General features: G+C 37.9%; 1 protein-coding gene and 1 long non-coding RNA gene across 5 annotated transcripts; one reads left to right on the top strand and one right to left on the bottom strand.

The window, feature by feature from the left end:
* Nucleotides 1-39,031: 39,031 nt before the first annotated feature.
* Nucleotides 39,032-46,749, bottom strand: SPRY1 (sprouty RTK signaling antagonist 1). Of its 4 annotated transcripts, XM_025874191.2 has the most exons (3): nt 45,748-45,885; nt 44,096-45,012; nt 39,032-41,242 (listed from the first exon to the last, which is right to left on the bottom strand). In XM_025874191.2, the coding sequence occupies exon 3, from the start codon at nt 41,185-41,187 to the stop codon at nt 40,228-40,230; it is 960 nt and encodes a 319-aa protein (XP_025729976.1). In that variant the 5' UTR covers nt 41,188-41,242; nt 44,096-45,012; nt 45,748-45,885; the 3' UTR covers nt 39,032-40,227. The 4 variants fall into 4 exon arrangements, with proteins under 4 accessions (XP_025729976.1, XP_073748337.1, XP_025729977.1 ...); XM_073892236.1 differs by lacking the exon at nt 44,096-45,012 and having other exon boundaries at nt 45,748-46,749; XM_025874192.2 differs by lacking the exons at nt 44,096-45,012; nt 45,748-45,885 and adding an exon at nt 43,054-44,056.
* Nucleotides 44,600-48,124, top strand: LOC141372649 (uncharacterized). The gene is made up of 2 exons (XR_012378025.1): nt 44,600-44,729; nt 45,075-48,124. It is a non-coding gene; the product is annotated as an uncharacterized lncRNA (long non-coding RNA).
* Nucleotides 48,125-72,089: the final 23,965 nt, after the last annotated feature.

Here is a 72,089-nt window from a genome sequence, read left to right as displayed (position 1 = left end):
GGAAGGGGCAATGTGCCAGGATAAGACCTGGGTGCTCAAGGTCTAAGGATTGTATTGGAAATAAGTACTGGCCCCTGCAAGTGGCAGAGACTGGTCTTGAACCTATATTTGTCCATTCCTAAGCCCAACCTTTCCATCTTTATCCCTTATCTCTAATTTACATGCATTTTAGAGATACAGTGGTTTCAAACCATGGGCTGTGGTGTTCTGGAAAGGTCTCTAAGCTTCTTGAAGTTATGAAAAACAGAAGTTAAAGTATAGAAAACTTCTCCTCCTCAGAATGGTTGCATTATTTTGCTGAGGAAGAAAACTGAGCTACAGAATCTACTTTTCACAGCGTTGGACTTTTTAAACTACATTCAAATGTCCCCCAGGAACATAGATTTTAGGTGAACTCAGAAGTGTCCCCACTACCTTCTGTGTCAGAAAACATGACGGGAAATAAAGACACAAGGGTGCTGCACTGAAATCTCCAGGGTGCCCAGGAGGAGCAGGAATTCCTTGTCCCATGTGGCCAGCTTCTCACAGGAAAAAAAAAAAAAAAAAAAGAAAGATTTTAAATAAGTTTGCCTACTGCCTCTCACAAGGGAGTCTGGCACAGAGCTAATGGGCTCCGGCAGGACCTTCGGAGACTGAAAGATGTACCATAATTTCTCTTTTGTGACTAACAGCAGTTCCCTGGTGTGTCACACAGCATTTTACATGTAATGATGAATGGTTCATTAGCTCATTCCTCATCCTCAAAGCTGTGCATAAACTGGATTCCTTCTTCAGTCTATGTTCATTTCACGTTTTTGCCCCTTCCTTCAATAAGCTAGTTTTTTTCTTTCATTTTCAATTCAGATGCCTTTAATTTAAAAAGTCATTCTGTACTTTCGCCATTCTAAAGTCACCACAATTTCTTCATTCCCATTAACAGACCCATTTTCCTTTTTGTAGGCTCTTTCCTCTCAATTTGTTCAGAAAATATTCCTCATTACCACTAACCTCTATGAGGGCAATGTTTGTCACTAGCAGTTGACCTGACCTTTTTTCATTGCGGTCATCTTTTCCACTCCACCCACCTTAGGACTGAAAAACACTTTATAACACATAAAGTATGCTATAAATTTTAGCTGGAGACAAGTGAAGATTGTGATAAAGGCTGGAGGTAGACTTTTGTTTGTTTTAGCTTAGATGGTCAGGAGGAGTGGATGAGTTCAAGGTGCATGTGCTTACATCAAGCATCCAAAAATGTCCGCAGCGTCTGAAATACCAGCTCCGGCAGACCAGCACAACTTTGAGGAGATCCAAAGAGAGACTAAGGGGCTCAGACAGAATGGAGGAGGGTAAAAATATCAGTGAGAGAGCCTTTTGTTTATGTCTACTTGCCGGATATACAAATTGCGAATGATGAGCAGCACTACAAGCAAATCTTTTTTTTTAAAAGATCTTATTTATTTATTTGAGAGAGAGAATGAGATAGAGAGAGAGCATGAGAGGGGAGAGGGTCAGAGGGAGAAGCAGACTCCCTGCTGAGCAGGGACCCCAATGCGGGACTCGATCCCGGGACTCCAGGATCATGACCTGAGCTGAAGGCAGTTGCTTAACCAACTGAGCCACCCAGGTGCCCTACAAGCAAATCTTTTAATGACGCCTTTTTCTAGGTACCAGCGATGAGAGCAGCATTGATAACTCTCCTGGAATGGCACATGATCCAACAGTGAGCAGTGGATATCACCTACTATCTGATGTAGTAAAACTTTTTTTCAGTTTAGGAAATTATCATTTAATCAGACATAGTTTGTTCCATTCTGAATGGTTTAATTTTGCCATAGGTTGATTCAAGGAACCCAGGACATCAAAACTCATGGGAAGATTCAGAATTGCTTACTTTTAAAGATGTTCAAAAGCCTCATTTAGATTTACCTACTTTGAAGGTTTAAAACAAAGAAAAATGAAACTTAAGTTTACAAAGTTAATGTATAGAAATTTTTTCATAAAAATGTTATTTCTGCACTTTCATCTGAGTTTTTTCCATTTAACTGTGCACAGATTCCTTAATAAATGATTTTTAATTTAAGAGAATTTAGTAATCATAGATTTGAAGTTTTTTCCTTTTTAAAAAAGTCATTCTAATCCAAAATAATCCAGGAAAAAAAAAAACACCAACAAATAAAATTGAATTATCTTCCTAAAGATCAATGTTACTTCTTCTACATGTTTAACAATGTAACATATTTTACAGTTCAGATTCATTTATATTAGGCGGAGGATTTGGAATCTTTTAAAATTATTCTTTGTTCATTCTTACTAGTAAGGAACTGCCATTTTCTTCCCCAAGTATCATTAGAGTTTAAAGTTCATGGATTCAGACAGGTTTTTCTCCATTTGAGAGAAGTGATATTATATTCTTTATCATCTATCTTTAGTGCTACCTGGTTAGTGGATGGTCAGTAAGTATTTTTTTAAATCAATAAAATGTATAATCAACTTTAAGCTCTCAAAATTTGCCACTTGTGAATATCAGACTAAGGAAGCAAAAATAAAACTCCATTCTCCCTATGACTATATAAATCCAGCTATCTAGTACCATCAAAATATATCTAACATATTAAACGCCTAACGTATTGTTAAGGCATAACTCAGATACCAAGGGAATATAATAGGTGGCAAAAATAAAGTCTCACTAATATGGGCCAATTAAGTTGCTGACCAGCTTGACTTAATAAAGCAACTGACTCTTTTATATGGGTGATAGAAAGTACAGAGCTGACAAAACATCCTGAGGTCATAGAGGTAATCACAGAGAGATCTAGAATTGGACCTGCAAAAGGATTTCCAAGCACTTCGGAGACCCATGTCAGTGATGGCAATGAAACTCAAATTGTAGAGTGGCATATGTGAAATTAAATATTAAGAAATTGGCAATTATAATAATTTAACAAATGCCTTTTTTATTTCATGACAAAAATAATATCCAGTTAGTTGGCTGAAGGCAGCCATTTCTATATGATATTTTACTATGACTTTATTTTTAATTTATCCTTTTATTTTCAATCAATTTTTAGGAATGGATTATAATTTTCTTCCCAATCAGAAGAATCTACTTGGGCTTACTTTAATGACTTTTTATGGTTATAAACACAAACAATAATCAGCAAATCTGCTCTGTGGCTTTATTACCAAGCTTTTATGCACCTCGTAAGGTTAACCTTATCAATAATTTGCTAGTACATTACTTTTTTCAGTGAAAGTATAATTTTATCTTTGCATTTACATGGCATTCACAATACAAGTCAAAAGTAGACACTGATATGTTAAGTATGCAGATAATCATCTTTCTGGGCATGGCAATTAGAGAATATAGTTCACAGCTTTAACATAAATTTTTATAGCATTGCTATACTAATATACTAATACTCACATAATAAATGTTTGTTGACTTGAACTCTATAACTACATTTTTTTTGTTTGCTTCTTTGTTTTTGTCTTTTTGTTGCTATAATGGTGGTTATGCTGTGTTTTTTTTTTTTAAGGTTTTATTTATTTATTTATTTATTTGACAGAGAGAGACAGAGCACAAGCTGGGGGAGTGGCAGGCACAGGGAGAAGTAGACTCCCCGCTGAGCAGAGAGCCCAATGTGGGACTCAATCCCGGGATCCTGGGATCATGACCTGAGCCGAAGGCAGACGCTTAACTGACTAAGCCACCCTGGCACCCATGTAACGGTGGTTGTAATGACCATCATATATATTTTGCTCACTACTTTTATAATGGTGTAAATTAGGGGAAATTTTTTAATCTTTTTTTAAAAGATGATCAACAGAAGAATCTTGGTCTCCTGAATTCTAGTCTCTCTATTCTTTTTGAAGTTCGTATAAAGCTAAATTCCTCTCATAAAGATTTTATTATTTGGGGCGCCTGGGTGATTCAGTCTGTTAAGCGTCTGCCTTCGGCTCAGGTCATGATCCCAGGGTCCTGGGATCGAGTGCCACATCGGGCTCCCTGCTCAGCGGGGAGCCTGCTTCTCCCTCCGCCTGCCGCTCTCCCTGCTTGTGCTCACTCTCTCTCTCTGTCAAATAAAGAAATAAAATCTTAAAAAAAAAAAAGAATTTAGGGCGCCTGGGTGGCTCAGTTGGTTAAGCGACTGCCTTTGGCTCAGGTCCTGATCCTGGAGTCCCGGGATCGAGTCCCACATCAGGCTCCCTGCTCAGCAGGGAGTCTGCTTCTCCCTCTGACCCTCTCCCCTCTCATGCTCTCTCTCTATCTCATTCTCTCTCTCAAATAAATAACGAAATAATCTTTTAAAAAAATAAAAAAATAAAAAAAGAATTTATTATTCTATTTATGAAACTATTCCACAATATCCCCATGAAATAAAAAGAGAAGTATCCTCATTTTAGACAGGAGGAGTTTAAAGAAAATAAAATGCAATAAGCACTACGATGACCCAGTCTGCTATTGTCTGTAAGCCACAATGGTAAACAGACAGCATTTCCCTTATTACCTACCCAGAGGCCCTAAAGAAACATTCCAATATTCTTCCCTGCCATCTGTTGCAGTCTGAACAAGTCTCAGAACAGTACTAGAGCTGAGGATCCCCTTCTTTGGGGGGGGAAAAAGTGGAAGAACTCAAAACCATTTTCTGATCCTTTTTAAAAACTCAAATGCTACCATTCAAATCTACCACCACCCTTCTAGGGATGTATAGAGGTATTCCCCCGCTAATAGGCAGATTATTAAAACCATAAGAAATCTACAAACATGTGAATGGTATGTTTTCATTTCACTCAGGGATGTCCCAAATAGCCATCTTTCCTTGGTCATTTCCCACTTTCCTAGGCTCAACCAGGAAACCCACCAAATGGCAAGTTATCTGGCAAACTGTTTATCCTGTCTGCTAATAAAACTGACTAACCATATCCATTGCTCTTTTAAAGACATGGAGACATATATACACACACATATGTATGTTTACACACAAAGATATGTACCATATCCTCAAAATTATTAATTGGTAAATTTTGCATGTTTCATTTGATTTTTTGAGAGAAACATACTTAACCAGGAAAGCACAAATAACAAAAACTGAAAATCATTTTTCTTTGTGACATCCCTATACACAATATTTATGAAAACAATCACTCTTACAGCATAGAAACAAGGCAATTAGGAACCTTGGAGTTGGTCTGGGTCCCTCTAGACATTTGCATGACTATGAAGTTTTCTGCTACTTTGTCTATAAAATGGAACTGGTAATACTTACTCACTCTGCACTTTACATTTTTAACTTCCTTTGCGGTGAAGGCTGACATACATATTTCCACACTGTGTAGCAAAGATAGTCCCTCTATGGAAAACAGTTACAATAACTTCTCAGGTATAGCCCATCACTACAAATCTTTGAAACAAGAAATGGACAAGACCACCTGAAATTAAGCAGAAAGGTGGCATTCATTTTAAGCCACCACAACTGGTAGATGAAGAGTTAAGAAACGGTATTAGCATTAAGAATTGCCTACAGTAAAAATTTAGGGTTGCATGGGTTGGAAGGTAGGAGTTGGGGAAGAGAAGACATTTTCCTCCTCAGGATGAGGGCTAGGAAACTTCAAAGTTTTAGAAGTTAATAAATGTATTAATAAGCTTCAAAAAGAATCTCAAAATTTTTCTATACCTGTACAGCATAGTATTCACCTCTAGAGTAAAATTAAAAGTTTCAAAACAAAAATTTCAAACTAACCCACTCTATAGTTCTAGCAGATATGCCTGGGAATTTGAAATCAAAAGAATTCGAGAATTATTATGAAGGATACAAAAATCACAAATTCTTTCACTTAATCCAGGAAGCAAGTAAAGCCATGGATATTTTCCCTAATTTTTAAAATAAAAAAATGAGTTAGTTTTTAGTGATTAAGCACATCCCTATTATATGGTTTATTACACTTGTTACTTAGAATAATTGGGGCCTTCTGGAAAATTGCCCTCTGAGAAATTCAATAGTCCATTTGATTAATATTTTAATGTAAGACTATACACTCAAGTCAGTTTAATAGTATATTAATATAGTTAAATACTATATACTGAAATCCTGAAGTAATCTCCTATTCCTCTGAAATACATGGTTATTAAACAGGAGTGAGTTCAATATGTACAAATGAATTTTAAAATATACCACTTGTTTTTAAGTTTATGAAAGAAAAGATATTTTTGCAACCAGGATCCACTGGGCTGCTTCATATAACCCCCAATCTCCCCACCCCCACCTATTCCACCCAAGGCCTGAGCTATACTAAAATTTTGCAAAGCCTTGCATTGTTCTCCCTGACACCAGATCAACCAACACAAAAAAGCAACTGCCAGCTCAAAAGCAATCCGGTGATAGAGCCTGGTGCTATCTAATCAAGGGCAAAAGGTCACTTCCGAACAACTGGGCAATAAAAGATTATTTCTAGGGACAAAACAGAGAGGCCTAGAGGTGGGGGGTAGAAAGTGGGGAGGAGCTGGGAAGGAAGGAGGGCAAAAGGGCTCTCGTCTGTGGGAGGAAGTGCATTGACTCAAGGCAGCAGACGGGAACCATCTGGCTCCTTCTGAGGTCTGTTCTTAAAACAAGAGAGAAAGCCCCCTTTAAAGGGGCCAGTGACTCTGGGCTGTGCAATTCAAATTTTAATAACATAAAACCAGCTTTCCCAGGCATAGAAAAATGAGAGAGAGAGGAGAAATCTTTTTCCAAATAGGAGATGGCTTCACAAATGCTAACTGGAGAATGCATTGCTTTTCAGTAAATAAATTCTCTTGATAAGTACTAAGTAGATGATCTAGCAAATAGCGTTTAAGTATTATTTAAAGTTAACCTTAAGGTAAAATACACACACAGAGACACACATAATTTTTAAAAGAATATAAAATCCTCTTTTAATGATACAGTGGTCCTAACTTCTTCCTCTGTCCTCCTCTACTTTACCCTCCCCTCCCCCACCCTCTCCAATCCCTTCAGTACTCTTCTCACTTGTTCTTGCTGAAGCACCTTGGAATGGGTACAAGGTAAGCCAGGGGCCCTATTACATTCAGCCTAGATGCCTTGGTCTGGGGAAAGCTAGAATTACAGTGTACCCTATGTTTCCCACTCCCTACCCCCAACAAAAGAGTCAGTACCAAGTAAACTATGTCCTCAATTTTCTCATCTGTGATTTTATCTTTTTTTTTTTTTTTTTTTACCACAGGGTAATTACCAACTGAAATAGAAAGTGTCCAGGCTGAGAGACCACTGCTGGCTGTGTGGCTGCAAACATGAGATCCTAATTACAGTAATTCAAAATCCACAGGACAGGAAGTCCAATCATTTTCAGACTTTTTTCTTCTTCTTTTTTTTTTTTTTTTTCTGGAGGAGTACAGCATGGCTAACAGACCGGTTGATCTGAGATAGTGGGTGGGCCACAGTATGATATTCATGTTTCTAAATATGAACATCTTTTAAAAATGGCTGAGTCCAAGAATTGGGATTTGGAATAAATGTCTGCCAACCACTCCAGCAGTACTGCTAGAAAGGAAATAGAGCTTTAAATGTCTTCTCCTAGGTCAACTAAACCTTTGTCCCAATAGAACACACTGAGAAACTATTCTACAGAGGAAATTTCATATAAGTAGGAAACAGAAACGTAGATAAAATAGAAGCTTGTTTTTTGGCATCCTCATAGTCATGAGAAAAATACTGATATAATATTATAAAAAATTATAATACAAAGATATATTAAGATTTCCTCTCATGAAGAATACCATAGGTGAATTTAAATGCCATGTTATACATAAACAAGTAATAATAATAATGGTGGTGGTGGTGGTCAACATTTATTAAATGTCCACTACACATCAATCACTGAGTAGTAGATATAATGGGATTGCCACGGAGAAGTATCCAGAATCCATTTCCTCAAGGAGCTTATCATCTCAAAGTGGTGGGATAAACCCACTTAGAAAACATGCAAAAGAATATATAGATAAGTCCAATACCAAATATTCCTTAATGCTTAAGGGATACAAGAATACAATGTGCTCTGAATTAGGTTGAGATCCTTTGGGAAAAGACATTAATGGTGAGATGAATTTCAAACAGAATTTTAAAGATGGGTAGACACATGCTTTGGCAGAGTAAAGAAGACATTGGTCTTTCTAGCCAAGGAAGTTTAAAGGTGGGATGAGAAAATCTGAGTCTGGTCAACTGGATTTGATGCTCTGACCTGAAGAGATACAATAAAGACAGTTTAGAAAGCAAGGCCTGCTGGAGAGTAGGGCACACAAAAGGTTAGAGTTTAAAAGTCATGCACTTCAAATGTAAATCAAAACCACAAGACACTCATTAAGATGGATATTATTTTTAAAATACCACAAGTATTGGTGAGGATGTGGAGAAATTGAAACTCTTGTGCACTGTTGGTGGGAATGTAAAATAGTACAGCACTAAAGAAAAAAGCATGGTGGTTCCTCAAAAAATTCAACATATGAATTGAATGATCTTATGATCCAGCTTCTGGATCTACACCTAAAGGAATTGAAAGTGGGCACTCAAAACAGACTACTGTATGTCCATGTTTGAAACTGCATTATTCACAATAGCCAAAAGGTAGAAAACAACTCAAATGTCCATCAACAGAAAAACGGATAAACAAAATGTGGTATATACATTCAATGGAATATTATTCAGTCTTAAAAGGGAAGGACATTCTGACACATGCTACAACACCCATGAACTTTGAAGACATGCTAAATGAAATAATTCAGATACAAAAGGACATATAATGTATAATTCCCACTATATGAGATACATAGAGTAGACAAATTCATAGAGACAGAAAGTAGAATAATAGCTAGGGGCTGGGTAAGAGTTTAATGGGGAGTTATGATTTAATGGGTATACAGTTTGGGTCTGAAATAATGAAAAAATTCTGGAAATGCAGAGCAGTGATGATTGTACAACAAAGTAAATGTACTTAGCCAGTGGATGGTACAGTTAAAAAATGGTTAAAATGGTAAGTTGTATGTTATATATATTTAATCACAATAAAAAGAATGCATTAAGATAACATTTTAAAAAGAAAAAAGATGAACTTCAAAGTCAAGGAGGCTAGCTTTAACAACAATCTCTGCCACTGAATAGCCATGTGACCATGGGCAAGGTCCTTGCTCGTTGAGGTCCAAATTCCTCAACTGCGGAATAGAGATAAAATTCACACATTGTTTCTAAATACAAGAAATAATGTAAAGTGCCTAATACCACTGAGAGTATGAATTAACTAAAATTCTTGGTTGCAAGAAATGGAACCACAAATGACCTATCTTTGGGAATTTATTGGCTTATTGAGGCAAACTACCAGAGGGTCAAGGCCAGATGCTGGCACTAGGAACAACTGGAACTAAGCTGCCATCCAATAATATCAAGTTCTTTTAATCTGACTTGTCATTTCTGTATAGTAGTTTCTCTGACTGCTAGAGAATATTACTAATGGGATTTTAGACACATGTTCCTATGCTTTCACAACTGGATAAAAAGAGAGCTCTTCCTTTGCTGATATTTGAAAAAATACTGGGGAAAGATTCTGATTGGACTTGGTCACATGCTGAACCCCTAGCCCAATCACTGTGGCTGGAAAGTAAGCACACCCCCACTGAAAGCCCAAGATAAGGAGGGAGGATGGAGATAGCCACTGGGAAAGTAGATGTGAACCAAGTAGCCATCCTATTGGGTGACTATTATAGCCAATTTAGGAAATAATAATATAGATTTTATATACAACATAAACAGGAACCATCCTAGACACCTGAACAGAGAATTTATCATTTTATCTAAGAAATATGCATTTCATGTTGTTTTGAACTAATTAATTCAGTCACTCATTATCAATACTCATTAGTCACATTATTAACACTAAGTTACTACACAGAGGATAATTTTCTGAATAACTGAAATTTATTAATTTATTAACATTTTTATTTTGAACTTTAAAATATATTCTTATTGTGACAAAATATAAAGACAATTTTCTTATATATGCAAATTCATTTATCATGAAAATAAAATATCATACAATGCAAATTCATTTATCATGAAAATAAAATATCATTCCTTTAGGTGTAGATCCAGAAGCTGGATCATAAGATCATTCAATTCATATCATTGCAATATACTAATACTCTCAGGAAAAATTTTGGTGCTCAGAACTACTCAAATCCTTCACTCCAAAGCTCACAGAGCATCTTTAGGTCAATATTTGTTACTTCTCTTGCTACTACTCTCATTTTTCTGCTGCAAAAAACAAAAGAACAAAACAAAACAAATTAAAAAAAAAAAACCCTTTCATCCTTCATCCTGCTTCTAATTGCTGAGTATTGAACATCCAGACAATCAATGACTGTTAGTAAAATAAGATTTTCAGGGTGTATTTTACAGGGAAAAAGTGATTGGCTTTGATCCAAAGAATTATTACAGGCATTCAAGAATTTGTTCTTCAGGTTCACAAAAGTGTTTTGGAAAACTGGAACTGAACTGCCTGAAATTCAGGCACTTCAAAATATTGAGTCAAGACATATTAAATCTTATGGTGGAATCAAAGATGGCTGAGACACTGAAAGCTTTTAACCTAGTCATTAAAACACTTACGAAAATTAACTATAAGGAGAATATCACCAAGTTTAAATTGCTTGGTTCAGACATATACTAGAAATTCAGAAGAAATATGTTAGAATATTTGCAAAGCAAAATTATTTGACCCAAGATATATTGGTTATTAAATTTCTCAAATAGATTTTCTGAAGAAGTATTAACCAGATTAAGACAATCTTGACTCTAAGGTACATCATTAAAGTGACTGACAAAGTAGCTAATGACGCAGAGAACTCTCACAGTCGGTATGGTAATCCTTACTGATACTTAGTGATTTCCACAATTTCTCTTCAAGGTGACTTTGACTTTGCTCTTGACCAAAGTATCGATGGCTGTGGCAACAACGATTTGTTTAAAGGAAAAACAACCCAGAAAGAGCACGGAGAACATGTATGCTCTCTTTATTTATTTCACCATCTTCAGAAAGGCTTGTGATATTATCATCTCTCACCCAAAAACATGAAGTTCATGACCTAGTATTTTCAGTAGCAAATGCTCAAATACTTAAAGAATTTAATCAAATCTGTAATTGCACATTCTTAAAAGAGGAAATGAGTGTTGAGGGAAGATTAGGGAGGACAGGAAAAATCCAAAATCTTCCTCGTTTTCTCTTTCAGAAAGCCTAGTAGGCATAGAAAATATTATTTTTCTCATGTGATTAGAAGAAGAAATAAGTGATAAAACATTAAGAGTAACCACAAGCAAAAAGAATGCAGTTTTTATGTACACTCACGGCCTCCCAGTCTAGGAGGGCAAACCCACAGATAAAACCTGTGCCCCTGCCAAGCTCTGCCAAGGCGTTAAGTCTCTCCAGCTATGTAAACTGCAGAGAGTTTGCAAAGGAACAAATCCAGGACATAACCCCCTTGAAAACAACAAAAGGGATACTTGTCCAGACATTCACATTGCATCATGCCACTTCACAACTTATAATGAGTCTAGAAAAAGAGGCATGGTTTTGGCATGGCCAGTCCTGTAATTCTCATTCCATAAGACAAAGCAAGCACATCATCATTTTCTAGTCTACATTTTATCTGCTTGAATCTACCTAGTGAGACACTGACAAAACTGTTAAATCAAACTAAGCCAAATCAAAGTGGGGTTTTTTGCTATAAATTGTAAAACTTATTAGCAATCAATCAAGGCCTGATACACTTATTTTAGGGGTTTATCTAAGCAACTTTTCCTTTCCTCCCCCTGTCTATCTCACTGATAATTGGCTTCTAATACAGAGAGTTTGAGGGAATTTTGTTATGTTTTCTGTGTATATAGGCTTTTTGGGTATGTTTTCTGTATACAGTTCACACTATTCTAGATGCTTAAGTTGTAAACTATACTACTGTACAAGTACTAAGCCTTAACCTCACACAGTGAGGAAGAAGAATTTTGCAGATAAAAACTCAGATTAGGGATAGATGGAAAGATAGACAAACAGACGGGAAGCTGATCAATGTGCCTTTTACCACCATGAGATTTAGGGTATAATCTTCTACTCCTAAGTCTCCCATCTTTACCCAACAGACCAAATATTTACAACCTGTACATTTAAAATAGCTAGTATTTGGAAAGGGCCATATCTGACATTCACAAAGTTAATTAAGTAATACCTAAAGTGTCAAAACAGGTCCATTTCATGAATTTTTTTCCCCTAGCATTTTTGAGTTTCTCAAAATTTTGCCAGATTTAACATAATTTTAGTTTCAGGTTTGTGTAAATTTGGACTCAAATTCTTCTGTTTTCAGTAAACTTTGAAAACCTCCCTCACTGCCAATATTTGCAATGTAAAACAGTAAAGGCCACAGTGATGTATAAGATTTTTTAAAACTCAGTATAAGTTTTATGGTACACTGTCATTCTTATTTCCTAAAATCTGTTATTCAAAAGACTAGAGAAGAATTAAGAAGACTAAAGTCATGGTGCCTGGGTGGCTTAGTCAGTTAAGCACCTGATTCCTGGTTTTGGCTCAGATCATGATCTCGGGGCCGTGAGATCAAGCCCTGCATCTGGCTCTACACTCAGCAGCGGAGTCTGCTTCAGATTCTCTATCCTTCTCCCTCTGCCCCTTCCCACCACACACACTCTCTCTCTCGCTCTCGCTCTAAAATAAATAAATAAATCTTTTAAAAAAAAAAAAGAAGAAGAAGAAGAAGACTGAAGTCACAGCTTCTTGCCCCATGGCTTCTTTTTCCTGCCTTCATCTCTTTGGTCTCTCTAACAACTTATGCTGATGAAGGTATGGGAGGCAATATTCATTATTCACTGTCTTAGTACATCAGCAATACAAAAAATATGCAGCTCAACAATCCTTCTCCTGCTGAATAGTGAAGAAGAGTGTTTAGCATGGCGAAGATTAGTTATATATGGCCCAGAGCCACTCCTGAGGAGCTTATTCACTAGTTGAAGAGTTGGAACTAATGTATAATAAACATTACGTTGCCAACTGAAGGCAATCCATTAGCTTTGAAGTCGGGAGCATTGGTAGGGCTGACAACTTCTCATGAAAGCTGAGGAGCTACCTAATGGAGGTTTAGTATAAAGACATCACCTAGCTCTATACACAGGTAAGTCACTAAAGTGCCTGCAGACCAAGGGATCCTTATCATAACGTTGGAAGGACTGACTTCTATCTAGAAGCCATACTGCATTAGTCAGCTAGGACTGTCATAGCAAAATACCACAGACTGGGTGGCTTAAACAACAGAAATTATGTCCTCACAGTCTTAGAGGCTTGAAGTCCAAGATCAAGGTGCTGGCAACATTGGTTTCTGGTGAGGCTTCTCTTCCTGGTTGGTGGATGGCCACTTTCTCACCATATCCTCACATGGTCTTTCCTCTGTGTGGCTGAGAGAGAGAGAGACTCCCTTATGTCTCTTCCTCGTCACATCAGAACATCACACCAGTCCTATTGGATTATAAGGCTCCATCCTCATGATTCCATTTAATTTTTATTACCTCTTTATGGCCCTAGCTCCACATACAGTCATACTGTGAGTTAGGGCTTCAACATATGAATTTAGGGGACATACAGTTCGGTCCATAATACATACCGTAAGTTGAGAGAGTTAATGGAAGACTAAGACTACCAGGAAATTATGGTACTTAGGCCCTTGTAAATTTCCTTGGGGGAAAAGAAAATCAGTCTCCAGTGAAATATGCTTTAGTTTTATAGCTCTAGCTTTTATTGAAGTTTGCCACATGAACTATTTCTCTCTTTTTTTTTGAAGATACTGTCTATTCCCAATATTCAGTTCCTTCTACATAAGCTCTATGTAAGATTTGTCTTTTAGAATTTAGTACCAGGGACAAAACTGTCTTCGTGAGAACTTCCTATAATTCCTTAAAATACCAAGAACCTCATACTATAATATTTTCATTTTTACTTCTAGTCTGGCAGGAAATTTTGGCTCATATTGGACGCTCAAACATAGCAAACTTATTTACTTACATGTTTTGCTTTTCATCCTGATTCTCTTATACATTTTTAGTAAAAATCCTCTGAATATCCTTTTTAGTAGGCTCATATTTCATATTTTCATGAAAAAGATAAATGTTTAAAGAAATCCCTGGCACTACAAGTATCTCCATAAAATTAAAGCAGATTTTTAAAAATCAGATGGCAGATACCAGTTTCTATGAAAAAAACAAAAAACAAAACTGGGGCGCCTGGGTGCCTCAGTCATTAAGCGTCTCCCTTTGGCTCAGGTCATGATCCCAGGGTCCTGGGATCGAGTCCCGCATTGGGCTCCCTGCTCTGCGGGAAGCCTGCTTCTCCCTCTCCCACTCCCACTCCCCCTGCCTGTGTTCCCTCTCTTGCTGTCTCTCTGTCAAATAAATAAATCTTAAAAAAAAAAAAATCTACAAAATTAAAAAAAATTTAAAAAGCAGCCACCAAAGAAGAGAATTCTGATTTATCCTTAAGTTTTCACTCACCATACCCAAGAAAATGAATACCTAGCAATGACTATGAAAATAAAGCTTCATAAGCAGCAAAACACATTTAAAAGTGTAAACAAAGCTTTCAACAGAATAAATAGATAATTTTAAGCCATTACATACAAATTAACTTTCATACTGGTTGGTAGTAAATCAAATTGGCTAGCAATAGTCACTAGGAAGTAAGTTCTACTCTGTTGTTGCTATGCGCCCACTTTTTCTGCATTGGACCTCTGTATCGGGCAGTATAGCACTGGACAGTGCAGCTTAAAGAGCAAACAAAAGCAGCAGTAGCAGCATCTAGGAAGAAAAGGACAGATGCCCTGTGTCTCTGCATGTGCTAGGATGTGATGTTAAGGCCTTGCACTGGTAAGATTAATGCCTAAGGGAAAGCTGAGTTTTTTTTTTTTTTAAAGATTTTATTTATTTATTTGGCAGAGAGAGACACAGCGAGAGAGGGAACACAAGCAGTGGGAGTGGAAGAGGGAGAAGCAGGCTTCCTGCAGAGAAGGGAGCCCAATTCGGGGCTCGATCCCAGGACCCTGGGATTATGACCTGAGCCGAAGGCAGACGCTTAATGACTGAGCCACCCAGGCACCCCAAGGCTGAGTCTTTTAAGTTTTAGAAAGAAACTGTAGTTTCTGGAAAAGCAGTTTATGAAACAAAAGGCCAAAGGAATCAGAAACTAAAATATTTAGCTCTTTTATAATGGTATAGAATTAGTGCATTGGAGTAACATGTTGCACTATGCTGTGCAAATGTTTTACACATGCTGTGTAAAAGTGCAGAGGATGCATTGACAAAATATCGGCAACATGTGTTGATAATATTTAAAATCTATCAATCATGTAGGGATGTCAGAAAACAGTATGTTGTTGGATCTGCCAAAAAATGGGTAAGGTCTTCCTGAAATTCTTCACAAGTGTGGCAGACCTCCATAAAAACTCTGCCTTGTATTATGGTCCCAACTAAATGGAAAAAAAAAATTAAGTAAAGCAAATTACATTCTGATAGGGGACTGATAGGAAGTCTCTGGACAAATTTTCACAAAGTAGGTGAGAAAGACTAGGTTAAGCTCTGTATGGAAAATTACATCAAGATGGAGACCAAACATAAGCAACTACCTTCCCTATCTAAAACCTTCTAAAACAAATAGGAAAGATAACATGGGAGAGAATAACTCCTGAAGCATATTAGAAAACAAGAAAGGGTACATTAGCAGAATACCAAATGCTGGCAAGGATATGGAGCAATAGGAAGTCTCACTTATTGTTGATGGGAATGCAAAACTGACGTAGCACTTTGGAAAAGTCTGGCAGTTCCTTACAAAGTTAAATATATGCTTACTGCTATTGAATGTTTGTATGCCCCCCCAAATTCATATGTTGAAGCCGAATCTCCAACATGATGATAATTGGAGGTAAAGCCTTTGGAAGGTTTTTAGGTCATGAGGGTGTAGCCCTCATGAATGGGATTAGTGTCATTATATTAGAGACTTCAGAGAGATCCCTCACCCTTCCCACCATGTGAGGACACAGTAAGAAGATGGTTTTCTATGAACCAGGAAGAAGATCCTCAATCAGATATTGAATCTGTCAGCACCTTGATCTTGGACTTCGCAACCTCTATAACTATAAGAAATAAATTTCTATTGTGTATAAGCCACCCAGTCTATGGTACTTTGTTATACCAGCCCAAAAGGACTAAGGAGATATATAAAATATACAAATTTATTTTTCCATATGTCATGATAGGAAAGCCAAGAATCCCAGAAAAAACTGCTATTCATCTGTTTACTGTGCTCATATCCCACACTCTATTTCCACTGCACAATGGCACTTATTATAACATATAGCATTGCTTGTTTGTAATCATCTATGTCTTTTATTAGAGCATCAGCTCTGTCAGGGGAAGGACTATAGCTATCCTGTTCAATGATATATCCCCAGAACTCTAAAAGTATTTTTATAAGTTTGTCGAATTGAATGACTCAATTCCAACTTAAATGATGAAAGAAGTGCTATATCTAAAAAAAAAAAAAAAAAAAAGGCTGCAGCCAATATTCATCTTGCCTCCACTCACTGTAGTAACAAAAGTGAACATTCTATAAATAAGTACAGCACCTAGCATTACATTTTTTTGGAAAGTTAGTGATCCCTATTTATTTATTTATTTTTAAAGATTTTATTTATTTATTTGACAGTGAGAGACACAGCGAGAGAGGGAACACAAGCAGGGGGAGTGGGAGAGGGAGGAGCAGGGAGCCCGATGCAGGGCTCGATCTCAGGACCCTGGGATCATGACCTGAGCCGGAGGCAGACGCTTAATGACTCAGCCACCCAGGCACCCCAGTGATCCCTATTTAATATAGTGATTCAATACTAGGAGAATAGAAATATGCTAAATTAATCTACATATTTAAATTAATTTTGGAATAGCTTCCAAGGAAGAAATGGAACCTAGAAAGAAAATCAAATTATCTACTCTATTTTTCCAGTATTCCTTCACCTGGTAATATGGCAAACCTAGGACTCAGTTGAGCAATTTCTAAGCACCATACTATATGAAGTTCCTAAAAAAAATATCTACTTTGACTGTAACATTAAAAAAAACTATAGGTAAAGCCAACTTTTGAAAAAGGCAGTTGCCTGAGTATTTAAGGATGTCTTCCATTTGTTACTAAAAAGTCTTGAAATTGTATTTCTTTTAAAGTAGTAAAGGACTATTTGGAAACTGGAGATTCAGGTAGGTCAGAAACAAAAATTATAGACCAAACAACCAATGGGTCAACAAAGAAAGATGAAATAAAAAAAAAATACACAAAACAAATGAAAATGGAAACACAACTTTCCTTAATCTACGAGATACAGCAAAAGCAATTCTATAAGGAAAATTCGTAGTGCTATAGGCCTACCTCAAGAAACAAGAACAATCGCAAATAAGCTATCTAATTTTACACCTAAAGGAACTAGGAAAAAAAAAAAGAACAAGCAAAGCCCAAAATGAATAGAAGGAAGGAATAATAAAGATCAGAACAGAAATAAATGAAATAGAGTCTTAAAAAATAGAAAAGATCAATGAGACTAAAAGCTGGTTCTTGGAAAAGATAAACAAAATTGACAAACCTCCAGCAAAACTCATTAAGAAAAAAAGAGAGCAGGCTCAAATAAAAGCAGAAATGAAAGAGAAGAAGTTAAAACTGTTAACACAAAAGTACAAAGGATCATAAGAGATTACTATGAACAATTATATACCAACAAATTGGAAAACCTAGAAGAAATGGATAAATTTGTAGAAACACACAACCTTTGGGGACTGAATCATAAAGAAATAGAAAATCTGAACAGACTGATTACAAATAATGAAATTGAATCAGTAATTTAAAAACTTCCAAAAAACAGAAGTCCAGGACTTGACAGCTTCACAGGTAAATTCTATCAAACATTTAAAGAAGAGTTAGTACCAGGCACCCACTGGAGCCCATGGCCCTACATGGGAGCCCAGCAAGCCTGCCAAGGGGAAGTGCTTTAAGCTCCTAGGAATTTTAGATGTCAAAAACATTCCCTGTGCATGGGATTCGATATTGTATGATTCCTTAGGATTTGTTGTGGTTGGCCTTGGAAATTTTTTGTTAACTAATAGAATTAGAAGATGGTATGATGTTGGAGTAGGAGGATTTATCTTGGTGACTTTAGGATGTTGGTTCCATTGTAGGTATAATTATGCAAAGCTAAGAATCCAGGGAAAAACTGCCAAAGAAGGAATTAAAAATAAGATGTTGGGGGCATCTGGGTGGCTCAGTCATTGAGCATCTGCCTTCGGGTTGGGTCATGATCCCAGTGCCCTGGGATCGAGCCCCGCGTGGGGCTCCCTGCTCAGCAGGAAGCCTGCTTCTCCCTCTCCCACTCCGCCTGCTTGTGCTCCCTCTCTCACTGTCTTTCTCTCTGTCAAATAAATAAATAAAAAATCTATAAAAAAATAAAAATAAGATGTTGTATGAAAGTATCCACCTTGATCCTGAAAGTAAACAAACCAATGGCAACAGCAGGAATTGAGCAGTCTCAAGCATAGAAAAACCAAATACAACTCACGGAGTCAGTGTAAACGAAACTGAGGTCTGGGATGCCTGGGTGGCTCAGTCAGTTAAGTGTCTGCCTTTGGCTCAGGGCATGATCCCAGGGTCCTGGGATCAAGTCCTGCATCAGGCTCCTTGCTCGGCAGGGAGCCTGCTTCTCCCTCTGCCTGCTTCTCCCCCTGCTTGTGCTCTCTCTCTCTCTGACAAATAAATAAAATCTTAAAAAAAAAAATGAGGTCAACTTCATTAAACCTCGTATGTACCATAAGGCTTTCAATCAAATAAATAAAGTATGTGTTAGTTGAAGGAAGGAGGAAAAGAAGAAGAAGAAGAAGGAGAAGAAGAAGAAGAAGAAGTTATTAGTACCCATCCATCTCAAATTATTCCAAAAAGTTGAATAGAAAGTGAGGCTTCCAAACCCATCTTATGAAGCTAGCATTACCTGAGACCAACACTAAACAAAGACCCACAAAAAAAGAAAATTACAGGCCAATATCTCTGATAAACATAGATGCAGAAATCCCAACAAAATATTAACAAACCAAATCTAACAATACATTAAAAGGATCATATACCATGATCAAATGGGATTTATTCCAGGGATGCAAGGATGGTTCAATATCCACAGATCAAACAATGTGATACATCACCTTAACAAAGGAAAGGATATAAATCACATGATCATCTAAAGAGATATAGAAGAAGCATTTGACAAAATTCAACTTCCATTTATGATAAAAACTCTCAACAAAATGAGTATAGAAGGAATGTACATAATAATAGGCTAATATTAATTAATTAATATAACAGTAACATGATATTGAATAGTGAAAAGCTGAAAGCTTTTCCTCTAAGATCAGGAAAAAGACAAGGATACCTGCTCCCTCCACTTTTATTCAGTACAGTATTGAAGACCTAGTCACAGCAATTAGGCAATAAAGTTAGAAAAAAAGAAGTGAAACTGTCACTATTTGCAGATGACATGCTACTATATATAAAAAACCCTAAAGACTCCACCAGAAAACTATTAGGACTAATAAATGAATTCAGTAAAGTTACAGGATACAAAATTAACATACAGAGATCGGTTGTGTTTCTACACACTAATAACAAGCTATCAGAAGGAGAAATTAAGAAAACAATTCCATTTATAACTGTATCAAAAAGAATAAAATACCTAGGAATAAATTTAACCAAGCAGGTGAAAGACTTGAAAACTATAAGGCACTGGTGAAAGAAACTGAAGACAACACAAATAAATGGAAAGATATATGATGCTTATGAATTAGAAGAATTACTATCATTAAAATGTCCATTCTACTCAAAGTAATCTAGATTCAATGCAATCCCCATCAAAATACCAATGGCATTTTTCACAGACTAAACAAAGAATCCTAAAGTTTGTATGGAACCACAGAAGACCCCAAATAGCCAAAGCAATCTTGAGAAAGAACAAAGATGGAGGTGTCACACTCCCTGATTTCAAACTATACTACAAAGGTATAGTAATCAAAACAGTATGATCCTGGCAGGAAAATCAATACATAGATCAATGGAATAGAAGATGCAGTCCAGAAATAAACCTATGCATATAGGTCAATTAATCTATGACAAATGAGGCAATAATATAAAATGGGGAAAAGACAGTCTCTTCAATAAATGGTGTTGGGAAAACTGGACAGCAACATGCAAAAGAATGAAACTGGACCACTTTCTTACACCATACACAAATGTAAATTCAAAATGGGCTAAAGGCTTGAATGTAAGATCTGAAATCATAAAAACTCTTAGAGGAATACAGGCAATAAGTTCTTTGACTTTAGTCTTAGTAATATATTTTTGTACCAGTCTCCCCAGACCAGGACAAAGCTCAAATAAACAGTACTATATCAAATCAAAAAGCTTTGCACAGTGAAGGAAACCATCAACAAAATGAAAAGATAACTTACTGAATGGAAGAAGATATTTTCAAATCACGCAAGAACTTAGACAACTTAATACTTAAAAAACCCAATTAAAAACTGGGCAGAGGACTTGACTACACTTCTTTTTCCAAAGAAGGCATACAGATGACCAACAGGCACATGAAAAGATGTGCAATATCACTAATCATCAGGGAGATGCAAATCAAAACTACAAAGAGATATCACCTAACACTGTCAGACTAGCTATTACCAAAAAGACAAAAAATAACAAGTGTTGGCAAAAACGTGGGGAAAAGGGAAAACTTGTGCACTCTTGGTGGGAATGTAAATTGGTGTAGCCACTATAGAGAACATTATGGAGGTTCCTCCAAAAATTAAAAATAAGACTACCATACAATCCAGCAATTCCCCTTCTGGGTATTTATCCAAAGAAAATGAAAACACCAATTCTAAGAGATATATGCACCCCTATATTCACTGCAGCATTATTTACTACAGTTGAGAGATGGAAGCAACCTAAGTGTCCATCTATAGATGAATGGATAAAGAAATGTGGTGTATATATACAACACAGTATTACTCAGCCATAAAAAAGGAATGAAATCTTACCATTTGTAACAACATGGTTGGACCTAGAGGGCATTATGTTAAGTGACATAAGTCAGACAGGAAAAAGACAAATAACCATTTGATTTCACTTATATATGGAACCTAAAAAACCAAACAAATAAACAAAACCAAACAAAACAGAAACAGTGTCGTAGATACAGGGAACAAACTGTTAGTTACCAAAGGAGCTGTGGGTGGTACAAAATAGATGAAGGGAAGTAACAGGTACATACTTCCAGTTGTAAAATAAATAAGTCATAGGGATGCAGTGTACAGCATAGGAAACAGAGTCAATAATATTGTAATAACTTTGTATGGAGACAGACCATAATTAGACAGATGGTACAGAGTTCAAATCCTGATTTCCCCAGTTTTAGCTGTGAAGAAACTGGGCTAGTTACTTCACCTCCTTTCCCCTGGGTTTCCTCATCTATAAAAGAGGATAATAATGGTACCTACTTCATACAATTGTTGAGAAGATCAAATAAATAATTCATGAAAGAACAGTACCCAGCTACCCCAGCATATGGTAAGCAGTCAATAAATTTGAGTTATGAAAATAATGAAAGGATATAAAAAGAAAGATCTATCCTTTGGAGGAACTTACAATACAGTGAGAAAAGCAAACCATAAATGAAATAAATTATATGGGAATGAATATTAACATGCATAAAAATAAATATATCCCTTACAAACTAAAACTTCAGGAAATGGAGATTACAGGAGCAATGCTAGTAGCCTTTTGTTGTGGAGGAGACAATCACAATGTAAGCAAAGAGTCCAAATGTCATATTTGGTAATAAGAACTGAAATGATGGAAACCTCAGTCAATGGCTCTACTGCACTGTGACCGGGGTTCCCGTATGGAAAGGGGGAAATGGCTAGTCTTTTTGAGTTCCATAGAAAGAATAAATCTCAGAAGAGAAGGAGAACTTTCATCTCTTAAGGGTAGTGATATCTGGAATACAGAGCTGGGAGGGTACTAGTACTGAATTTATGAAGGTTTTGCCCCAAAATCTTTTTGCTTCTGTAATTAAGAGGAGAAGAGATCAAACTGGAAGCAATAGGTCTGTCCTTGTTCACCACCACAACCTCAGAAGCTGGCTCACTGCCTCCCTAGCCCATGTCTGCTCCCTCAGCCCTAGCTCAGGAAATAATTACTTGTCTCTCCAAAGTCTCAGTATTTCAGTTTTCTTCTCTAAGAGAATTTAGTGCACTCTAATTCCTCATTATGGGTGTGTAGATTTTGGGCTTTGTATGGAAGTGTTGAATCACTATATTGTACACCTGAAACTAATACTACAGTATATGTTAACTAGAATTTAAATAAAAACTTAGAAAATACATTTTTGCTAAATTCCTCAATTACTTAAAATTATTATATTCCACCTTTAAAAATGATCATACTTTATAACTTTAATTTGTCACATATTCGAACTTCTTCTCTAGGAATCTTAAGAAACCAATAGTTTATGCAAGTTTCAGAAGTGTCTTGTTTTCTGTAGAGCAATTTGTTTTGCTGCTTTTTAAAAAAAGTAATAAAGTAATAAGTAAGCATGCACAAGAGTAATACATAATGCCAAGTATGTTTTTTATTCCCTACGGATTGCAGAAAAGACTCAATATTTTCTCTTTATTTACCACACCAAAATACCTCAGTCCTGAAACTACCATCAACACTAAATTCTAACTGCAAGTGATTTATTGAGCCTAAAAGCTTAACTCTACCTTCAATTTCCCTTTCTCAATTGAGAACACAAAACAATTTTGCCAACATACAGAGTGCGAGGCTAGTTGTTATTAGGAAGAAGAAAAATAATAAAAACCTGTGAGCCCTTAAAAGTGAAAGGCTTAAATAATCATTTCCATCATCCAATCTCCTTTTTTAGCTTTTTACGCTTCTTTGGGGGGACAGTGGGAGGGAAGTTGTATATTTGTTTGGTTCATCAGTATTGTGGTTTTAATTCTCTTTTACAATTTTAAAAAGCTACTGTGCTTCTGAAGCTTCTTGCCAGGGGCTTTTTGTCCCTAAAGTTTCAAAACCTAGGGCAAATGGTTTTCTCCAACCCTGCTTAACTCAAATATGAAACAGGAAACTGTGATGTCGTGTCTAGTAAACCATCAAAAGCAGTCTGTTTAAAATAGAGAAATTAAGTGAGCTCATTGCTGCTTTCAAATACCTTAATTTTTGGTAGAACACTTACCTATCTAGGAGTCATTGTAAAAGGTTAATTAAATAAAATAAAAATAGGATTGTCACTTCTTCCTAAGTGCATCCTAAATTGTCATAGCAAATGAATTCCTTCAATGGAAAAGATGAAAGATGTCAGCATTCTCCTGTGAGAATGATGTACACTTAAGAAGTTACTTTGCTCACAACTCAAAAAGTTCCTTTAGTTCGTGTAAAAAGAGAATAATAGAATGTGAACATTCTAACAGTATCGTTATAATACTATTTTAATGCCAATAACTCTGGGGATGTACACATAGCTAATCACAATTGTAGGCCACTGAGCAGCCATTTAGAGCACTTAAGGAAAACAAAATAGTTCTCTGAGGCTTTGACATGATAAACATACAAGTTCACTATCTAAACATTAAGTCATCTTTTAAATGGATACTTTAAGTAATCACTTCCTGTACAACCGGAATGAAATATACACTGATTTTAATGACAGTGATAATAAAGTTGGTTACGTAATTCCAAGCCAGTCACCGTGGGGAAAACGATGAGCATTAGTCTTCAGAGACAAAGTTTCTTAAGAGAAATTATTAGCACTATTAATGTGGTTAACGTAAAAAGTGGGGGATGGGGAAGAGAAGGAACCTAGCTCTCACAGCAGAGCTGTGGTTGACATTTTTTTTTTAAAGGCTTTTCTTTACAGGATTATTTTGCTGTAACTATTGGCAATATGATATAATTACAGTTTCTTTTAAGTAAAAATCATATATTCTTGTCACTGAGCCCTTAAGTTTTCCCTGGTGATCCCAATTTTCTTAGCTCTTTCTTATCAAGTGCCTTAGTTTTCCTCCAATAAATGTGCTTAGCTGGGTTTAAGTACTGGAAAGCTGAAAAGGACAAGCTCAATTTTTCCCCTTCACAACTCTCTGAAAAGAGCTCCACTTTATTAAGAAGATAGAAAAGGAAGTAAATGAAATAAAATACAAATTCTGGTTCTCTTCAGAATGACTGTTTTCTGAGAGATCATTCTGGTCTATACCGTATTTTGGAATCAATGCCTCTATTCTAAAAGAGTCAATGAGTTATAGAAAATAATAAAGGGAGAATAAAAGCAGAGGAGTGTTTTTACTTGTAATTTTTATTTTAATGGTAAAGAAACTAGAAGATAGGTAAAGAGTATCCAAATAATTGTTAAAATCCCTCTGTAACTAAGAAATGGGTAGCAGGATTATGTGTGACTTTTGTTTTCTTCCTCATGATTTTCTAAATTTTCAAGAACAGTGTTACAATAAACACATGTTACTTTTATCAGCAGAAAAGAGGATTTAAGTGCTTTTCTATTTCCGGTTGCCAGGTCAGCCTCCTGATCCAGCTCTTAGTGAAGATCAAGAGCTTATACTTTTTCCTCAAAACCACACTACTGGCACAGTGCTGAACACGTTCTGGGCGTTCAGCAAGTCTGGACTGACTAATTAATTGATGTAGGGCTCCTTCACTTTTGTACACCTCTGTACTTAAAACATGTTCTCAAGGGTGTCTAAACACACTTAGAAAAAGCTGCTCTGGTTTTAAATGATACATAAATTCTCTACTAAAGTAACTTTTCTATATTCATCATCTCTAAAGAGCATATGAGTGAGGTGACATTTTCATGTTGCTAGTTAGAAGTTGCTCAGAACAAAAAGCCACTATCTTTTGGTTTAGAGTGAAGATTTGCTCTAAAACTAAGTTACTTGAGGATCTCAGACATGACCCAGTCTTTAGATTTTTATCAAGAATGCTGCCTCCAGGGCGCCTAGGTGGCTCAGTTGGTTAAGCGACTGCCTTCGGCTCAGGTCATGATCCTGGAGTCCCGGGATCGAGTCCCACATCGGGCTCCCTGCTCGGCGGGGAGTCTGCTTCTCCCTCTGACCCTCTTCCCTCTTGTGCTCTCTATCTCTCATTCTCTCTCTCTAATAAATAAATAAAATCTTTAAAAAAAAAAAAAGAATGCTGCCTCCACATTACCACTGTAGATGTAAAGTTTAAGTATTAAAATTGAGATTATTTTTTCCCAAAGAGAAGCCTCCACTTCTGGCAACAGTGCTGGGAAAGAGATTGCCATATCTCCTTAAAGACAGCCCCCCCCCAACCCCTCGCCAACCAATCTTTCCATCCTTAATGCTTTGGCCAGTATGTAGGGCAGAGTAGGTATTTTATAACTGTTGAAGATTGAATAAATCAATTAATCTGCCAACATAGCTACCAACCTAGTTTGTCAAGAAGCGGTTATAGTATGTTCAGGGAGAAGGGTAGTCTAAAAATTATTTATTTAGGGTATTAAAACAAAAACCCTACCAAATATACCATAAAGGGGCAAAATACACTGTCTTCTACAACATGTTAGACCAGTTCATAATAATATATGTGGCTCATAATTAAATGTGATGGCGAATAAAAACTTCTTAAGCTAGTATCATTTTAACAAACAGGTGGATTCTAGAGTTCAATTTATAGAACAAAAAAATCATTTTGAATAAGGATCAAGTCATGAAAATTGTTCACCTCATAAAACAGATATAAATATAATAAATGCACCCTGAACCAAAACGCATGACTTAAAGTGACAGTTTCCTTAGCATCTCTAAGGAGGGCTTTCTTGAAGTTACCCCTCTGTGTTTCAGTTATATCCTTTTTTCTTGTGCTGTTTACAAGTTTTGTGTCCAATCATATATGTGATCCAAATATTCAATGCCACCTTGCTAATGCTAAGACAGCTATTGTATCCATAAAACCACTGCACAGTGTCTAAATCAGGAGCTGAATATGTTCGTCTACCTTTTATCGACTCTAAAAATGCAGAGCAAACATTATCTATTGTTAATTACCTGTAAAGTAGGGCTTTAGCCACTTCCCCTGTTTCTAAGAGCCCTGAAGTGAAACCTAAAAGAAGTCACCCATTGTTTTCAATTGTGCAAGGGCCAGGAGCAAACAGGGCTCAAATTGCAGCTCTGAAAGGCCACAGGAAATTGGCATACCACTAATCTGCACTCAACTATTCAAAGAAACAAAGCCCGCATTCCTGCTGAAAAACTCACCAGCAGAAACCCAAGGCAGATCTGTTCAGTAAGGACCACAGAATAAATCTGCAGAAATAAAAGTTTTAATTAGAGTACCAGGAGACCTGGCTCTAGTTTCCTAGCTCTGAGAGTAACACGCATCATTTAGATTTCCACCTTCCCAATTTTCCCCAAAATGAGACTATATAATTAGAAGACTTTCCACTTAATAATTTGAGCAGGGATGGAGTTGGAGGGGACAACCTAATAAAAGGCCAACTGTTCGCTATAGATAGTTGAGTTATAATAAACTAGTATACTAAAATAATCAAAATCCAAAACAATTTAAATTTGCTTTTGTGTATTTAGGCTATATACATTCCTTGTCAATGCAACAACATTGTTTCTAAACCATAGGAATGGCATGCAATTAGGAAACTGGCCAGATTATCTTTCATATGAAACAGCACAACTTAAAATGAAATTCCCTATAAAATTCAAGTACGAATATAGGGATAGTTGTTTCGACCAAATGCTCCAACACAGCAAAAGTCATGCGCAGAACACTGCTTCATCATCATCAGCTAGTGTGACATACTCATTTGTTCTTACATAGCGGGCATCAAAGAGACATTAGAATTAGCTAACAGAGCCAGAGAAGTTAGGTTTTAGTCCTAACTTTATTAATAAATGGGAAAATCCTACTTCCTCCCTGTGTCAAACCTATCTATAAAGCTAAGCTAATAATCTGGCTCCTTCTTAACTCACAAGTTTGTTGAAATACCAAAATTTTATAAACGTAAGTACTTATAAAAATACTATACGTAATATACAATTTAAAATATTACTGTATTTATTAAGAATACTGTTCTGGGCGCCTGGGTGGCTCAGTCGGTTAAGCATCTGCCTTTGGTTCAGGTCATGATTCCAGGGTCCTGGGATCAAGTCCCACATCCAGCTCCTTGCTCAGCGGGGAGCCTACTTCTCCCTCTGCCTGCTGTTCCCCCTGCTGGTGCTCTCTTCCCCTCTCTCTCTGTCAAATAAATAAATAAAATCTTTTAAAAAAAGAATAATATTCTGATTTGCATAATAACTTGAACTACATGATATTATTATAGGTCTATCCAAAGAGCATTCTAAAGCATTTATAGCCATTGTGCATTTGAAAAAAGGGAGGTTTTGAAGAGTTTGTGCCTATGCCAAGTTCAGCAAGAAGAGTAAACAACAGTATCTAGGAGAAGGACCATTAGTACCTAAGAAGCTAAGAAGGGCTCTGGCATTCTCCAAGACTCCCAAATCAAATCAATATTAGTTACTCTAAAGGATACTTCTGACCCTTAATGAAAAAGACCAAGTGGTTTATATTATGAATAACTACGAGTAGATTAGTAAAATGAAGGAGTAACTCCAGGCCCTTCCATGTCAGGTCTATTTGGGAGGTTATAGAGAGGATGCAGTGGGGTAAAAGGTACAGTGGGTAAAAGGCAAGATGTTTCAATGACCTCTAATGTCTGTCTCCTCCAGTGCCAAAATTTTACTGCCCCAATTCTTAAAACTATTCTCTTCTGGAAACTTTAACGTAATCAATGACATTACCAAAATTTTCTACACCAAATAACTTCAGAATATTGTTAGAACTCTATCTACTAGTATATGCAAGACTAAAATGGTTTAAAGTAGGATACATATCATATCAGAATATATATTTTATTACCATAGTAAATGTCCCTCTGGTCAGAAAAACGATACAAATATAGGCTTTTATTTATTTTTTTTTAAAGATATTGTTTATTTGAGAGAGAAAGCATGCGTGTGAGGAGGGGTGAGGGGCAGAAGGAGAGGGAGAAGCAGACTCCTCGCTGAGCAGGGAGCCCAATGCAGGGATCAGATCCCAGGAACCTAGGATCATGACCGGAGCCTAAGGCAGATGCTTAACCACTTAACTGACTGAGCCACCCAGATGCCCCTCAAATACAGGCTTTTAAACTCAATTGTAAAATGAGGGGGAAAAAACATCAACACATATTTATTGAATGCCTAGTCTGAGCGAAGCACCTTTGGGGTGCAGGTAAATCTACAACATAATCTCAATCTCAAAGAATTATACAATATAAAGGAGAGACAAGACAAAAATTTTGAAGAGTGCCAGAAAATGCTACCCTAAATATGACACTTAAGCTTAAGAATTATTTTTAGCTAAAGGCACTAAAAAAACAGTAGGTGCTCTGATCTCCCCTTTACTTCCTGAAAGCAGGAGATGAAACTCCCCTGGGAAAGATGCCCTCCCAGGACCAGGAGGAAAGGAATATTCTTAACACCAGATTCGGGGTGTGGAGGCTGAGAGAAATCTATGCAGACGGACCTAGTTAAGATAACTCAATTTCCTTTAGTCTCCCCATATGTCTTAGTTACTTTTCCCACAATTGTCTCTCTTTGTTCAACCTAGTATATAAATACTTAGGCCTAGCCACTTCCTTGGGTCTTCATTTTTCTAAGGGGGCTTCCATGTACACGTAAAAATCTGTATGCTTTTCTCCTGTTAATCGGTCTTATGCCAATTTAATTCTCAGGCCCAGCCAGGAACCTTCAGATGGTAGCGGTGAAGTTTTGCTTCCTCTACAACATTAAAAAGTAAACATGAAAATTAATGAGCAGTTTACACAATGTTGTTACTAAAAAGATTCTGGGAGAGATTATTTTATCACGATTCAGTCAGAGAAGTAGGATTTAGACCCAGCTATTAAAGACTAGAATTTAAAAGGTAAAAGCAGTCCCTGAGATCGGGATTTGAAGGTGTGTTTTAGGGACAGAGAGCGAACCAATTCTACCAGATAGAAGATTTATGTTGCAGGATAAGCTGAAGAGAAGGGTGAAAAGCCTGGTTGGGAGTCTGACAGTGCAGCTATGAAAACCTAGTGCACAAATTTTCACTTAATCCTATAGTTAATGCACAGGGTGACTGCAGAGAAGAGGATACAGCAAGAAGGAAAGCGAAAACGTGGGACTTCAGAAAGACATACAGTCTGATGAACTGGAAAAGATTAATTTTTAATATGGTTATTTGTTATGCAGTCATGCTGTAGGCCGGTAACATCATATGATAAATGACACAAATGTTTCCAAGTGTAAATCATCATATCCCAACTAGGCAGCCACCAACAGACACACATTTTCCATTGGGTCAAAAGGACCCGAAATTTTATTTGCACACAAAAATACAGTTCTGTGTTTTTTCCCCTTGAGAAACTGCCCCATAGGTAACATCTGAATGGCCCCCATCGTGAAATCACCGTTCTATGTTCGATGCTGCCTGTGGTTGAGTTAGTCATTTGTTGTGCCATAGGAAGGAGGTGACGGTTACTGCTTGGATACGTTTGTAGGCCATAACCTCAAAGGGACTTCCTCACACTCTATAGTAGAAAGAAATAAATGTTTGTTTTGAAAGATAAGCATAGGTAAGTAGGAAAAAATGCTCAAGGGCAAATACTTTTGAAAAAAATGCTTTATGAAAGAATGTTGGGTTTTGTTGTTTTTGTTTTTTTTTTCTTTCAAGAAAGGCAAGTTCAAGCAGACCATTTTTTTTTTAAGAGTACTGCCTGCTTTTCTTCTTTCCAAAATTTGCCAGATTTTACAATCCATATGAAGTATATTTCCCTAAGGATTAAGAGACTTCCCCCCCAACCAATTAAAATTTTTACTTAAGAAATTAAAGGACCACATGGTACCTATTTCTTTGCCAAGGAGAAAAAAAATCCCATTATCTACATAGGATGCAAGGAAATGGGAGCTTTCACACTTGATTTTTTTTTAACTAAACTCTTGAAATCAAGCAATGCCAGTTTCCCTCAAATTCAAGTTATTCTGCCTTATAATGATCACCTCTCAAAAAACATTTCCAAGTCTCTACATGTGCCACGTACCACCTATAAAATGTAGAAAAATATTAATTCCAATGCCACCACTTAAAATCATTTCAAATGATAAAGAAAAAAATAACCAATTCCAATCCCAAAAATATTTTGTCCTTCATTTTGTATAGCTTCTGCAAGCATTTGGATTTTACTGCCTTCACCTATTGTTATAGTTCACTCTATTTAGGAATTGTAAATTAAATTCCCAGGCTTCAAGTATAGACAAGGTCTATAGTATAGGCCTCTTAAAAGTACTTTTCATATATTTTTCTCATTCTGCTGGTTCACTTTCCCATTAGACGTTTATCCTTGGATAAGTCATTTCATCTCTCCAAGGTCAAATTTCTTTGAAATGAGGGAAGGGAAAACTAAGTAGCTTTTAAGTTCCCTTCCAAGTTTGATTTTGAGTGGCTTCAAATTATTCTGTAATCTTAATTCCCAATCACCTAATACACATATTCCCCAACCACTCTCCTTCTTTGTCCACCATTGTCACCACCACTTTTGACTTTGACAAACAGGCAGAGAAAAACTCAGGAAATAAAAACTGACACTGAAGTGGCAAACACTGTTTTTAAACTTCAATGATTCAAGATGTAAAGCCTGAGGGAAGACGGAGGCGTAGTGCAGAGGGAATAGGGGGTTAATGTTTTTAGATAATCAGGAGAAAATGGTTGGCTTACCGAATTTTCTAGTTCTGGAATTTGGTATTTCTGACAACAAAGCTCAGATCCATAATTCACTTTTCTGAGTGATAGACAATGAACTCTGTCTAGGGAGCTGGGGTGGAAGAAATAATTTAGTTTTTGTTTGATTTTCCAAAGCCTTTGATTCTCTTCTCTGCCTTGTTTCCTGCGTTCAGTATACTTCATTACTCATTAACTGTTCTGAGAGAGATGTGGTCTAGGGGGGACAAAAGATTCTTCAATCTGCACAATTAGTAGAAAGTTCAGTGTGGAAAATTCTGGTCTCCATACATTTCATTTGTACAAATGTTCTCTCTGCCTTGTGTTACTGGAAATAACTTGAACAGCGCCGAGTCACCTAGATTCCTCCTCCCTCATCTTCCTCAACCCATTATCTCAAACCCATCCCTTCCTTTTAATTTCCATTATCCTTGTCACATTCTGGCTGAGGTATCAGCCATTATATCAACTATCTAGATGATTTCCCTCTTCCACTCTAGGTTATCCTCCACAGCGCTGCCTGAAGAATCATTCCGAAACTCTAATTCGGTCACGTTACTCTCCTGTTTATAATCTGTCCTGTCTGTGACTCTATTTACCCACAGGATAGAGCTCAAACTCTTTAATATGACATTCACTTTCCGTGACTGGCTCCCATCCTTCCCACAGGCAGCTTACATTCCAAACATACTAAATCACGTGCAATTTTACCATCATGCTATCTTCATTCCCACTTACATGCCTTTGCACTTATCTGAAATGCTTTTTTCTCTCCTGTCTACCTGATGAATAACTACTCATCCTTCACACCTTTTTTATGAAGCCTTCCCTGACTTGCAAAGACAGATGTGGTTGCCTCCTCCCAGAGTGATTCCATGCCCCAGTTACCAACCAACATAACAGCACCAATCGCATGGCTAAAAACTTATGAATTACTAGCCAAAGCCTGGGATCCTCCGCACCTAAGACACTGTTGTCGAATAAATGATTAAAGGGTTGACAGAGCCAAGCAATTCTTTTCTCACAAAACTGCCTATATTGTTGACAATAGAAACAGTTTCAAAAAACTCTGCAAAAACAAGAATTCAATTTGGTTATTAATCTCAGCACGTTTCCTTAATTTGAAGCTTTTAAGAATAAACCTAGCAAGGCAAACAACAACAAATATTTAGTGAGCTTCTACTCTACTGCAGTAAGCACTGTTCTAGGTATTAGATAGCAAGAGGTTAAACTGACATATTTTAGTTTCATTTTATTCTATTTTATCTTCCCTAATTGAATTGTGTTTCTGGTACCAAAGGGCAAAAAGCCAAAAACGGTCAAAGGCAGATATAAAGAAGAAATTATAGGTGGTTCCAAGAGCAGGTCTACAAGCCACAAACTAACCAGTGAGAACTCTACATTCTCTGTAAATAACTGACACCAGCAGTTTTCTTTACAAAGATAAGGCCTCTCTACATTTGGAGTACAGGGAAGATTCTGGGTGGCCCAGAAGAATAAAATGTACTTCTGTTAAGGAATCAAATTTACTCACAGCTTCTACTGCAAATCTGCAACATGCAAACTCTGTGAAGTAGACGGGGCTAAGATCTTGGACCCAATCCCTCTGCCTTCTGAAGTGCCTCTGAAGTGCACAAAAGCTTAAAAAAGGGAATGTGGGAAGCAAAAGGTCTTTGGCTCTGTATATTATTTTGACTGATTTGACTGGTCAGTCAATTTTCATGAAGGTATTTTCTTTATTCAATAACTGACTTTAACAGATAATTCGTCCTATGAATGGAGCACATCTCGTTTGAAATAAATTCTACTCCACTTATTCATTCCTTATTAAGAAATCATATTTTTATCAGATCCTAATTACTTAATTTATAATCCATTAGCTTAAAAGCAAATTAAACTGTCTGAAAACATCCTTTCCAAACATAAACACCAGCCTCTAAATTTTCCTCTCCATCTCTACCTTTGGCATCTTAATACCTAAATTAACAACTCTTTTAATGCATTGGCTGTTTTCTTCCTCTTTGGCTCCAAAAATCTCTCTACCTCAGCTACTCATCAGCACAGAGAAAGCCCAGATTTCTTTAGCATTTAAAAAATAGCCCACCTTCTAAGATCTTGACTTGAAAATTCACCTCTGTCCTCAGCTGTCTACCTTTCCTATGTAGGTACTCTCCGTAAACCTGCATTTCATCCTCATGGGAAACTTCAATCATTCTGGCCAGTCATTTCAGCATACAGACTACTGCCCTAAAATTCCTGACCTCTTTCAAATTCACCATTTCTTATTGGCCCCTTATTCTCTGCCTTAACTGCTCCTTCAACCAGCTGTAAGCAATGTCTAGGTAAAATCTGAAAATGCTTAGAGATCCACAAAACATTCTCTGTTCAATCTGAGCTGAGTTCTGGGCACTGCTCTTCACCTCCCCAGTTCTTGCTGAGTATGCACTAGCATCCCCACATCTAGCCATTCTAGACCTCTGCCCTCAAGAAGGAATTTCAGTGCTGGATGGATCTTACCTATCAACAGAAGACCATCCTCTTTTTTTTTTTTTTTTTTTAAGATTTTATTTATTTGAGAGAGAGAGAGGGAGCATGCACTAGCAGGGGGAGGCGCAGAGGGAGGAGAAAGAAGCAGGCTCCCCACTGAGCAGGGAGCCTGATGTGGGGCTCGATCCCATGACTCTGGGATCATGAGCTGAGCTCAAGGCAGACACCTAACCGACTGAGCCACCCAGGCGCCCCAACCATCCTCTTTTAATCAAAATTAGAGTGTGTTTCTACAACTTCCTTGTTCTCCCTCTTAAAATTCCACTATATCTTTTTCTTCCTTCTCTCCTTTTATTCTTCCCCCTGGGAGAAGAGCCATTCTTGCCAGGATTAAAGCGCCCCTTTGTGCTCTCTTCTAGACCCTCCTCCCTCCTCTGGGATTCTGTTCCTTCAGCTATTTCCTCTGCCCTCCCGCCCCCCACGCCTTCTTTCTCAAGTACCCTCGCTCTTTTCCTACGGAAAAGGCTTTAGAAAAGGCTCAAGTTTGTTATTCAAAAATCCTCCTCAGCTGTTACCTGCCTCCAGTTACTTTCTTACCATCTCAAAATTTCTAGAATGAATAGACTTAGAGCTGTTACCTGCATGTATTTACCGCCCATTCGTGTCCTAATCCCTTGCAATCCGGTGATTACAATTTCACCTAAATACCACTCACCAAATCTAGTTGAGAGTCTCCACAGTTTTTGACATCTAATTACTAATTTCCATCTTGAAAGTGTTTAGATTCTAAAACACACCAATCTCTTGGTGCCTGTCCTTCTTTGGCCAACCCTCTTATCTATTGGTTCTATATTCTCCCTCTGTTCCCTAAATATGGGTATGTCCCTAGCCATTCTTTCCTTTCGGGATCTATGCCACAGATTCCCTATCACCCCCATGTGGACGACAGCCATCACCCACCTCTCTTAAACCCTAGACGGTTTTTTCAATGACCTGCTGGCAACTCACTCACACTTTTTTAAGTTTATCGCAACAGAACTCATAACTTCTCCCACCCCACGTACCTCCTAAACTAATTCCACCATTTCTTTTAACAGAACTATTTGCATATTCACCTTGCTCCAAACCTTCAGAATCACTTTCAATTCTTTCCTCTATCTCAAACCCACACACGAGTAACTGCAAAGTCCTATGGATTTAACATTTGTAATACTTCTTACTCACATTGACACCTTCTTTCCTTTCCTACTAACCTTTAGCCACTTCTGACTCTTCATACCACTGGCTTTCTTTTTCTAAACTAGCCTCCTTATCTTAATACCTGCGATTTTAATCTCCCACAATTCCCCACATACCTATAATCGAATTCAGAAGTTCTGGGCTGTGGCTGTGCCTTAGAATCTCAGTGCTGCTAAGAAAAAACAAAAGCCAAAGTCCTCCTCCCAGAGATTCTGAGTGAAGTGGCCTGAGATGGGATCCTTAGATCAAAACCCACAGGTTTTGTTTATTGTTAGTTTTTACTCTCAGATGACTTTAAAGTATAGCTAAAGTTGAGAGCCACTCACTGCTAGCTAGCCAAACTGGAAGTCAGTTTTCTCAAACACACACTTTGTTTTCTTACATCAAATTTATTCAGCTAGTTTTGTCTGAATCCCTTCTTATGGCATTTATTTCTCTGCCTTGGACTGACATCCATCCATTGTGCTTTAACAAATTTGTTCAGTTTTATAATTTATAAATTAACCTGGAACTTTTGTTTAAATCCCCCTTCCAACCAACCTTTCCTTCCTTCCAACCATTTTCCACCACATGTTCACATATAGCAAGTAGTTTTAAGACAGTTTTTGTTTTTGGCAGCTAGATCATGACTTTAGGTAACTAACCTCTGAACCTCACTTCTCATCTCTCAAGATAGATTAGATGACCTCTAAGTTTCCTTCTAGCACTAAAATTATAATTCTATATTTATCAAAACAAACTCTTGGCCTACTAGTGAATGAAAGAAGCTTCTAGTTCGTACATTTTCCCAAATATGCCCAACTCAAAACAGTTCTAGGTTGATAGTTTTTGCAATCAGAGTTATTACCATGTCTAGCAGGATTCAACCATCTAATACCAATCTTTTTAACAGTGCAAAATAGAACATTTAAATTTGCTTTTTAATCACTATGATCCTAATGCAACCAAAACAGTGATAAGAAGTAGCATCACCTAAATTCTTAAATCTAGATGCCAAGTTGCTATTACCTTTTACAAACTGATTAGATCACTTTGTTATTACCACATAAACCTGGTCAGAGGAAGCACACATGCTCAGTTTTCCAGTGAAGTTGTTAACTTTAATATTAACATAAAAAGTAATCATGGCAATGAAGTCATTTGCTACTTATTTCTGATAGCTAAGGGCAAATAATATATGCAGAAAAACATTCCATGTCCTAAATTATAGTCAAATACATTAATTACCAAGTAAAAACTTTCTGGTAGAGAATGGAATGGTAAAAGCTAGTGTGCAGCATTAAGGCACTGGCTTACAGCTAAGAAATGAAGAAAATCCTGTATCAGATGAAGGAGTCCTGGCTGTACCCTAGTTCTCATGAACAGCTTATCCTCCAAGCTAGACTTCTGTTTCTATATCCTCAAAATGAAGACTTCAAGCTAAAAAAGCAGTTCCAAAATTGTCTGATAAAATCACCCAAGAAGCTTTTTAAAAATACAGAATACAAAGCTCCTCCCCTAGAGATTTTTCTGATATAATAGGTCTGAACAAGAGACTTCTGAATTTTTAACTAGTGACCTATTTGTTTTTATACATGGTTGAGAAGTATAAAGCAAGACACAAAACCTACTTCTAGCTCTAAAATTCTTCTGAATATAGAATAATGCACAGATGTTCAATAAATATAGAAAAATGGCTTGGTAATAGTCTGAGAGAACATTAGAAAAATCAGTAACTTGTCAATTAAGTACATGGCTATTTTTATTATACGGAATCAGTGAAATAATGGGGAAAAAAGTCCTGTCAACTGGCCAAAGAGAGGATTTAAAGTTTTGTTTTCAAGATGTTTAAACATGAAACTCTGTCTTGCAATTAAAACAAATGTATATAGTGGGAGGTGGGATAGGTTTTAGGAGAACTGTCTAGACCCTCTTTTTTTGTTTCAAAATGTGTTTCAAAGAGATTATACTTTTTTGGCTAAAGAGCTATAAACAAAACATGTCATGTATTCATCACTTTATCTAAAAACAGGGTGGAGGGGATTCAGGGAAAGGAGACAATTTCAAAAATAAGTCAGTCTTCTGGAAATGAATCCTCTTGAGTTTGGTTCCAATATCAATTTTAGGGTAAAAACAGGACTAGTTTTTAATTCACTTCCTTTCACTTTAAAGAATTGTTTTTTACATTTTCACTTTTCTTAGTAATAACTGGAATGTTCTATGGTTTGGATTTTGGAAACCGTATAATAATTATTACAGACTATAAGGTTTCAACTTAGGCCTTCACAAAAAGAAGCGTATCTATTTTTTCGCATTTCATTTTCCTGCTGGGTTATATTTTATAAACTCTGTTGACAGGAAACTACTCAATTATAGAAATCCCATATTGGTTTTATTCACAATTAAATTATCTAAATAAAACTTCTCTGAAATGAAAAAATTGGCAGTCAGAAAATATGCTGGAAAGAAACTACTTAACAAAAATATTCTTTCTGTCAAGCTGTGGTAGTTGAGGAATAGGAACAAATTCATGGAATAAGAAGGAAAGAAGGCTATCCCATCTATTTGGTATGTTATTTTTCATTTTTAAGTATTAAATAAATAATAAATCAAATTAAGCACTGTAAGAAATTTCAGGTCTGCTGGTTGCTTTCAAAGCTTTAGCACTATAAAATGATCAATATTAGGTACAAACGACTAGGACTCATAAGGACTCATGAGCACACACCCTAATACTTTTTCCTTCTAGGTTTAAACCATCACAAAGGAGGAAGTTTCGAATCAAAGTGTTTATACTTTGCCACCTGACAAGCTTGTCAGAAGTCTGAACTTATATTTATTGCTACTTCCAAATATGGGCCTGACATTATGCCAGAATGCAAATAAAGCCCTAGCAGCAGTAGACCACCATCTTAATATTGTAATTCTAATGTATTCTGCATATAGCCAGAAGTTAAAACTCCACAACATACCTCATTCTCATAAAAGTTATAAATTTCTTTCAATAAAAGCTACAGCTTTAGTCTGGTTATTATAGCTACAGACAGCTCTTACACCAGATCCTAATTATACCAAGAGTCTGAATAATAACAGAAAAAAATTACATGGCATTTTGAGGGAGTCTGTTTATATACTTCGTTAAGGAGCCAATCTCAACCAAAAACCCAATTTTAAGGGACCAGTGATAACATTACATTAACGAGTATAAGAGAAAATAACTTCACATTTTGAAATGCTATAGATTATGAAGTAGCCTCCAAAACAAATATTCATTTCTAAAATGCTCCCGCTTTCAGAGCACAGAGAAAATTTTTGATTATATCAAATGTCACAACGCCAACTGGTAGGTTTAGTGGCTTAAGAGAAAGCATTGAAACAAGTTTCTACCACTTATGCCTTGTCTAATTAAAACAAAATCAAAGCTTATTTACAAATAACACATACTCCTAAAATTAGCAGCCAAATCATCCAAAAGACAATGACCAAAACAAAAAAGCCGGGTAAGAGTTTTGGTAGTCTAAATCGCAGGTTCAAATTATGTCAGCATCTTATTCTGAAAAGCAGAGAATTATTTAGGTTTGACATATCACTTAGGAATAGGGAGTCAGTAAAACTGAGTCTGAAGATTCACATAAACAAAATTTTATCAGACCCAAAGATTCTAGTTATGAGTGGTTTCAGTAGACTAAAAAATAAAAATATTTACTTTTATACAAAGTTTCAGGCCCTCAGATTTTCTTATTCCAGAGAACGTGACAATATGTAATTTGACCGGGCCAAATTAAAGACTTAAAGAAAATGAAAAGGTAGGGACGGGAATGTTTTTAAAACATCTCTTTGATAATGTGTACTATTCCCTTGGTCACTCTAACTAATCTAGAATGTTTTATTAAAGTGACAGTGCCAGAGATTCCTAGGATGCCTATAGAACTAAGTTCTTTAAGTTTTACTCATGAAGACTAATTTTTGGTTAACCCAAGAGAGTTAAAATAAACATTTTTTAAATTACAGACACGTTCCTTTCCAAGAAATTATGATATACACAAAACATCTTGCTTACAAAATAGCCAAAGTAGGGAGTGACTGTTAATACTAATTGCAAAAAAAAGTTCACTTTATAAAGTGATTCACTTGGGCATTTGTTGAAACAGAATTTGGATCACAAAATTTTGATAATGCCTTTCCAGGAATCATCTAGTTCAAAATTTGAACTCACCTATGTCTAGATTCAGTATGTTAAAGAAATAAAATGGGTGCGTATGAAGAAAGAGTCAAAGCAAATGACAAAAATCACCATAATAGTACAGGCTAATAAATGAAGAAATCAAGAGACAGTTTCATTAATTAATATATTTTCTGCATTATAGTTAACATATGTACTTTCCTCGTGTCACCTTATTTTCCGTTATGTATTGATATTTTGTTATATTCAGACATGAGTACATTTCAACAGTCTTTTGCAATAAATATCATAAAATAATAGAGATTCGCATAATAAATATTCTTTACAATAAAAAAGTTTAACAGACTTTTGTCTTAAAAATAGTCAGAATTCAACTTTGTGATTTATATATAAAATATACAAAAAGCACCACAATTTGTGGTTAAGGCAATGAAAACACAGAAAAAATTAGAATTACTCAGCTGTTAACTAACCAAGGGGCCAAAAGGACCATTAAGGGGCCAAGATCACTTTAGGCAGCATAGTTCTGTGACACCTATAGATCGATCAGCTATAAATATCAACTTCAGTTACCCAAGTGCCCTCAACTATGAGAAATTTGGTAAAAAATGTGGGGTGTCGAAGTAAGGCAGTTGAGTCCTTCACAAATATGAAAGCCAGAATAAAGATGAGCAAGATACAACCAATATATCTCCAATGTGAAGATTTACATTGTAAAGCAAATCTAAAATTACAGAGGAAAAGAAAAATACCTGGCATCTCCAGAATAAAAAACTGAGGGGAGAGAACTCTGAGGGGCAAGTAGAGGGCAGTGGTTAAAGGAAAATTTTTATGTTATAACAAAAATATATCCCCCATGCTTCTTAAGGGTCCAATGCTATGAAGATAGCCCTAACTGGAGACAGACTTAATACATAGCTTATTTAAGCAATAAAAACGTTGCTTCTTCAAAAACCAATTTCCCTGCTCCCAGAGTACCCAATCAAAAACAGCTCTAAATCATTGCAGATTGACTGGGTATGTGTGTGGGTATGTTCATGTACACAACTTTGACAAGTTGCCTGCAGAACAAGAAGGCTACACAAAAGCCCACTAGCTCTCAATACCCTCTTCAGTGGATGGCAGAGGCTCTTGTTATAAGTGGGAGCCAGGTGCAGTTTCACAGTTCACTCTTACTGAAGATCATCCGTTTGAGAAGAATAAGATCCATGAGTCAAACCTTGGGAACATGGGAAGAAAGGCAGGAAAATTGTAAAGAAAATAAAACCAGTATCTAAGAGAATCTTTTTAACAGCCACAGCTTGAAAGCTAAAAGTTCAGGAGGTCCAACCCACTTCCAAAAATCATGATGGTTTACCCTGACCCCTGGAGGGGCAGCTCTCCAGCTTACAATAGACAGTGTTGGAGTTCTTACATCTGCATCCTGGGCGATGGATCCAGTCATAACACCCCCTGCACAGTTTCAGGCATCCCTTAGCAGGAGGATAACAGAGTAAGCAAGGTAAAAACAGAGACATGGCTCCCATACACAGGTACCTAGAGCAGCAGTGGGACTGTGAACAGGAGCAAGGATTATCCGAGTAAGAATCCCCTTCATCATCATTGGAGCAGTGGTAGAAGATGCCCTTGACTAAGCACATGCAGGTTCCGTATTCCACCATGCTCTCAGCAGAGCAAAGGCACTGATGATTGCAGGCCAAACAGGATGGCAGGGTCCTGGGAGCTGTGCATTCTCCACACTTGCACTTCCCACACTGTTCACAAATAAATTTGTGCTGTGTCAGGTCCTCTTTCAAGGAACCCTTCAAGTCATCCACAATCAATTGCTTGGGCTGGGTCCGGATTGCCCTTTCAGACCTATTCCCAGGGACTGGTCTGGTTGGTGGTGACCTTCCTAACAGTCCCTGCTCAGAAGAGGCACTGCTGTTGCTCCCAGAACTGGCTGCACTTCCAGTGCTGGTCGATCTGCTCAAAATGGGGCCTCTGGCATTATTTGAGAGTCCTGCATGTCCCAGGTGGCTTGTAGGCCTATGCTCATAGTTGTTATTCACATTAACTGGTATGATTTCATGAGTCCTTTCATGCTTTTCTTGTCTTGGTGCTGTTCGAGGAGCAGGTCTTTTCACCACAGATGGCCCTTCTGTGTATTCGTTACTGCCTCTGATGGCCTTGATCTGGTCTAAAGACAAAATAGCAGCAGGCTGAATTTCTCTCTCATAGTCTAACCTCTGACGGCTATCCAATGTAGGCTGCTGGATCACAACTAATGAACTGCCACTGCCATGTTGATTTTGGGGATCCATGTGTAGTGATCTCGAATTCTGGCAATCAGTGGAAACCTGGCATGCATCTGAAATCCTAAAAGGAAAGCAAAGATGAAAAAAAAAAAAAGAGAGAGAGAGAGAGAGAGAAAATAAATGACAGGAAGCATTTTGGGGGGGGAATCCTGTCAAGTCACAAATTGCCTTATGTTTACAACTGGTAATGATCTCCTTCATCAGCGGATTACAATGATGCTGGGGTCCTGGCCAGAGTCCAATTCCAAGAGGCTGAGGACCACATCATGGAAGAAGAATGCAAGCAAGAGACCCCATGCCATAAAAGTTAAAAGTTTTTCTCAACTTCTAAAAAGCAGAATCAAGAAGTAATGCCTTTCTGTTTACAAATCTAACAAATAATTAAAATGGAGTATGCCCTTGTAGGGAATATTGAGTATAAGCACTGGAATAGCTCTCATCTAGAGAAAGCTCGGTATCAGTTCACTGGTGTTTTCTATAAAGGAAAATACCCATTTTTAAAAAAATTAAGAATGGCTTTGGTGCTCCTGCCTTTCTGTTATTTGTTTGCTGTTTCAAGCACTAGATTAATAATGAGGAAATTGGTCAAGGTATGCTTTGTGCATTAAAAAAAAAATCCAAGAGACTTCAAATGAATCTCAACATGAGAGCATTTTCCACAGAAACCAGGGTTTTAAAGCTTTCTCATTACTTACCTACAAGATACAAAAGTGAATATAGAATACAACAGTTCTCCGTGTTTTATAGCCCTAAAGCACATACACAAAACTAATGTACAAATGCTATGATGTTTAAAAAGCATTCACATTTGAAATCATGAAAGGACTTTTTTTTAAAAGTTTAAATTAAGGGATCACTCACGTAACAAGATAACTTTCATGCACAAGTTAAGTATTAGGCCTTTAAAGCAGTATGGAGAAATCCTGGCCATTTTAATTACCTACATTTCCTCTAATTTAAAAATCTGTATTTACATGACAGATCTTGATTTTCAGAAGCACTGCCAAATCTGAATCAATGTGCTTCTTGTAATAAGTACAGTAAAATCCTGATTAAAATAAGCATTTTATGTGTTTCCATACCAAGAGTAAGTTACTTCTAATTTATAATGCACTCTTCATACACACAAACTACCAAACATAAAAACATTTCCATTTTCAGTCAATAGTAAACCAGAATATTTCTCACACAAATTCCTTCTAAAGTCCACACAGATCCGTTCCAATTCAAGAATGAAAAGAAAAAAAATGTCCATTCTCAACTACCACCCTGAGCCAAAAACACCAGCTTAGGGAATAAGGAGATTGAAGTCCATTTCATCTCTTAACTGAACTGAAAGTCTATAGACTATGCCTTATATGTTAACTTCTTGGAGTTCCCCCTCCCTTTTTCTCCCAACTAAGACCTCCCAAAGTTTCTACTTTACTCTACCTTCTCTGTACACGAGGAGAAACATATTCGTGATCTGCTGGGCTTAGTCCTGGATTCCTTAAGGGCTGTTAAAATATTCCAGCGTTACTCTGCACATACAGTATCATTCCTCCTTGCAAAGAACTTTTAACCCGGTGCTTTTAAAAGCAGAGTATCTGAAAGGTCGGAATCAGATCCCACTGTTAAGAAAAGCCGTGGAGGACATGGAGAGTGTAGTAAAAACACCAGGCACACCTTTCATCTGCGTTTTAAATGATAGTTGTAACAGAGTTCACGCTGGCTGGTGAATTAGATTACCAGGTAAAATAGAAAATTAGCCCCCTCCGATCTGAAGCAAAGCCCCCTTTCAAGCACTGACAGTCCTCGATCCAACCCCAAACACCACTCGCCCGCTCTCGGCAACCTGTCTTCCCCACGGAAACAGGAGTCCAAGTCCAATACCTTTTCGGACAATCCCATCACATCCTAAGGATCACCGTGGATTTCCAACCCATTTTTGCGTATCTCGCCAAGATTTCTTTCAGATCGTGAAGAGCCTTCCGAGCTAACGCAGGCGCCAAAAGCAAGCCCCCGGTATGGATAGTTTATCAATAAATATCTGTCTATACTTTAAAGGCAAAGCCGGATTCCTAAAGGGCCGGCCAGAAACGAGCCGGGGGCAGGGGCAGCGGGGAAGCGTCGCCACACTGCAAGTTAACGACGGTGGAGCTGCGCCCTCTGCAATCCGAGCCGAGAGAAGCGGTGAATAAATAGTTGACGGAGAGGAAGGAAAAGGAAAAAGTTATGAATGAAAACAAGTTTTCTCTCTCGCCCTCTCTTCAGGCAGGAGGAGGGGAGGAGGCTGAGGTTACCATTACCTCAGGAGGGCGGACTTCCCATTTTTAAAGTGGCAGCGCCCTCTCCCCTCCCCTCGCCGCTCCACTGCTCTCCAAACAAGAATAAAGTTGAAGCTCGCTTTGGCGCAGACTAGTTCTGTCGAGGGGGTTACCCGCGAATTCCGAGGTTTGCCTCCCTAGACACACACGCGCGCGCACACACACGCACACACACACGCACGCACGCACGCACACGGCCTTTCCCGGTCCCCCGTCCGAGGAAACTCCTCCACAGAAAGCCTGCCGTTGGCACATATCGAGAAGTTCCTCAGAGCCCTCCCGGGAACACCCCCAAAAGCCTCCTTGAGTCCATCTTTCGCGTGGAGGGGTTCCTTCAAGAGGACAACCCGGGCCACCGCGCCACCACTCCAGGAAACTGGGGATGGGAGACCCTACCTCTTCGCCCTCCGCAGCGGCGGAAGGTCGCCCACCGGGTTACCCAGCCCCGAGCGCCCCGGGAGAGAGGCGGCCCCGCGCGCGCGGGGGTCGCCCCTCCACTTCCCCTCCCCCTCGGCGAACCCCGGAGCCCGCACCTGCCGCGCCGAGCCAGCGGGGTCTGCGCCTCCCCCCTCCCCCCCGCCGCCCGAGAGCGGCCGCCCGGCACTCACCTAGGCCGAAGCGGTGGATGGGGGCCAAGCTGTGCAACCCGGCCCAGGTCCCCGTGCGGGCGGCAACGTGCACGCGCCGCATCAACCGCGGCGGGGAGGACGAGGAGGCATTGCCCCTGCTGCGGCGTGCCGGCCCGCGGCCTCCCCCGCCCCCACCGGGCAGGAGCGCTCCCGGCGGCCCCCTTCCGGCTCTGGAGGACAATTCTCCGGAGACTCCGCGCGGCCCAGCGCAGCCGACCTCTCACAGCTCGCGTTCGCCGCGCAGCTCAGTAACATCCACCTCTGGGGCTTTTCTCCTGCAGCCCCCTTCCACGAACCAGGAAAAAAAAAAAAAAAAATCCCTTCGGGACGGCTCTCGAGTCCCTCAGAAAAGCGACCCGAGGAACGGGCAGAGAGAAGAGTGCGTGACGGGCCCACCGACTGACACGCTATGCTCTGCGGGAGTCCTCCTCGGGTTCCGAACGGTCCTCGCGGGAAAGGAAGGCGTGGCGGCCCCCTGACGAGTGAAAATCCACGTCACGGACGTTCGAGACTCTGCGGCGCCCGGGCCGGGGCTCGAACCGATGTCTGCGGGCGGGTCACGGAACCGTGCAGGCCCCGACGGGGCCCGGGAGCGCAAGCCTGCGAGGCGAAGGTTGCCGCTCCCCCGGGGGTGGGTGGGATTTTTTTTTTTTTTTTTACCCGCTTTTTTAGGGGTAGCAGTGAAGGGAGCGCGGTTGGGGGATTCTTCTCAAGGGAAGAGGCGGGGCGTCGTCTCTTGGCCCCCGCGCAGGTCGAGGCACTTTCCCGATCCTGCACGCTGGGCAAGTGGGGGCACAGCGTCCCCCGGAACTCTGGTCCTGGCTGGGCAAGCCTCTCCCCGGCAGCGCTCGCTCCCAGTCGTCCGACCCTTCTGTCCCACGGCCGAAATGCCTGCCCTAGAGGATTAGCGATTGGAAAATAAAAAAAAACCAAAACATTAATTTCCCCTTCTTTCCAGGCACTCGGACGCGTACCGCGCTCAGCCGCCCAGGCGCAGAGTGGAGCGGGGTGGGCTGCCCGCCAGCTCGCCCGCCGCCCGCAGCCCGCTGCCATGTGCTGGCTGTTGCTGCTCCCAGTGATTGACAGGCCGGCGCACAGTCGGCGTGTCAGCAGCGAACCAAAGTAACATGCAGTCTTGCACGTTTTGCCGAAGTGCTTTTGCCCCTTGGAATGCCTAGGAGTTCAAACAACGTTCAAGCAACGCCTCTGCGCACTGGAAATCAATACACAGAGACGGGAAATTCAGGTTTTAAACAATTGCTTCGCTCGGGACTCGGTCGCCAACAATGCCTAAACAAACATGGATTTGGTCCACACACCGAGTGCCAGCCCCTCTTCGGCAAAAACCACCCTGTTTTTCACACAACCGACCGTTTCAGACTTCAAACTTGTTACCATTCGGATAAGAAGAAAAAGAAGAAAAGGACCCTGCTTTTTCTCTTAGCGGTAGCATTTACTTTAAGAGCATTCGTTTTAGCAGTGGGAATGCTACTGCTAATTTGAAATGCAACCAGTAATCTTAGATCTAAAGCGAGTTCAAAGAAATGTTCAGTTCCTTGCAAAAGCCAGCATTTCTCACCTAATCTTTCCTAAAAATATCTACGGAATGAAAGGAAGGAAACAGTTCTTACCTAACGCAAAGACTGGAAATTGCTTTTCAGGCACATTTACAGCGACTGCATCTGTTCCTTATCCAGGGTAGGGAGCTCTGTCCGCTGCTATCACTCCGCAAACCACTGCGTGCCTTACAGAGCAATCCCACTCCGGCGCCGCAGAATTTCAGCAGCTCGCCTCCACCTCCACCTCCACTCCAGGACACGCCTCCAGTGATATCATATGTCAATCACACGGGCTGCCTGAAAACCTGGAACAGGATTTTTCCAACAGTCGTTTCCTCTTTCGTGTATGTGTACCAACTTGGAAATGTTGCCCTGTACACTCCTGTGATAAACATCCTCTAAAACTTTGAGATTGCCTCTAAAAATCCTGCAAATGCAGTTTGTCACAGAAGAATCCTTTAAATTTAGTCATCAGTCTCAGTGAAAGGATTAGTGGACACAACCTTTAAGGTTGAATTAGAAAATAATATTGAAGAATAAAAGAAGATAAAAAAGTCATATGCCAAGCCATCACTTCTGATCAGCTAGAGAGAAAATGTATATTGATATAAAAAAGATGGTAATATAACGTTATGGTTCCTATTTAAAGCACAATTCAGAATATTTGAAATCTGAAAGTTTAAAAGGTGGCACTCCTTACTGCAAATGTATAAAACAGTACCTCGTAAAGGTGAAATTTCCTGCTGTAGATTTTATAATAAGTGCTCTATCTTGGCTTGTGATAAAATTTCCTAAAAATCAAATTTAAAAATCCCAACTTTAATTTTGTAATTTGTATAATTTTGGGGGAAAAAACTACAATTAATTTATTTTTAAAAATCAGCTAATTGGAAATCAGTTAAGATAGAAATAATTTACCAAGAAGTTTTATAATTCTTAGTGATCTATGTTGTGTTACTGGAGGGAAAAAGTATTTTAATCAGGAAACTCGCTTTTTGTTTTCTTACAAACTACGGGATTTTAGACATTTATTATCAGAATGTGTACTTTATGCTGTAGTGAGGATAATTATATGTGAAATTTAAGGTTCCACAGAGACTTTTAAAAGATAGCTAAAAACCAAAAACATATAGCAAGTGGAGAGGAAATATTTTTTTTTCCAGGTACTAGATACCAGAAATAGCTTCAAGTCTTTGGGAGAAAATAAAGCAAACAAAACAAAAGTCCAGAATCTAAGTCATGTATAAATTTGGGTATGGAAATTTTCAATTCTTAAGCTCCTTCTTAACTATAACAAGTGATTCTGTTGAAACTGGTTTTTTTCTAGACTTTCAAATGTTTGAGCACTTTAAAAAATTAAAGTTGTATTTGGAATTAACCTCTTTGGAAGCTAGGGCAGTGCTAAGACCATCAACAAGAAGAAAGCATCACTAGAAAACAAAATAGAACAAGAACGAAGCCAAAAATCTACATATGCACTCTTAATATAAACTATATTAAAATAGGCTCTTTAAAAGGATAAAATCAGTTTTATTGTACATATTTTCTGTTTTTTCTTAGATCTCATATTTTGGGATGTAATGAACTTTAACCATTGATGGATAGGTTTCTTGACCATTAGAATGGATTTGGAGTAGTCAAATCAGAACCAGAATATCACATCAGAGTATCCTATTTGGTTCTTCAAAACTGTCTTCTCAGCCATCACCACAATTTTAGGATGAGAGGTCAGTTCACCAATATGATAAAACCAGGAGAGGGAGCACTGAACACTCTACACTTCCATAAATCCTACAAAAATATAGTTGAAAGATTTCAGTTACAAATAAGCTTCAAACTATTTCAATCACAGATGTATTAAATTACAATCTGCATGTGATTAAGTATTTTTGAATTAAAATAAATCCATGAAATTTTATCTATAACACCATCATCATGGATCATGTTCTATTTAGAAATCAAGTATTACGATGCACAAGTTGACCAATGACTCTTTAGATCATTTAGCAGTAAAATACATCAGTATGTTTTTCTCTCAATATTAGTTTACAAATAAATATAGGTATTGTCTGGCCACCCTGATCTAAAAGACATTTAATAAAACCTACTTCTGCTTTTGATTGCCTACAGCTCGTAAGAATTTGTAAAAATTCTAAACTTTAAGCTTAAAATAGACATTGTTCTTTATTTAGTAAGTTTAATTTCAGTGTACCTTAGCTAGAAATGGATAACTGGAGCATGAAGTTTCCTGGAAAGGAAAAACAATGTAAATACGCATGGGAAAATCTTAACAATAATTTTCAGTTCACTATTAAGATATGTCTAAAAGAATAAAGTGGAATGGAGAGTGAGCCTTGACGTGTTGTTCACTTTCGTGTGAAAACAATAACAGCCATCTCTTCTGCTGATTTGATTTTTGGAAAAAGAATAAAATAAAATGAAAAGACAATCTGGTAACTCCTCACAACTGCTAGTGATTAAAAAAAAAAAAAAAAGGTGTAGTACTGAGAAGCTTAACTTACTCATTTATCTACTTTACTTGCCAAAGGAGCAGAATCATATGTGGTCCAAGCTCTTGAAAAATAATACCCTGTTAATTCTCCCAATGTTTCTGTGAAGTCATGATAATAAGTATAATGTTTTATCTTGTTGAGAAACAAAATAATCACATAAATTGGTAAGTTAGCCCATAAGTGCCTAATAAATTAATGAAGAACCAGGAATGGAAACTAAGTCTCTACTTTCCTTTTAGGGCAATAGTCACTGTATTACTATACTTCCCAAGAAAAGCTGGCAAGGATAGGCAATTTTATTTTCAGTTTCCTTTTGTAAACAGCCTTTGTAGTTGACAGAAATAGACCAACCTATTCTGTAAATTTTCCATAAACATTCTCTTTATTTTCAGAAGCTTCTCATCCTTCTGCCCTATTTGAAACACAAATGTTCTGTATTGGTTTCAAATTCTGGAAGTGGGCAAATCAAACAATACATTGAGTAAATTACACTGAATGATTTGTAGAGTTTCTGTCCGCTCTATAATTCTACAACTAATCATTTGTGTACTTTGTCACAAATGATTCTATTTTTCTGCAAGTTGTAAGAAAAAAAAATGCACATGGAAGGGCTCTGAATTGCCCTCTATTCATTCCTTTAGTGTCATATTCCCTTACAGAGAATCAAAATGACAAGAGTTCAGACAAACTGTATCACTACTATATATCGAATATTTTACTAACTAAATCCACATGGTAAGGTTGTATAAGGAAACATCATTGCCCTAGTACAAAACAGTCTTCATTTCTTATCTAGCCAATTGAAGAATAAATCCTCTCTTTTTTCCTCTTCCACAAAATTCAATGTTCCTTCTGAGCCTTGACTTGTTCTTCTTTTTCACAAGAAAACAAAATTAGCCATCTCTTCTGCTGATTTGACTTCTGGATGGCCTCATTATAATGATCACCTGGTATCATCTTTGATTCAGCAAAAGTTATTAATCTCTCATTTCCGTAACTATTTACTGCTATCTTCATCTTCAGAGACAAATGCATAAGAATGTAGGTTAATTTAAACCTGTATCTGCCCCCAAAGAGAACAGCCAGAAAACAAAATCATGTTTTCATTAAAACAAAAACAACTTAAAACATCTCCTGGGGCTTACTTACTACAATCTTTATTTCCTATACTGAAAAAAAAGAAAAAACTTACAAGAAGACTTTTTAAAAGACTTTATACTTAGTTTTCTTTGATTTGCAATTCTCTTGGAGCATTTTAAATAATTCCATGTATAAAAACATCTCATGTAATAATAATTGATAGGCTACATGTATTGAAAATCTGAGTTTTTGCTATATCATTCTTCTATATCATGGTCTATAACTTTAGCTAATCTGCCATATTTGTCCATAATGTCCTTATGTCCAATATTGCAAGTATGAAAATGGCATGGTATTGAGAAAAGAGCAACTAATGTAGGGTCAGATGATATGAAGTTCAGGTACCAGCTTTGCCACCTTCTAGCTTGGTGACCTTCACTTAATTTCTCTTACCCTGCTTTCTCATCAATAACCTGAAGTTAATAACAATCCTTCACCTTCCCAAATTGTAGCGCTATTGTGGACTCAATGTATATGCAGTGCTTTGTAAGCTTTATAGCTCTGTATAAATTTTGTAAGTTAGCATTGCCTCAAACACACTGTATGATGAAGAAATGTTTCAGGTCCCCTCTTTTTAGGTGCTTCATCCTTAAATTATGAATTTATTTATCTTATAATTGTTTCAAGTTAATTCAGTTTTGCTTTTGTTTTTCTAAGGCTGAACTCAGGTTTAAATAATTTTATTTCTCGGTGTGTGTGTGTGTGTGTGTGTGTGTGTGTGTTTTAACTGGGATTTTGGAGCAGCTATCTGCTAATAATTTCAGATTTAGAAACTGAATGAGCCCTGATCATTTTAACATTTATCTGGAATTTTTAATCATTTATATTTTACTTCCAGTTAAGATAAAGTTTATTGCAAATAATAAAATCTCTTCTACAAAATTTGTAAACTCTTTGTGATCATTCAGTTTAAATAAAGCAAATAGGTCTTAAAAAAGTAACTGGATAAGGGCGCCTGGGTGGCTCAGTTAGTTAAACCGCTGCCTTCGGCTCGGGTCATGATCCCGGGGTCCTGGGATTGAGCCCCACATCGGGCTCCCTGCTCATGCAGGAAGCCTGCTTCTCCCTCTGCCTTCCGCTCCCCCTTGCTTTTGCTCTCTCTCTCTCTCTCTCTCTCTCTCTCACTGTCTCTGTGTGTCAAATAAATAAATAAATAAAATCTTAGAAAAAAAAAGTAACTGGATAACATTTTAAAAATGGAAAATTAAATAGAAAAGTAAAAAGCAGGGATGCCTGTGTGGCTCAGTCAGTTAAGTGACTGCCTTCAGCTCAGGTCATGAACCCAGGGTCCTGCGATCCAGCCCCGCATCAGGATCCCTGCTTGGCGGGAAGCCTGCTTCCCCCTCTGACCCTTCCCCCTCTGACCCTCCCCTCTCTCATTCTCTCTCTCAAATAAATAAATAAAATCTTAAAAAAAGAGGAAAAAGGAAAGTAAAAAGCAGGTACACTTCTCCGTATTTTCATACTCTTCCTTCTTTTTTATCATGTCTTAGAATGTTAATTTTGATGAGTATGGCAGATATGGTAGCAGATAGTTTCTGTCAATTACCAAAGTACTATATGAATCTGATGTTTGTATTAATTTTTAAAATTGATAGCAAAGAGGTATGTCATACAGCCAGTGCATTTCAACTAACCAAAAAAAAAAAAAAAAACCAACTCCCCCAAAACCTGTAAAGCGCCACCTATTGTTGAAAATAAGTCATTTCAAAAATTAGAAATGGCGTGTTAATCTAGGAATTGAATTCATCAATTTATATTGATCAGTGTTTTGTAGTCTTTCTTTCCCTTAAATTAAAATACTGTGTTATAACTTAGGGTGTTAGTTTTCAATAAAACTGCAACAAATGCATTAAATATATTAGATGCTTTTTGAAGAATCTAAAAGCCAAAAACAAACCACTGTACCTATCTGAAGTTACACTATCAACGGAGAAGATAATAAGGTAATGATGTTGACTTTTTTTATTATGTTATGTTAATCACCATACATTACATCATTAGTTTTTGACAGTGTTCCATGATTCATTGTTTGTGTATAACACCCACTGCTCCATGTAGAATGTGCCCTCTTTAATGCCCATCAGCCGGCTAATAACCCATGCCCCAACCCCCTCCCCATGATATTGACTTTTAACCAACACATACACCCAAAAAGATGTTTTCCCACTCAAAGCAGTTACTTAGAAAAGATATATACTTCTTCCAATAATGCCACAATTGGGTAAATCTTTCTTTAAAATCCTTAATTACAAATACAATCTGGGTTGGTCAATTATAGTTATAAATATTAGTGATCTCTTATGAATACATTTCTCCCTGAAAGTCTTTCTTTTTCTATTTCTTTCAAAACTGAGCAGAAGATGGAAGGGATGAGTATATAATACCTCTCTAACTTTTCTGATGAATTATGCATTCCTTCACTCTGAAGGTTCATAACATTAGGGAAATTCTGTAAACTTCATGTGCTCAAGTGTCCTTAGGACTGGTTTGGTTTATTTATTTATTTATTTACTTACTTACTTACTTATTTGAGGAAGTTCTACACCCAATGTGGGGCTTGAACTCATGACCCCAAGATCAAGAGTCACACCACCGACTGAGCCAACCAGCTGCCCCATGACTGGTTTATTTTCAGAATAAGTGTCCTTAGTATAACTGACCAAATCAGGTGTATTTTACCATTCTTTAAGGTTTTGTTAAAGCCTTGTGGGCAAATCTTCAGCCTATTGCTATCACATCATTTAATGATTAGGCAGGTAATGAATCATCTTCTTAAGCTAGATCTGGCCCTTTCTCCTCTTTTCCACTGCCACCCTAATCCAAGTTCTGTTTACCACTTATTAGATTACTGACTCACCTCTAAGGCAGTTATCTGACACCAGCCTTTTCTTGGGGCAATCCACATAGTCAGACGAATCTTCTAGGAAGAGACTCTTTTGTCAGGTAATTCCTTTGCTCTTGATTTCCTTGAGATCAAGTCCAAATCCTCACTGTGGCATTAAAATCCCTCTGTAATTTGTCCTTACTTTACTTTTCCAATTTTGACAGTTATGATTTTACAAAAGAAGCCTTCCTTTCAGTCATGCCAGTCTTGTAAAACAATTGTGATCATAATGGCCCTATTGCCTATTTTCTCCTTCTGGTGTTTCCTTCTGCCATGCCCTGAAGAGACTGTCTTTTCTTTTCCTCTCTTATGAATCCTATTTATTCTAGAATGAGATTCAAGTTCTTCTTTCCATAATAATCAGTACCTTATATTTTATAGCAATACATATTTTATGTTATGTTCCTTTCACTGTTGATTCTCCCCACCACAGTAAGTGATCCTCTAAGATTTTTGAACAGTTTTGTTATTTTATTTTTCTTCTCAGACTTTTACTCAGCTTGAGCACTCATCTTACTCAATATACTGGCTCTTATTGATTTATGGGTTAACAAAATCCAAATCCATCTTCAAAAGGGAAATATTTTTCTAATACTGGTATTATTTATAATATATACACTGTCTCATATACAGTATTGATATGCAAGACAGACCAACCCAAGGAATAAAATGTTGATTATATTATGCTATCTCAGAGACATCAAGCAGTATGCATGCTCCACTACAGAATTAATCAATTAAGGCATAGAAAAGATTACTGAAAAAGTCCCCCAAGTCAGGATATTGTGTAAATACTGGAGAAACAATCCATGAAAGATCTTGGAATACTATATTTATAAAAAACTGAGATCAAATACTTACAATAGCAAGTTAATTAGAGATGCTATTATGATTTTTTAAAATCATTTAAAACTTTATAATTCACTGTCAAACTGTATGCAATAAATAAGTCATGACTTCCCTTTCCTGCAAGACCATTTTAGTTTATGCATTCATTCAGCAAGGATGTATTAGTAGTGTGCTCGGTGCTGTGCTAAGTGCTGGCGATGCAGAGATGACAACAAATTCCTGGAGAAGCCCTAACAGTCCCAGTCTCAACCATTAACTCTATGCCCCACAGTTGATTGGATTATGGGTGGACTCAGGACCTAAAGGCAGTTGAAAAAACAGAAAGAAGAAGTAAAAAGAATGAGCTGGGCCAGTCTGATAATCACAGAGAGAGTAAGGCAGTTATTTTATGAAATAAAGCTACAAATTCATGAAAAAGGCAACAAAGGACCATGAGTGAATAAAATTTGTTAGCAAATGAATATTATTAGGTAATAATAACCAACATACTGCATCTAATCAAATCTAAGATGTCAATGCTTGTATGATACACTTTTATTTTATGGACTGCTATGAAAGAAAAAATGCTGCAGATTAACCTAAGGCACAATGCTTATCACTTAGAGTTTTATATTTATCGAAAGGGCTTTAAAGGCTGGCTTATACATAGATTTTTATCATATATCACTCTTGTGCACACATGGAAAAGGAAATAGGTGCAATATAAGTTGATTAGGGTTCCTAAAACTGCCTCATAGTCTAATTCTTCTGAATCACTTTTGACTCAGTCATCAGTGCTAGTGTTTTTGTATACAACATAATGCTCTGGCCACCAAGAACACTGGCAGGAGTTCTTCAAAGATGCAACAGTTCTTAAAAGAGCTCTCCACCGTTTTTAGGATGTCTTCCAAGCCACTAACATTTACTCTGCAAGTTTTGATACTGTAGTATTTTTTTTATCTTATCACAAGTGCCAACAGAAGGTTTTCAGACAACAGCCAGAACTCATAGCCTTGCCTCAAACGGTCCCTAAATAGTTTCCCAATCAAACGTGGAGAGGTTGCGGTGGTCCAATCATGCAGCCAGGAATAACAACCAAGTTTGCACATGGGTAGGCAATAACTACCTCATGACTTGACTCCCGTCTGGTAGGCAGTAATTATAAAATGCAAGCAAATTTCAGAAGTATTACAATGTGGATGATAATGTGCCTCTTGGAATTGATGAAATGCAGTGGCTGGCATTTTATCTTTACAGTAATCTTAGGCTTTCCTTATCTAACCTTTGTACATATGATGCACAAAGAAGTTCGGTATTTTGACCAACATTACGTAGTTGACAAGTAGTGGAACAAGGATTTGAACCCAAATATATATAGGGTGAGGAAGTTAGTTGGTAGAAAGAAAAGGAGACAGAAGAGAATAGCTGAATTGCTGTAATAAGAAGGCATTTCACTGATGATCTGCCATCCACCTACTGTTGATGTTCTCAAAGCTCCTTGGCTCTTAAGGCAGCGCCGCTATACAGTGGTTTCTTTTCTTGGATTCCCATGAGCTTCCTATTTCTCTTTTTACCGTATTTGATCGGGGTGGCTTTACTCAGTTATCTGCTCTTTACAGCCAATAATCTTAATAAATATAAACACGGATATATGCCTGGGAGAATTGGGAATGTTGCACAAAGGGCACACTGAGCTCAGATTTGTTGGGTAGGAGACAAAATTGGGGTGTGAGGGAGAGGAGGAAACACAGGTAGGACATTCTAGAAGAGCTAAGTGTGTGTGCAAAAGTACAAAGGGCAAAATAATCCAGTAATATCTTAAGGAGTTCAAAGTTGTTAAAGTAGAAAGTAAGGGGGTGGAAAAGATCAAGAGAAGGCTGGGGAGGACAGCAGGGGTCAGAACACACGGGGACTCTGTGTCATGGAAAGAAACTGCATGCTATCCAGGAAAAGAGTGACTCTCAAACTTGTTTTAGCAGTGACCTATTGTTTCAAAAATAATGCCAGATGAAACTCCAAAATATGTAAGAGATAAGGTGGCACTGCACTAAAGCAACAAGGATGGAGTGGGCGAAGAGGACTCTCCAAAGGCAGCTCCACACAACACAGCTTTAAATCCATTTCTAGGGCGCCTGGGTGGCTCAGTTGGTTTAGCGACTGCCTTCGGCTCAGGTCATGATCCTGGAGTCCCGGGATCGAGTCCCGCATCGAGTCCCGCATCGGGCTCCCGGCTCAGCGGGGAGTCGGCTTCTCCCTCTGACCCTCTTCCCTCTCGTGCTCTCTATCTCTCTCATTCTCTCTCTCTCAAATAAATAAATAAAAAATCTTTAAAAAAAATAAATAAATCCATTTCTAGAGGTAGAAATGCATGACCAGAGAAAGAGCGTCTTGTCAGTGGTAAGGAGGATGGAGGGGCAGAGGAGATCGTTGTTCTCTGTCACTAGGAAGCCACCACAACCATCGGGGACGAGACTGAGAAGTGAGGAATGCCACATGGTATGCACTGTTAGACTGCAAGAGAAGTTTAGGGGAAGAGGGATTTCTTATACAAGTACAGTAGATGACCACAGATACCTGAGGACAGAAAACAAAGTACAATTAGCTCTACACAAAGCAGAAGTGCAGGAACACAGAATGACGGTAGATGTCCTTTTCTTTTTTCTGTGAACGTTTTCTGATGTTTATGTAATGAGATGAAAATGGATATATGAGTTTGTTTCCTGCTGTATTGTTATAAAATTATGATAATCCATTAACATCGTATAGATTACATCTATAAGTTTCTTGTGTGGCAGTCCTTTTGCTAAGAATTTTATATGTATCATCTCTTTTAATCCATACAAAAATCATATTAGTTAAGTGTTATAATTTATAGAGGAAGACGCTGATCCTCTGAGATTAAAAAATGTACCCCAAACACCAGCTCTTTATGCTATTATTTAAAAACCTTCCAAAAACACTAAATACTGATATTCCACTGATATATTGTAATATATTACAATTTACCAAAATATTCCAGTTTCGAATTTGAAGAAGAAAAAGCACAAATTTCCATGGTGCTGGATCTCAACTCTGATACCAAGATTTCATGAGACTGATTTTCACTCTCTTACCTCATGCCATCCCACAACCCTGCTTGCTGAGCCAGAGGAGTGGAAACAATGATGTCATTGGGAATAGCAAATTTCTCACATCAAAGAGCACCTACCTGAGGCTTTGGCTCCTTGGATTTTTCCTAGGTACCTATTTCTTTTGCCTTGCCCATCATAGGGAATTGTGCCTGTGAGGCAGATCACAAGCACAACCCACACTTCTGAAGATATCTTATTCCTCTTTAAGGCCCCTCATGCACCATGTTAGTGGCTAAAGTATTATTCTTAATATCCCAAATTGACCATTCAATTCAATACTATTTTTGTGAGGGCGCCTGGGTGGCTCAGTTGGTTAAGCGACTGCCTTCGGCTCAGGTCATGATCCTGGAGTCCCGGGATCGAGTCCCACATCAGGCTCCAAGTCTGCTTCTCCCTCTGACCCTCTTCCCTCTCATGCTCTCTATCTCTCATTCTCTCTCTCTCAAATAAACAAATAAAAAAAATCTTTAAAAAAAATACTATTTTTGTGAGACCCAATACAGGAAAAACAATCAGGTTTCTAGTAAAAAGGCTAACCAGTAAATTACAATTAAGAATAAATTTATGCTTATGTCTTGTACATTCCATATTAAAAACTAAAGATCCGAAAAGAGTAACTCACAGTAGTTTCTTGTCCCATAATTATTTAATACAGTCATTCTGAATTCCACCTTCTATTTTTAACTGTGAACTTTCTACTGAATAAGAATCACATATACCAGGTCTGAATTATTACAAAGTAGGTTCTGAATTAATGAGATTAATGAGAGTTTTTTATACTACACAGGGAATTCGATCCTGGAGTAAGAGTGTTATTAATGAGTGGCCCTGCACTCCATGACAATGTGCCATTTGATGGGTGTATTTTTATAAGGCCCTGTGCAAACATCACCAATCGGGCTCCCTCTCAGTTCATTGTGACAGTAAAGATCATAAGCATACATCACTGTAGCAATCCTTATTCGTTAGAGGAGACTCTGGGTTGAAACTGTTCATTATGTAGCCATGCCATAGAAAGTTTATGCAGTTTTGTTGGTTTAAAAGATGTTAGTTTCATCTATGTTGGAGTCTAAGAGATACCTAAGCACAAAACTGGGGTTTTTGTGGACATTTATGAATAGTCTGTAACTTAAGCAACTTCTATACAGTTCACAACTTATCTTCACTACCTGAGGCAGATTTATAACATAATTCAATATTTTAGGAAAGCTTTATGACCATTTTATATGCTCATTCCAGTGCTATGAAGTAAGCTGATTATAACATTACATTTTACTTAAAAACTCAGATATAAAAATCAAGGTGAACTTAAGTCTTAACTAATACAAAAGGTTAAAAGAAAAAAAAAAAACAGTGATTGAGCTTCCAGTCTGTTGCTTCTCTGCCCAGGCCTATTAATATTTTTTCACAAAGTGGAAAAATTATATTTTATCATGTAGAGCCCCACAATATTCAAAATGATGACCAGAGTCTCTTCATAAGAGAATGGCATTTCTTTTTTCCTAAGGTCAACCAAATGGAGTGTGACTCCGTTGCACTTTTTAAAAAAAATATTTATTTTTATTTATTTGAGAGTGAGGAAGAGCGAGAGATATCACAGAGGGACAGGGAGAAGCAAACTCCCTGCTGAGCAGAGAGCCCGATGTGGGGCTCGATCCCAGGACCCTGAGATCATGACCTGAGCTGAAGGCAGATGCTTAATCGACCGAGCCACCCAGGTGTCTTCCGTTGCACTTTTTAAGTTATTAAAAAGGTCTCTAATTTCAATTTTATCAAGATGGCTCATAGACCTAAATATGAAAGCTAACACTATAATGCTTCTAGAAGAAAGCATAGAGTATCTTCATGATCTTGAGAAAAGCAATACTTTCATAGAGAGGACACAAAAGCACTATAGGGGGCGCCTGGGTGGCTCAGTCGGTTAAGCTTCTGCCTTGCGCTTGGGTCATGATCTCGGGAACAGAACAGATTATCCTCAATAGATTATCCTCAGTAAAAGGATTCTGACTTCTCTCCTCTGTCTTTCTTTAATTCAACATTTATTGAGTTTCTACTACATAAAAACCCTATGTAGTGGCCAAGGATACAAAAATAAGACTCTGTCCCTGACTTTAAGGAATTTAAAGTCTAAGAATGAGAATTTACAGTCTGGTAAAGAAGAGAGACAAATTTCGCTGTAAAGTAGCAGGGACCTTAACAGAGCTGTGGGGCCAGAGCTGGGCCAGAGGAGGGAACCCAGTCACAGTGGAATGCTTAGGTAAGGAAGATGCCTGGAGCACTAGTACCTTATCTTGAGAGTAAAGAAGAAGATGGGGTGGGGGGCAGATTTTCAGCCTGGATTAAAATCACAACAAAGTCATGTAGATAAGAAATGGCATGGCTTGAGTGAGGAACTAGAAGCAGTTAAGTACTATTCCTGTCAACTGAAGTTAACATTCTGAACAGTCTCCCCAGTGTATTTGCCAAGATGAGAAAAGTACTTTGTATTTTTAGTGTCTAAGCTCTACACATTTTTCTTTCAGTACCAATGGCACTTATCTTGCTCCAGTAATGATCACCACTGCCCCCACCTCTGCCTTAATTCCAGAACTAACATTTGTTCCTCTCTAGTTTCCTCTCAGAGCTCTTGACTGTCATACAATTCCATCCTCATGGAATCCAAGAGAAAACCCTGTGCAATTCCATATGCAAAATTTTTTGAGACATTGTCTTCCCTTGGCTTCAGCAGCAGCGTTTTGCCCTCGTTTACTTCCTTTTGGCTTCTTTCCTTCTTTCTTTCTTTTGGCTTTGCTTCACTCAAGCTCTAAATGTTGGCATTCTTCTGGTTCTGCCTTAAATAGAATGACTATATATTTATTTCCAAACTGGGTCAACTTTTGAGAATGAAAGGACTGCAATTAATAATTATCTTGGGGCAATGGGTGTTAACCGGGACCATCCTAGGCAAATTGGGATTGATGGTCATCCAATTCCTGGGCCGGTCTTCTTTTCTCACTCCACACGCTCTTCCCAAGTGATCTCAACCACTCCAGTGGCTTCTTTATCATATTTATCCAAATGATGCCAAATATCTTCAGCCTGAACTTCACTTCTGAGCATCAGACCCATAAAGATAAAGGTTTATTCCACTGGGATATCTTACAGGCCCTTGTAACTCATTAACTCCAAAAGAGAACAAACAATATCCTCTCTTCACATTCATACTCAAATTCGCTCCTCTTCTAGCATTTCCTATCTCTGTAAAAACGCAGCTTTATCCATTTGCTTGCTCAAATCAAAAGCCTTTTCTTCCTACTCACATCCACTTAATCACCAAGTTCTGGCAGTTCTATTTCCTATACCCACCTTGCGCCCTCCACTTCCCTCCAGCAACACTATTGTCACCCCAGAACCTGTTATATCAACACTTACCCCAACGAGCTTCTTGGCTGCAGCCGGTGCAATCTTCACAATGCTGGGGGAAACGAAGGCAGGAGGAAAGGTAAATAAAATTAAATGTCCTTATAACCTGCAGCCTGTTGACAAATACTTGAGGCAGGCAGAGTAGAATATTCCTCCAGGAAGCTCCTGTCTTAATGTTAATGCCTTGCTGGGGGGGGGGAAACAACCTTGGTTTGACAATAGTAAGGCCTCAGGTTTCCAGGAGTCTTCTTTAGCATATGAAAATCTTTTTGGCACTTCCCTTATCTTTACTTCCCCCAACCCCAAAGTATATAATCAGTTGCTCCTCACAGCCCCAGGGCAGCAGCCCTTTCTGCCCACCCATCCTCTCCCCTGTCCCTGTGCTTTAATAAAACCACCATTTTGTACTGAAGGTATCTCAAGACTTCATTCTTGGCCGCGGGCTCTGGACCCCACCAAACCTCACCTACGTTAAAAAACTACAGCAATAAAACACAAATCTGATTACTTATGTCTTTACATAAAAATGTTTCAATTGCTTCTTATTGTCCACAGCCCCCTGTCTCAACTTGTAACATGGCCTCAGGTCACTCTGTGCCCTGGCCCTGCCTCTCTCTTCACTCACACCCTGGCCCTCTATGCTGCAGTCGCCCTGGACTTCTGTAAGTTTCTTGAATGTGCCAAAGTATTTCTAACCTCAGAAGGTTTGCACATTATTTTTCCTTCAGTTATATGATGCTCCAGCACACTGTACTTTTTTGCATAATTTTGCACAGTTGTAATTATTTTTTTATTTTGAATAATTTGTTTAAAATCTTTCTTTCTAGACTGTGAGGCTGCAGGATGTGCCTATTGTGTTCACCATTATATCCCCAGCACCCATATAGTGCCCGAGGCTCAATCCATGGATTTGTGCAATTAAACAAAGAATCTCCCACTCACAGGAAAAATCTAATTCATTGACTAAGGGGCAAAATTCCAATTACCTCTGTTTTTTTATAACAATGAAATCAACAAACTATTAACAAGAATTTTTTGTATACTTCTCTGTTCAAATACATTTTTTGCATCTTTTGTGGGAGATGGGACTCATTGTACCATCAACAAAATCGGGAGTATATCTACTATATCCCCTTCTCACATTATTTGCTCATTTGCATAACGTTAAAAACAAAGGTAGAAAATGAGACAAACCACAGTCTAAATTCCAGATACGGGGTTTTCCCAAGAAGGAAGAACAAAATGTAACATGGTGATTTAATAAGTCTGCTGTTTCCTTTCAGATTAGAGACAAATCACAAGGGTAAATGCTTAAGACAATTTTCCAATCAAACATTGCTAATCCTGTTGATTTCTACCATTCAAGAAACCCAGGAGAAATCTAACAGTGGAGTGCTTTGTGTTTCTTATTTAATGAGTATTTGGCAAAAACAATGAGGTGGGGGAAAATGTTCTTGAGGCCCAGAATCCAGTGTCACTTGCTTACAAAGCAACCATTGGGACATGAGGTGATTGACCATCTGTTTTCAATCTTGGGTCAAAATTTCTTTTAATCCAGGATGTAATTAAATCCCTGGTATGTGTAGAGATATCTATTTCATATATATAATTCCCTAGATGTTTAATTATAAAGTAGTTGCAATCATTTGCACAAATCAGTTCATATTATGTTATTTTGACATCAGGTTTACATGTTTTGGAAGGAGATGTGTGGGGTTCTGATGGGGAGAAACCGGTATAATACATAGGAATTTGTCCCATCTCCTTCATTTCCATCTACCATCAAAGCTGGTTGCCTATCTTGCCTCTTCTTCGAATACTGAGATAAGAAGAGGTAGTTTTGTCAAATCTACCAGGGTATATTTGCAGTTACCCTAGCTGAGTCTGAGTTATAAGGAAATTTCTTAAAGTCTTTGTTAAAATGTGAAAATCAGTTTTCTTTAAACTATCAATTGTACAGAAAGAAATATTTACTTTAAAAACAAAAATATTTTAACTCTAAGACAGGAGAAATAATAGATTGTGTTCTTCATGTTATAACAACTATGCCATATAATTTCATCTTAGGTTAAGTATTTTAGGGTGTTTTGAGATGAAGAAAAATAGGAGACTGCTCTTCCTGATTCCGTTTTCTCTAAACCTAAAGACACATAAGGAGGTATATATCCTCTTTTCCTACTCACGTATTCCATAGTTATATCTCTTTATTCTACACAAAGGTATAGAATCAAGCTATGTAACCATGATTGTAATAAAACTAATAAGCTGACAACTTCCTGCTTGTGTTTGAAGTAATAGGAAGAAGAAATGAGAATTGAATCAATTAATTTTTGTTGCAAAGACATTATCATTGTTAGGAGTTAGTTAGACAGGTAGGTAGTCAAGGCCAGGGTCCCCAACAAGAAAATATGGAGTCAGGAGGGCTAAAATAAAACAGCACTGACGTCCTGTTTTGCAGCTTAGACAGGACCGCACTGACATTCTGCTTTGCAGCCCTTGCAGAAATGACTTCTGCAAAATGTCCTAAAATAAGACAATTAACCACAAAGTGTTTGTCACTATCACAGGCAAGGGGCAGTTCAGACATAAGCCCCCAGATGTCAGCAAAAAAAAAAAAAAAAAAAAAGACCATCAGCACAGAGACATTAACCTAATAGGTAGACAGATACGTAACCAAAGCCTTCACTGGCATGGCTCAGCATACCTTTGATTGCCTAAGATAATTCTGCGAAAGAGCTCGTAAAAACCCCTAAACTTAGAAACTCCGAGGGCAACCCACTTGGGCCCCCCTCCCTCTCCAGGAGATTTATACTCTTGCTCAATAAACTTTGTTTTGCTGCCCACCACTTTTCATCTGATTTACCTCTTCATTCTTCAAATCGGCATAACCAAGAACCATGGGCACTAAGGAGACAAAAATCCTGTAACATCATCCGTAAGTCTTATTAATGTACATTACTCATATCTTGGTAGGACATCTAAAATATCACATTAGCTGTGTGTTCAGGAATACACATTTATATTCCTGTCTCTATTGTACACACTGGATAATGTCTACTCCAAGAATTAATTTCTATTTTAATAGTTTATAGTGATGTTACTTTATACTATTTAGCTATAATAACTTCAAACAAAGATAAAAAAGAGAAAGACTTACTTGTATTGGTCTAGACATGAGGAAACAAAATCTCTGGACTCTAAGCTAAATCCAAAAGCCAGAATGAAAAACTATTAATTAAAACACTCAGTTTCCGAGAACCATGGAAAAAGAGACCTAAGTTTTATTATTTTTCCTTTTTTTTTTCTTAAAAAATTCTTCATCCCTTGGGGCATCTGGGTGGCTCAGTCAGTTAAGTGTCTGCCTTCGGCTCAGGTCATGATCCCAGGGTCCTGGGATTGATCCCCACATGCGGCTCCCTGCTCGGCGGGAAGCCTGCTTCTCCCTCTCCTGCTCCCCCTGCTTGTGCTCTCTCTCTCTCTCTCTGTCAAATAAATAAATAAAATCTTTAACAAAAAAGTTCTTCATCCCTATTTAGTTTATAAATGCTTTTTAAATTTTTCTTTCTCCAATATCTCCTCGGCAAACTTTGTATTTTCTTAGTACTGTGGGAAATAGCTTTCTAGGCTAAGCCATTTATCTGTTTTGTTTTATACTCACCCTTCCATCTTCTCAATCAATAATTAATTTTAAAAGAATTTACTGAGTGTCTACTATGTGGTAGGTAGTGAATATTAGCTCCTCCATTCTTTACAAAGTGGTTTTTTTTTTTATGTCCCTTTTATCTGCCTGCTTCTCACGAAGGCCCTGGAATATCCTATTAACTAGTGGGCATTTCAGAGCAAGGAAGTCAATGAAAGATTTCAGTCAGTGGGTGTGTAATAAAGAATTTGTTTTGAGGGCGCCTGGGTGGCTCCGTTGGTTAAGCGACTGCCTTCGGCTCAGGTCATGATCCTGGAGTCCTGGGATCAAGTTCCACATCGGGCTCCCTGCTTGGCAGGGAGTCTGTTTCTCCCTCTGACCCTCCCCCCTCTCATGTGCTCTCTCGCCCTCTCTCTCAAATAAATAAATTTTTTTTAAAAATCTAAAAAAAAAAAAAAGAATTTGTTTGACCTTTGTTGCCAGTTCGGGGAGGTAACCTCTAAACCCTTGGATTTCCTGAGTGATAGGAGTATCTTCGTTATTCATGGTGGGCCCCACTGACCACATCTGATAGTTTATTCTAATGAGGTGCCTCAGAGTGGACACTTGTAAGTTTATGCTAACTAGATGATTCAGTGTAGGGCAAGCCACACCCATGGTCTTAGGGTAGAGGGTGGGCCAAGCCAGAAAGACCAATCACGTGATGAGAAGGTTGGAGCTTTGAGCCCTGTGGCATCAGCCTAACCTCAGAGGAGGGGAGGAAGCCTGGAAATTGAGCTCAACCACAGGGGCAATGATTCAATCAATCACACCTACTTAATGAAGCCTCAATAAAAACTGAGGTGAGCTTCCTGGGTTGACAGTACTATTCAATGAATGTATCACCACACATGGATGCCAGGAGGGTAATGTGTCCCTGAGGACATGAAATCTCCCAGTCCCAGATTCCACCTTATGCATCTCTTTCTTTGACTGGTTCTGATTTGTATATTTTTTACTATAATAAAACTGTAACTGTTAATTATAACACTTTCATGAGTTCTGTGAGTCATTGTAGCAGATCACTGAACCTGAGGGGGACTATGGAGACCCTTGAATGTGTAGTCAGCTGGTCTGAAGTGAGGATGGCGCTGGGCCCCTGAACTTTTGATTGGTATAAGAAGCCTTGAGCAGACTTGGCAGTCTGGAAGAGTGTGCCCTGAACCTCAAGTTTGGCTGACTCCGAGTGAGGGTGAGAACTTAAATCTGCATCTTAGACAGTAGTGTGAAGGCTGGGGTGAAGGTAAATAATTGGAGGTTATTGTAGTTGGTACAGTAAACAGAAATGTGTCCCTGAATGATGTGGCTCCAGATCAGGTTCCAGGAAGGTTTCAGGGAAGAAGCAGCAGCATTTGGGATGAACCTTGAGGTGGATAGACTCAACAAATTTAAAAAATGAGAAAGAAGCATGCTAACTAAGCAACCTGAACAGTATCACAGAATGAGAAAAGCAGGTAAATAGTTGTTATCAGTTTCCTATTGCTGCTGTAACAATTCCACAAATTTAGTGGCTTAAAACAATACAAATTTATTATCATACAGTTTTGGAGGTCAGAAGTCTGAAATGGGTCAGCAGTGTGACCTTCAGGCCACTCCGCATTCCTTGCCTTTTCCAGTTTCTAGGAGTTTTCTGCATTCCTCGATTCATGTCCCCATATCACCCCAACTTCTGCTTTCATCATAACATCTCTTTTTCTGACTCGGATTCTTTTGCTTCCTTCTTAAAAGGACCCTGGTGATTATATTGGAATCACTTGGAATATCCAGGATAATCTCCCCATCTCAAATTCCTTAACTTAATCACATCTGCAAAATTCCTTTTGCCATGTAAGTTAGCATACTCATGAGTTCCGGGGATTAGCTCATGGACATTTTGAGGGGATGGAGTCATGATTCTGCCTACACAGTAATCTTGTTTAAGTGGAGGGCAGGGACATGTAAATAGAGCAGTAAGGTCGATGAGGGTTCTATTTTGTGGAGAACCTAGGTCTACGTGGCAGAAAACAACAGGGAGGTATCCGAAGTTTATCAGCAAGATAATGGATTGATTGTTGGTATGATTTTGGAAGCATGTCCTGTAATGTAGGCTGGATTAAAAGGGCAAACAACCAGAGATTTGTTAGGTGGCTATGGAATAGTCATGTATGAGGTGCTGGAGCCAAAACCTTCAGAAGAAATAAAACAGAGGAGATTTGGGAAAGGGGCAATTCATGACACTTGGCAACAGATTGGACATGTGATTTGAGAGAAAGGCAGCATGAAAGTTTTGAGCTAACAAGAGGTAGAAATGGCAGTCAACTAAATTTAAAATACAGCTTTTTTGGCAGGAAAATAATAAACTATATTTTGAACATGGTGAGCTTGAAATTATATGGAGAATTTTACAAGGGTGGGGCTTCTCCTAGCAGACACCAAAAACTTGGGAGAGCAAATATCTACGTGAACTTCGATATTTGAATCTCATTCACAGAGCAGATAGTTGAATATATGGAGAGAATCCCTAAAGGAGAGAACAAAGAAAAGAACCAGAAAAGGTTGAACATAGAACTCTAGGATTTAGGGGTTGTTCATACATTTAGCAAAAAAAAAAAAAATTTATTATAGTGCCCAATATAGGCATTGTGCCAGGCACTGGCAAAATAGAAAAAATAAAAACTCAGTCCCTGCTTTCACATACCTTAGAGGTCTAGAGGAAATGTTGGACAATAAAACAAGGATTACAGCAAAGAGTGGAAGTGTTATCAGTGTTTGAAGGTATTAAGGGTGATACAGGCATCTGTAACAGAATCATGAGATCAGGGGGTTGGAGGAGGAAAGAGGGAGGGAGAGACAGGCTCTCCTGATGAAGCAGACGGGGGCAGGAAGTGACATTTTATGAAAAACAAACATGTTCCAAGTCATGCAAGTTTGGAAAAGTCTGATAGATTTGGAAACTCTAATATGCAGTACTCCTGGTGAAAGGAAGTATGAGATTTACTGTCAAGAATGAAAAAGCTCATGGAATGGAGCCAAATGCTTATTTGCAGCAGAGAAAACTTAGCTGAGGTCAGCATCTTGTACAGTACCTGGCATAAAGTTGATGCTCACTAAATATTAAATGAGTGCATTAAAATTTGCAAAACACTCTTACATACATTATTTTGGTAAGATAGATTAATGTCCCCCAACAATGTCTGTGCCTTAATCACCTGGAAACCTCTGAATATATTATGTTACATGACAAGGAGGAATTAGGGTTGCAGACAGAATTAAGACATAATCAGTTGACCTTAGCATAGGAAGATTATCCTGGATTTTTGGGGTGAACCCAAAGTAATCAAAGTGTCTTTAAATGTGGAACAGAGAAGCAAGCAACAGAAGAGGTCAGAGTGATCCAATGTGGGAAAGACTTAACCAGCCATTGATGGCTTTGGAGATGGAAAGAGCCATGAGCCAGTGAATGTGGGATGTCTCTAAAAGTTAGAAAAGGTAAGAAAAGAGATTCTCCCCTAGAGCCTCCAGAAATGAACACAGTCCTACTGACATCTTGATTTTAATGCAGTGAGATCTGTTTTGGACTACCAACCTCCAGAACTGTAAATTAATAAATTTGTGTTACTTTAAGCCACTAAATTTATGCTAATTTGTTACTATAGCAAGTAGAAAGTAATATAATCATCTTGTTTTACAGATGATGCAAATTAAAATTAAAAGAGGTATTCAAAAACTGAAGAAAAAAAGAAAAGATGTAAATCACCAATATTAGAAATTAAACAGAAGATATCATTACAGATCTTCAGCCATTAAAGTAAAAATAAGGGATTACTATAAACAACTTTATGTTTATAAATTAGGCAACTTGGAAGAAACAGATCTATTACCCCAAAAAGTGAAACTAATGAGATTCAACCAAGATGCATACATAATCTAAATTATTTTATACCATCCAAAGAATTTTATATTATAATTAAAAAGCTCCAGAAAAATAAACCTATACTCAGATCTCCCCACTGGCAAATTCTATAAAATCTTTAAAGAAGAATTAACGCCAATTTTATGCCATCTCTTCTAGAAAACAGAAAAGGGGAGAGCACTTTCTCATTCATTTTATGAGGCTAGTATTACTCTCAACCAACATAAAAAACAATACAAAAAAGAAAACTACAGAGCAATATCTCTCATAAACTCAGATGCAGAAATCCTTTAAAAGGTTTAACAAATTCAATCTAGCAATCTATAAAGAGACTAATACACCATGACCAAATGGGATTTATTCCAGGTTTGCAAAACTGGGTTAACATTTGAGAATCAATCAATATAATCCAAGTTAAAGAAGAAAAATCACATTATCATATCAATTGATGCAGAAAAAGCATTTGACAAAATCCAACACTCATTTATGATTACAACAAAACAAAACAAACAAACAAACAAAAAACCTCTCAGCAAGTTAGGAATGAGAAGAGTTAACCCAACCTGGTAAAAAAAAAAAAAAAAAAAACCCTGCAGTTAACATCATATGTAGTGGTAGAAACTGAATGCTTTTCCTCTAAGATTGGTAATGAAGCAAGGATGTTCACTCTCACTACTCTTATGCCACATAGTGCTGAAATTTCTAGCCACTGCAAAAAGGCAAGAAAAGGAAATAAAAGTCATACAACTTGGAAAGGAATAAATAAAACTCTCCCTATTTGAGATGACATAATTGTTTACATAGAAAGTCCCAAGAAATCTACAAATAAACTCCTAGAACTAATACATGAGTTCAGCAGGGTTGCAGGACAGGGCATGAGGTCAAAACACAAAATCAATTGTACTTTTATATATTAACAATAACATGTGCAAAGCAAAGTTAAAAACACAATAACATTTATGATTACTCCAAAGAAAATGAAAGATTTAGGTATAAATTTAAAATATGTATAGAATTGATATGTTTAAAATTACAAAATGCTGATGAAAGATATCAAATAACATCTAAATAAATGGAGACACATACCATGTTCATGGATTGAAAGATTCAACATAGTAAAGTTGAAAAGTCCCCAAATTGATCTGTAGGTTTAATACAATTCCTATCAAATTCTCAACAAGTTGTTTTCTAGATATAAACAAACTTATTCTAAAATACATATGGAGGGCACCTGGGTGGCTCAGTCCGGTTAAGCATCTGCCTTCGGCTCAGGTCATGATCCCAGGGTCCTGGGATCGAGCCCCGTATCAGGCTTCTTGTTCAGTAGGGAGCCTGCTTCTCCCTCTGCCTCTGCCTGCTGCTCCCCCTGCTTGTGCTCTCTCTCTCTGTCAAATAAATAAATAAAATCTTTAAAAATAAATAAATAAATAAAATACATATGGAAAGGCACAGGTCCTAAAATAGATTAAATAATCTTAAAGAAGAATAACAAAGTAGGAGGAATCTCTCTAGCTGATATTAAGATTTACTATATAGCAACAATAATCAATGACAATGTGATGTTGGTGAAAGGATAGAGATATAGATCAGTGGAAAAGAATAAAGTTTCCAGAAGTAGACTCATACATACATACCCAACGTGACAAGAGGGGAAAGACAATTCAATGTGAGAAAGAATAAACTTTTAAACAAATGATGTTGAAGAACTGGATATTCATAGGCAAAAAATAAATCTCAGGATGACTCAGTCAAAGCATTGGACTCTTGCTCTCAGCTCAGGTCTTGATCTCAGGATCATGAGTTCAAGCCCCACATTGGGCTCCACGCTGAGTGTGGAGCCTGCTTAAAAAACAAAACAAAACAAAAAACCTAAACCTCATGCTTGATATAAAAATTAGCCCAACATGGACAATGGGCTTAAATGTGATACATAAAAGTATAAAACTTTCAGAAAAAGACAAAGGAAAAAAAATCTTTGGGATATATGGTTAGGTAAAAAGTTCTTAAATTTAACACCAAAAACATGTCAAAAAGAAAAAGTTGTTAATTATACCTCATCAAAATTGAAAACTTTTACTTTATGATAGTTTCTGATAAGAAAATGAGGGAGAAAGTCTTTGCAAAACATATATGACAAAGGACTAGTATCTAGAATATATAAAGAACTCTAGAATACCATTAGCAAAAAGCCAAACAATACAAATAGAAAATGGGCAAAGACATGAACGGTCATTTCTCGAAAAAAGATACACATATGACAGATAAGCCCATGCAAAAATGTTCAGTGTCACTATCAGGGATATGCAATGTTTTTTAATTTAAGATTTTATTTATTTATTTGACAGAGAGAGAGAGAGAGCACAAGTGGGGGAGCAGGAGAGGGAGAAGCAGGCTCCCCACTGAGCAGGGAGCCTGATGTGGGACTCAATCCCAGGACACTAGGACCATGACCTGAGGCAAAGGCAGATGCCCAACCAACTGAGCCACCCAGGCACCCCAGGGATATGCAAATTAAAACCACAATAAAGGGGTGCCTGGGTGACTCAGTCAATTAAGCACCTGTCTTTCGCTCAGGTCAGGATCTTACAGTCCTAGGATCGAGGCCCGAGTTGGGCTCCCTGCTCAGTGGGGAGTCTGCTTCTCCCTCTCTCTCTGCCCTTCCCCTGCTTGTGTTCTCTCTCTCTCTCTCTCTCTCTCGCTCACTTCCTCACTCTCTCTCAAATAAATAAATACAATCATAAAAAAATAATAATAAATAGCAATAACATATGCAGGTAAGGATACAAGGAAATTGGATACCATACATTGATGGTGAGAATGTGAAATAATAAAGCCATTCTTAAGAAACTACCACCTGGGTGACTCAATCGGTTAAGTGTCCCACTCTTTTGATTTCAGCTCAGGTCATGCTCTCAAGGTCATGAGATCAAGCCCTGTATTGGCCTTTGTGCTTAGCAGAGTCTGCTTGAGATTCTTTCTCTCCCTCTGTCCCTCCCCCCGACTTGCTCTCTAGATAAATAAACAAACAAATAAAATCTTAAAACAAAACAAAACCAGTCTCTCATCAAATGAAATATGCAACTACCACACTACCTAGGAATTATCCTCTTCGGCATTTATCCCAAAGAAATGAAGACATGTTCACACACAAAATATCTGTACAAAAGTGTTCAGAGAAGCTGTATTTATAGTAATCCAAAACAGGAAACAATCCAGATGTCCGTCAATAGGAGAATGGTTAAACAAACTGCGGTGCATACGTAGCATGGAATACTTCTTGACAATAAAAAGGAACAAACTATCGATACCCACAATGACCTGAGAAGGGAATTTTACTGAGACAAAAGGGAAGTGGGTTTGTGTTCAGGGTCAGAGTTGAAGGGAAATTCAAGTTCATCAATCCTTTGGTTTTTACAGATACTTACACATAATACCTGAGAGTCCATGTGGGATACTTTTAGAATCAGACAGATCAAAGTAACATTTGGAACCAGTTCTGGCATCCACTACCCGAGTAACCTTGACAAGTGACGTATCTCTCTTAGCCTGGGTGGCTTTGTTTACAAAATGGAAAGAATAATACATCACTGTATTATTCTCAGAATTAACTGAGATATATGTATGAAGTGTCTGAATTATTATAGATGTTCAATCAATTCCCTTCCCTCCTCAGCAGAAACAAACCAAACCTTTCCCAAACTCCTTTAGCTTTCAGTACCAAAGCTATAATGAGATTCCAAGTTGCTGACACTTGGTGCAGTGCTCTTTCCAGTCTTCCAAACCAGAATTCCTAAATTTGAGGCAGAAAAACAAAAAGTTATGACAGAAATCATAATATTAAAAAGAACATTAATGTGTACTGCCTTGCTAATTCATGAGACATATTACTTGGTGAATATTCACTAGCTACATTAATAATTTCAGGTATTATATATAGAAATTAGAAGACGAAATTGTTGACATAATACTACTTCCTTTCTTTAAATTTAAACAGAAATCTCCCCTTCTACTTCTTAAATATAGAACAGGAGTTTTCTGTGACTAATAAAGTGACAGATGAAATAAGTCTTTGCCTGTTGGAATGGAATAGTTCATTCTACCCAAGAGAAGCAAAAAAGATTTGTTAATAGCTTCTAGTTCCTTCTGTTCATTTGATTCAAGGACAAAAGATACTTTCATATTCCATTTTCTAGCTTTAATTAGCTACCTTTCACATATCTTCATTCTGCAGTGAGTTTAATGCATTTTTTTAAAATAATGTCACATTTACAAACAGTGTTATTTCTGACATTGCACCTCACTTTTGCCAAAAGTGTTTTGCCAGTTAAGACATTTAAAACATACTTAACTAAACTTAAACTAGATTATCTAAGGCTGCATGTACATTTTTGTTTCCATTACTCAGGAACATGGAAATACTTAAACTTAGTTGGCCATTGCTTCCTTTTTTTTTTTTTAAGATTTTATTTATTTATGTGTGTGTGTGAGAGAGAGAGAGAAAGAGAGAAAATGTGTGCATGCACGCGTGTGCACATGGAAGGGCAGGGGCAGAGGGAGAGAGAGAATCCCAAGCAGATTGTAAATTTCAGTACTAAAGAAATGTACTTACTTATCTAAAGCTTCTTTCAGGAAAATTCCATAGAGTTATGACAATGCCTGCATAAACTGAGCTCTCATAAACTGAGTTTTCACTAGGAGCCACTATTATTATTCCTAAAAAGATTAGGATTAAATTCGTTTTCTTTAGCTTCCATGGGGCAAAGGTGATCAGATTCACAGATCCCACTCCCAGAGACTATGATGATGAGGTGAGGCACAAAAATCTACATTCTATAAGCATCATCTAGAACGTGGGTGCTGGTAGCCTACAGTCTACTTCCTGAGACAGAGAGACAAGACTATCTTAGAGCTGGTCCTTTCGTATGCTGTGGGGCCGGGCGTA

Source organism: Callorhinus ursinus, unplaced genomic scaffold (assembly GCF_003265705.2).
Source record: "Callorhinus ursinus isolate GAN/ISIS: 27379988/994484 unplaced genomic scaffold, GSC_fseal_2.0 scaffold4, whole genome shotgun sequence".
Taxonomy (NCBI): domain Eukaryota; kingdom Metazoa; phylum Chordata; class Mammalia; order Carnivora; family Otariidae; genus Callorhinus; species Callorhinus ursinus.
This window is presented reverse-complemented; position numbering and strand designations above follow the sequence as displayed.

Excerpts from the sequence above, each read along its gene's own strand:
- SPRY1 (XM_073892236.1), bottom strand. The coding sequence starts at position 41,187 with ATGGATCCCCAAAATCAACATGGCAGTGGCAGTTCATTAGTTGTGATC.